The sequence below is a fragment of the Grampus griseus genome (genome assembly GCF_964374135.1).
Source record: "Grampus griseus genome assembly, chromosome: 11".
In the NCBI taxonomy this organism is placed as follows: Eukaryota; Metazoa; Chordata; class Mammalia; order Artiodactyla; family Delphinidae; genus Grampus; species Grampus griseus.
The window spans coordinates 26,620,762-26,681,709 of NC_139005.1; the positions used below are offsets into that span (position 1 = coordinate 26,620,762).

The 60,948-nt window shown below is 38.1% G+C and overlaps 1 pseudogene across 1 annotated transcript; it reads right to left on the reverse strand.

Annotated features, from left to right (window-relative positions):
• Nucleotides 1-18,707: 18,707 nt before the first annotated feature.
• LOC309829872 (S-phase kinase-associated protein 1-like) lies at nt 18,708-51,148 on the reverse strand (annotated as a pseudogene). The gene is made up of 2 exons: nt 51,027-51,148; nt 18,708-19,168 (listed from the first exon to the last, which is right to left on the reverse strand). The product of its transcript is annotated as an S-phase kinase-associated protein 1-like (transcript).
• Between the last annotated feature and the right edge of the window lie 9,800 nt (nt 51,149-60,948).

Here is a 60,948-nt window from a genome sequence, read left to right on the forward strand (position 1 = left end):
ACCCTTATACCAAAACCAGACAAAGATACTACAAAAACAGAAAATTATAGACCAGTATCACTGATGAATATACATGCAAAAATCCTCAATAAAATATTAGCAAACAGAATCCAACAACACATTAATAGGATCATACCCCATGATCAAGTGGGATTTACCCCAGGGATGCAAGGATTCTTCAATATACACAAATCAATCAATGTGCTACACCATATTAACAAATTGAAGAAGAAAAACCAAAATTCAACACCCAGTTATGGTAAAAGCTCTCCAGAAAGTGGGCACAGAGGGAATTTACCTCAACATCATAAAGGCCATATATGACAAGCCCACAGCAAACATCATTCTCAATGGTGAAAAACTGAAAGCATTTCCTCTAAGGTCAGAAACAAGACAAGTTATGTTCAGTCTCACCACTATTATTCAACATAGTTTTGCAAGTCCTAACCATGGCAATGAGAGAAGAAAAAGAAATAAAAGGAATACAAATCAGAAAAGAAGAAGTAAAACTGTCACTGTTTGCAGATGACATGATACTATACATAGAGAATCCTAAATATACCACCAGAAAACTACTAGAGCTAATCAATGAATTTGGTAAAGTTGCAGGATACAAAATTAATGCACAGAAATCCCTTGCACTCCTATACACTAATGATGAAAAATCTGAAAGGGAAATTAAGGAAACAATCCCATTTACCAATGCAACAAAAAGAATAAAATACCTCGGAATAAACCTACCTAGGGAGACAAAAGAGCTGTATGCAGAAAATTATAAGACACTGATGAAAGAAATTAAAGATGATACCAACAGATGGAGAGATAAGCCATGTTCTTGGATTGGAAGAATCAATATTGTGAAAATGACTATATTACCCAAATCAATCTACAGACTCAATGCAATCCCTATCAAGTTATCAATGGCATTTTTTACTGAACTAGAACAAAAAATCTTAAAATGTGTATGGAGACAAAAAAGACCCCGAATAGCCAAAGCAGTCTTGAGGGGAAAAAAATGCAGCTGATGGAATCAGACTCCCTGACTTCAGACTATACTACAAAGCTACAGTAATCAGGACAATATGGTACTGGCACAAAAACAGAAATATAGATCAATGGAACAGGATAGACAGCCCAGAGATAAACCCACACACCTATGGTCAACTAATCTATGACAAAGGAGGCAAGGATACACAATGGAGAAAAGACAGTCTCTTAAATAAGTGGTGCTGGGAAAACTAGACAGCTACATGTAAAAGAATGAAATTAGAACACTCCCTAACACCATACATAAAAATAAATTCAAAATGGATTAGAGACCCAAATTTAAGCCCAGACACTATAAAACTCTTAGAGGAAAACATAAGCAGAACATTCTATGACATAAATCACAGCAAGATCAGTTTTGACCCACCTCTTAGAGAGATGGAATTAAAAACAAAAATAAACAAATGGAGCTTAATGAAACTTAAAAGCTTTTGCACAAAAAAGGAAACCATAAACAAGACGAAAAGACAACTCTCAGAATGGGAGAAAATATTTTCAAACAAAGCAACTGACAAAGGATTAATTTCCAAAATAAACAAGCAGCTCATGCAGCTCAATATTAAAAAAACAAACAACCCAATCCAAAAATGGGCAGAAGACCTAAATAGACATTTCTCCAAAGAAGATATACAGATGGCCCAGAAGCACATGAAAAGCTGTTCAACATCACTAATTATTAGAAAAATGCAAATCAAAACTACAATGAGGTATCACCTCACACCAGTTAGAATGGGCATCATCAGAAAATCTACAAACAACCAATGCTGGAGAGGGTGTGGAGAAAAGGGAACCCTCATGCACCATTGGTGGGAATGTAAATTGATACAGCCACTATGGAGAACAGTATGGAGGTTCCTTAAAAAACTAAAAATAGAATTACCATATGACCCAGTAATCCACTACCGGACATATACCCAGAGAAAACCATAATTCAAAAGGACACATGCACCCCAATGTTCATTGCAGCACTATTTACAATAGCCAGGTCATGGAAGCAACCTAAATGCCCATCAACAGACAAATGGATAAAGAAGATGTGCACATATATACAGTGCAATATTACTCAGCCATAAAAAAGAAATGAAATTGGGCCATTTTTAGAAATGTGGATGGATCTAGAGTCTGTCATATAGAGTGAAGTAAGTCAGAAAGAGAAAAATAAATATCGTATATTAACGCATATATGTGGAACCTAGAAAAATGGTACAGATGAACCAGTTTGCAGGGCAGAAATTGAGACACAGATGTAGAGAACAAACATAGGAACACCAAGGGGGGAAAGTGGTAGGGGGTCATGGTGGTGTGATGATTTGGGAGATTGCGATTGATATATATATATATATATATATATATACACTAATATGTATAAAATGGATAACTAATTAAAAAACCCAGCAGGTCTAATCCTATTAACATGATGAAAACTTGGCACCCCTATCAATCCTCTATCAAATCTCACCATCAATTAATTTAAGCCTAATACTATCTCTATCCATACTTTCTATTCTAGTCAGTGGTTAAGGAGGATTAACTCAAACACAACTCCAAAAAATCATGGTCAAAAAAAAAAAAAAAATCATGGTCTACTCACCAATCGCCCTCATAGGATGAATGACAACCATCTTACTGTATAATCCAAATATAACCATCTGCAACCTAGTAATTTATATCATAATAACCTCACTATATTCATACTATTTATTCACAGCTCAGCCACCACCACACTATCATTATGACACACATGGAACAAAACACATGTCATCACAACCCTCATCATAATCACCCTACTCTTAATAGGAGGACTCCCGCCACTATCAGGATTCATGCCTAAATGAATGATTATTCAAGAAATAACAAAAAACAATGCTACTATCTTACCTACGTTATAGCCACCACAGCACTACTTAACCTGTACTTCTACATACGACTCACATACTCCACAGCATTAAATATATTCCCCTCCACAAACAACATGAAGATAAAATGTTGAGTCTATGTATATTTTGGATATAACCCCTTACTGGATATATTGTTTGCAAATATCTTCTTCCATTCAGCACGTGCCCTTTTCATTTTGTTGGTAGTTTCCTTCACTGTACAAAGACATTTTAGTTTGATGTAGTCTCATTTGTATATTTTTGATTTTGTTTCCCCCAAAATATACCCCCGAAATATTCCCCCAAGACATACCCCCAAAATATTGCTGAGATCAAGGTCAAAGAATATACTGCCGATGTTTTCTTCTAGGAGTATTGTATTATGGTTTCAGGTCTTACATTAAGTCTTTAATCCATTTTGAGTTTATTTTTCTGCGTGGTGTGAGAGAGTAGTCAATTTGACTCTTTTTCATGTAGCTGTTCAGTTTTCCCAACCCCATTTATTGAAGAAATTGTCTTTTCTCCATTGTATTTTCTTGCTTCCTTTGATGTAGGTTAATTGCCCATCTAATTGTGGGTTCTTTCTGGGCTCTCTATTTTGTTCCATTGATCAATGTGTCTGTTTTTGTGCCAGTATCATACTATTTTGATTACAGTAGCTTTGCAGTATAGTCTGAAGCCAGGGAGCATGATACCTCCAGCTTTGTTCTTCATTCTCAAGATCGTTTTGACTGTTGGGGGTCTTTTGTGTTTCCATACAAATTTCAGAATTATTTGTTCTAGTTCTGTGAAAAATGTCATTGGTATTTTTTTTTAAACATCTTTATTGGGGTATAATTGTTTTACAATGGTGTTAGTTTCTGCTTTATAACAAAGTGAATCAGTTATACATATACATATGTTCCCATATGTCTTCCCGCTTGCGTCTCCCTCCCTCCCACCCTCCCTATCCCACCCCTCCAGGCTGTCACAAAGCACCGAGCCAATATCCCTGTGCCATGCGGCTGCTTCCCACTAGCTATCTACCTTACTACGTTTGTTAATGTGTATATGTCCATGACTCTCTCTCGCCCTGTCACAGCTCACCCTTCCCCCTCCCCATAACCTCAAGTCCGTTCTCCAGTAGGTCTGCGTCTTTATTCCTGCCTTACTCCTAGGTTCCTCATGACATTTTTTTTTCTTAAATTCCATATATATGTGTTAGCATACGGTATTTGTCTCTCTCTTTCTGACTTACTTCACACTGTATGACAGATTCTAGGTCTATCCACCTCATTACAAATAGCTCAATTTCATTTCTTTTTATGGCTGAGTAATATTCCATTGTATATATGTGCCACATCTTCTTTATCCATTCATCCGATGATGGGCACTTAGGTTGTTTCCATCTCTGGGCTATTGTAAATAGAGCTGCAATGAAAATTTTGGTACATGACTCTTTTTGAATTTTGGTTTTCTCAGGGTATATGCCCAGTAGTGGGATTGCTGGGTCATATGGTAGTTCTATTTGTAGTTTTTAAGGAACCTCCATACTGTTCTCCATAGTGGCTGAACCAATTCACATTCCCACCAGCAGTGCAAGAGTGTTCCCTTTTCTCCACACCCTCTCCAGCATTTATTGTTTCTAGATATTTTGATGATGGCCATTCTGACTGGTGTGAGATGATATCTCATTGTAGTTTTGATTTGCATTTCTCTAATGATTAATGATGTTGAGCATTCTTTCATGTGTTTGTTGGCAGTCTGTATATCTTCTTTGGAGAAATGTCTATTTAGGTCTTCTGCCCATTTTTGGATAGGGTTGTTTGTTTTTTTGTTATTGAGCTGCATGAGCTGCTTGTAAATTTTGGAGATTAATACTTTATTGGTTGCTTCATTCGCAAATATTTTCTCCCATTCTGAGGGTTGTCTTTTGGTCTTGTTTATGGTTTCCTTTGCTGTGCAAAAGCTTTGAAGTTTCATTAGGTCCCATTTGTTTATTTTTGTTTTTATTTCCATTACTCTAGGAGGTGGGTCAGAAAGGATCTTGCTGTGATTTATGTCATAGAGTGTTCTGCCTATGTTTTCCTCTAAGAGTTTGATAGTTTCTGGCCTTACATTTAGGTCTTTAATCCATTTTGAGCTTATTTTTGTGTATGGTGTTAGGGAGTGATCTAACCTCATACTTCTACACGTACCTGTCCAGTTTTCCCAGCACCACTTATTGAAGACACTGTCCTTTCTCCACTGTACATTCCTGGCACCTATATCAAAGATAAGGTGTCCATATGTGCGTGGGTTTATCTCTGGGCTTTCTATCCTGTTCCATTGATCTATCTTTCTGTTTTTGTGCCAGTACCATACTGTCTTGATTACTGTAGCTTTGTAGTATAGTCTGAAGTCAGGGAGCCTGATTCCTCCAGCTCCTTTTTTCGTTCTCAGGATTGCTTTGGCTATTCGGGGTCTTTTGTGTTTCCATACAAATTGCGAAATTTTTTGTTCTAGTTCTGTGAAAAATGCCAGTGGTAGTTTGATAGGGATTGCATTGAATCTATAGATTGCTTTGGGTAGTGGAGTCATTTTCACAATGTTGATTCTTCCAATCCAAGAACATGGTATATCTCTCCATCTATTTGTATCATCTTTAATTTCTTTCATCAGTGTCTTATAATTTTCTGCATACAGGTCTTTTGTCTCCTTAGGTAGATTTATTCCTAGATACTTTATTCTTTTTGCTGCAATGGTAAATGGGAGTGTTTTCTTGATTTCACTTTCAGATTTTTCATCATTAGTATATAGGAATGCTAGAGATTTCTGTGCATTAATTTTGTATCCTGCCACTTTACCAAATTCATTTATTCGCTCTAGTAGTTTTCTGGCAGCATCTTTAGGATTCTGTATGTATAGGATCATGTCATCTGCAAACAGTGACAGCTTTACTTCTTCTTTTCCGATTTGGATTCCTTTTATTTCCTTTTCTTCTCTGATTGCTCTGGTTAAAACTTCCAAAACTATGTTGAATAAGAGTGGTGAGAGTGGGCAACCTTGTCTTGTTCCTGATCTTAGTGGAAATGCTTTCAGTTTTTCACCATTGAGGATGATGTTTGCTGTGGGTTTGTCATATACGGCCTTTATTATGTTGAGGAAAGTTCCCTCTATGCCTACTTTCTGCAGGGTTTTTATCATAAATGGGTGTTGAATTTTGTCAAAAGCTTTCTCTGCATCTATTGAGATGATCATATGGGTTTTCTCCTTCAATTTGTTAATATGGTTTATCACATTGATAGATTTGCGTATATTGAAGAATCCTTGCATTCCTGGAATAAACCCCACTTGATCATGGTGTATGATCCTTTTAATGTGTTGGATTCTGTTTGCTAGTATTTTGTTGAGGATTTTTGCATCTATGTTCATCAGTGATATTGGCCTGTAGTTTTCTTTCTTTGTGACATCCTTGTCTGGTTTTGGTATCAAGGTGATGGTGACCTCGTAGAAGGAATTTGGGAGTGTTCTTCCCTCTGCTATATTTTGGAAGAGTGTGAGAGGATAGGTGTTAGCTGTTCTCTAAATGTTTGATAGAATTCGCCTGTGAAGCCATCTGGTCCTGGGCTTTTGTTTGTTGGAAGATTTTTAATCACAGTTTCAATTTCAGTGCTTGTGATTGGTCTGTTCATATTTTCTATTTCTTCCCGATTCAGTCTTGGCAGGTTGTGCATTTCTAAGAATTTGTCCATTTCTTCCAGATTGTCCATTTTATTGGCATAGAGTTGCTTGTAGTAATCTCTCATGATCTTTTTTATTTCTGCAGTGTCAGTTGTTACCTCTCCTTTTTCATTTCTAATTCTATTGATTTGAGTCTTCTCCCTTTTGTTCTTGATGAGTCTGGCTAGTAGTTTATCTATTTTGTTTATCTTCTCAAAGAACCAGCTTTTAGTTTTATTGATCTTTGCTATTGTTTCCTTCATTTCTATTTCATTTATTTCTGATCTGATTTTTATGATTTCTTTCCTCCTGCTAGCTTTGGGGTTTTTTTGTTCTTCTTTCTCTAATTGCTTGAGGTGCAAGGTTAGGTTGTTTATTCGAGATGTTTCCTGCTTCTTAAGGTGGGCTTGTATTGCTATAAACTTCCCCCTTAGAACTGCTTTTGCTGCATCCCATACGTTTTGGGTCGTTGTGTCTCCATTGTCATTTGTTTCTAGGTATTTTTTTATTTCCTCTTTGATTTCTTCAGTGATCACTTCATTATTAAGTAGTGTATTGTTTAGCCTCCATGTGTTTGTATTTTTTACAGATCTTTTCCTGTAATTGATATCTAGTTTCATGGCATTGTGGTCAAAAAAGATACTTGATACAATTTCAATTTTCTTAAATTTACCAAGGTTTGATTTGTGACCCAAGATATGATCTATCCTGGAGAATATTCCATGAGCACTTGAGAAAAATGTGTATTCTGTTGTTTTTGGATGGAGTGTCCTATAAATATCAATTAAGTCCATCTTGTTTAATGTATCATTTAAAGCTTGTGTTTCCTTATTTATTTTCATTTTGGATGATCTGTCCATGGGTGAAAGTGGCGTGTTAAAGTCCCCTACTATGAATGTGTTACTGTTGATTTCCCCTTTTATGGCTGTTAGTATTTGCCTTATGTATTGAGGTGCTCCTATGTTGGGTGCATAAATATTTACAATTGTTATATCTTCTTCTTGGATCGATCCCTTGATCATTATGTAGTGTCCTTCTTTGTCTCTTTTAATAGTCCTTATTTTAAAGTCTATTTTTTCTGATATGAGAATTGCTACTCCAGCTTTCTTTTGGTTTCCATTTGCATGGAATATCTTTTTCCATCCCCTTACTTTCAGTCTGTATGTGTCTCTAGGTCTGAAGTGGGTCTCTTGTAGACAGCATATATAAGGGTCTTGTTTTTGTATCCATTCAGCCAATCTGTGTCTTTTGGTGGGAGCATTTAGTCCATTTACATTTAAGGTAATTATCGATATGTATGTTCCTATTCCCGTTTTCTAAATTGTTTTGGGTTCGTTATTATAGGTCTTTTCCTTTTCTTGTATTTCCTGCCGAGAGAAGTTCCTTTAGCATTTGTTGTAAAGCTGGTTTGGTGGTGCTGAACTCTCCCAGCTTTTGCTTGTCTGTAAAGGTTTTAATTTCTCCATCAAATCTGAATGAGATCCTTGCTGGGTAGAGTAGTCTTGGCTGCAGGTTTTTCTCCTTCATCACTTTCAGTATGACCTGCCACTCCCTTCTGGCTTGTAGGGTTTCTGCTGAGAGAGCAGCTGTTAACCTTATGGGGATTCCCTTATGTGTTATTTGTTGTTTTTCCCTTGCTGCTTTTAATATGCTTTCTTTGTATTTAATTTTTGACAGTTTGATTAATATGTGTCTTGGCATATTTCTCCTTGTATTTATCCTGTATGGGACTCTCTGTGCTTCCTGGACGTGATTAACTATTTCCTTTCCCATATTAGGGAAGTTTTCAACTATAATCTCTTCAAATAGTTTCTCAGTCCCTTTCTTTTTCTCTTCTTCTTCTGGAACCCCTATAATTAGAATGTTGGTGCGTTTAATGTTGTCCCAGAGGTCTCTGAGACTGTCCTCAGTTCTTTTCATTCTTTTTTCATTATTCTGCTCTGCAGTAGTTATTTCCACTATTTTATCTTCCAGGTCACTTATCCGTTCTTCTGCCTCAGTTATTTTGCTATTGATCCCATCTAGAGTACTTTTAATTTCATTTATTGTGTTGTTCATTGTTGCTTGTTTCATCTTTATTTCTTCTAGGTCCTTGTTAACTGTTTCTTGCATTTTGTCCATTCTATTTCCAAGATTTCAGATCATCCTTACTATCATTATTCTGAATTCTTTTTCAGGTAGACTGCCTATTTCCTCTTCATTTGTTAGATCTGGTGCATTTTTATCTTGCTCCTTTATCTGCTGTGTGTTTTTCTGTCTTCTCATTTTGCTTATCTTACTGTGTTTGGGGTCTCCTTTTTGCAGACTGCAGGTTCGTAGTTCCCGCTGTTTTTGATGTCTGTCTCCAGTGGCTAAGGTTGGTTCAGTGGGTTGTGTAGGCTTCCTGGTGGAGGGGACTAGTGCCTGTGTTGTGGTGGATGAGGCTGGATCTTGTCTCTCTAGTGGCAGGTTCATGTCTGGTGGTGTGTTTTGGGGTGTCTGTGGCCTTATTATGATTTTAGGCAGCCTCTCTGCTAATGGGTGGGGTTGTGTTCCTGTTTTGTAGTTGTTTGGCATAGGTTGTCCAGCACTGTGGCTTGCTGGTCGTTGAGTGAAGCTGGATGCTGGTGTTAAGATGGAGGTCTCTGGGAGATTTTCGCCATTTGATATTATGTGGAGCTGGGAGGTCTCTTGTGGACCAGTGTCCTGAAGTTGGCTCTCCTACCTCAGAGGCAGAACCCTGACTCCTGGTTGGAGCACCAAGAGCCTTTCATCCACACAGCTCAGAATAAAAGGGAGAAAAAGTAGAGAGAATTAGTAGAAGTATGAGGAAAGAAAGAAGGAAAGGAGGGAAGGAAGGAAGGAAGGAAGAAAGAAAGAAGGAAGCAAATAAGGAAAGAAGGCAGGAAGGAAAGAAAGGAGGGAGGGAGGGAGGGAGGAAGGAAGGAGGGAAAGAAGGAAAAAAGACAGAAAGAAAGAAGATACAGTAAAAATAAAATAAAGTATAATACAGTTATTGAATTAAAAAGTTCTTATTTAGAAAAAAAAAAGGGGACGGATAGAACCTTAGGACAAATGTTGGAAGCAAAGCTATACAGACAAAATCTTACACAGAAGCATACACATACACCCTCACTAAAAGAGGTAAAGGGGGAAAAATCATAAATCTTGCTCTCAGAGACCACCTCCTCAATTTGGGATGATTCGTTGTCTAAAGGAGGGAAGGAAGGAAGGAAAGAAAGAAAGAAAGAACGAAGGTAAAGTATAATAACGTTATTAAAATTAATTATTAAGAAAAAAATTTTTAAAAAACCATGGACGGATAGACCCCTAGGACAAATGGTGGAAGCAAGACTATACAGACAAGATCTCACACAGAAGCACACACATACACATTCACAAAAAGAGGAAAAGGGAAAAAAATCATAGATCTTGCTCCTAAAGTCCGCTTTCTTAATTTGGGATGATTGGTTGTCTATTCAGGTATTCCACAGATGCAGGGTATATCAGTTGATTGTGGAGCTTTAATCCACTGCTTCTGAGGCTGCTGGGAGAGATTTCCCTTTCTCTTCTTTGTTCTCACAGTCACCGGGGCTCAGCTTTGGATTTGGCCCTGCCTCTGCGTGTAGGTCGCTGGAGGGTGTCTGTTTTTTGCTCAGACAGGACGGGGTTAAAGGAGCCGCTGATTCGGGGGCTCTGGCGCACTCAGGCCGGCGGGGAGGGAGGGGCACGGCGTGCGGGGCGGGCCTGCGCCGGCAAAGGCCGGCGTGACTGTGCACCAGCCTGAGGCCCGCCGTGCGTTCTCCCGGGGAAGTTGTCCCTGGATCCTAGGAACCTGGCAGTGGCGGGCTGCACAGGCTCAGCGGAAGAGGGGTGTGGAGAGTGACCTGTGCTCGCACACAGGCCCCTTGGTGGCGGCAGCAGCAGCCTTAGCGTCTCCCGCCCGTCTCTGGGGTTCGCGCTTTTAGCCGCGGCTCGCGCCCGTCTCTGGGGTTCGCGCTTTTAGCCGCGGCTCACGCCCGTCTCTGGAGTTCCTTTAAGCAGCGTTCTTAAACCCCTCTCCTCACGCACCAGGAAACAAAGAGGGAAGAAAAAGTCTCTTGCCTCTTCGGCAGGTGCAGACTTTTCCCCGGACTCCCTCCCGGCTAGCCATGGTGCACTAACCCCTTCAGGCTATGTTCAAGCCGCCAAGCCCAGTCCTCTCCCTGCGCTCCGTCCGAAACCGGAGCCTCAGAGCCTCAGCTCGCAGCCCCGCCAGTCCCGGCGGGTGAGCAGACAAGCCTCTCGGGCTGGTGAGTGCCGGTCGGCACCGATCCTCTGTGCGGGAATCTCCCCGCTTTGCCTTCCGCACCCGTTGCTGCTGTGTACTCCTCTGCGGCTTCGAAGCTCCCCCCTCCGCCTCCCGCAGTCTCCGCCCGCGAAGGGGCTTCCTAGTGTGTGGAAACTTTTCTTCCTTCACAGCTCCCTCCCACTGGTGCAGGTGCCGTCCCTATTCTTTTGTCTCTGTTTTTTCTTTTTTTTCTTTTGCCCTACCCAGGTACGTGGGGAGTTTCTTGCCTTTTGGGAGGTCTGAGATCTTCTGCCAGCCTTCAGTAGGTGTTCTGTAGGAGTTGTTCCACGTGTAGATGTATTTCTGGTGTATCTTGTATTTTATTTTTCATCAGGTAATGAAACCACAGTGTCTCAGTAAAATTCAATGTAAGATATCTTTTTCCACATGGAGTGTTTTAGATACTTAAAAATCTCAATTCATTCTGACTCTGGCCGGTGGGCCCGGCCTGCCGCAGGCGTCCGGGGTCTTTCAGTGTGGTCACCGTGGCGTGCGTCTCCTGGGACCCCAGGAAGAGAGTCAGGGGAGTCTAGGAGAGAGGAGGGCACGGGCCAGCCGCCATTGGTATTTTGATACGAATGGAATTGAGTCTGTAGATTGCTTTGGGTAATATGGTCATTTTAACAATATTAATTATTCCAATCCATGAGCACGGTATATATTTCCATTTCTTGTGTCATTTTCAATTTCTTTCTTCAGCGTCTTATAGTTTTCTGAGTACAGGACTTTTACCTCCTTAGATTTATTCCTAGGTATTTTATTCTTTTTTATCAGCTTATAAATGGGATTGATTTCTCAGTTTCTCTTTCTGATAGTTTGTTGTTAGTGTATAGAAATGCAACAGATTACTATATTAATTTTTTATCCTGCAATTTTACCAAATTCATTGATGAACTGTAGTGGTTTTTTAGTGCATCTTTAGGATTTTCTATATAGTGTCATGTCATCTAAAATAGTGACAGTTTTACTTCTTCCCTTCCAATTTGGATGTCTTTTATTTCTTTTCCTTGTCTGATTGCTCTGGTTAGGACTTCCAACATTATGTTGAATGAAAGTAGTGAGTGAGGGTATCCTTGTCTTGTTCCTGATCTTAGATGAATGCTTTAAGATTTTCATCATTATGACATTAGCTGTGGGCTTACCATATATGGTCTTTATTATATTGAGTTATGTTCCCTCTATATTCACTTTGTTGAGAGCTTTTTCTCATAAATGGTGTTGAATTTGGTCAAAAGCTTTTTCTGTATCTATTGTGATGAGTGTATGATTTTTATTCTTCAATCTGTGACTGTGGTGTATCACACTGAATGATTTGCTGATACTGAACCATTCTTGCATCACTGTGATAAATCCCACTTAATCATTATGTATAATACTTTCAATGAATTGCTGAATTTGGTTTTCTAATGTTTTATTGAGGATTTTTGCATCTGTGTTCCTCAGTGACACTGGCTTGTAATTTTTTTTCTTGGTATCTTTGCCTGGTTTTGGTGTCAGTGTGATGCTGGCCTTGTAGAATGAGTTTGGATGTGTTCCTTCCTCTGAAAATTTTTGGGATAGTTTGAAATGGATAGGTGTTAACTCTTGTTTAAATGTTTGGTAGAAATGACCTGTGAAACGATCTGGTCTTGGACTTCTGTATGTTGGGAATTTTTTAAGTTGCTGATTCAATTATATTACTGGTAATTTGTCCGTTCATATGTTCTATTTCTTCTTGACTCACTCTTGGAAGATTGTACATTTCTAGGAATTTGTTCATTTCTTCTAGGATGTCACTTTTATAGGCATATAATTGTTTGTAGTAAACTCTAATGAGCCTTTTTATTTCTGTGGTGTCAGTAACTTCTTTTTCATTCCTGATTTTATTTATTTGGACTCTCTTTTTTTCTCAGTGAGTCTGGTTAAAGGTTTATCATTTTTATTTTATCAACTTTTCAAAAATCCAGCTTTAGTTTTATTGATCTTTTCTACTGTTTTTAAAATTTCCATTTCATTAATTTCTGCTTTAGTATTTATGATTTCTTTCCTTCTACTATTTTTGGGTTTGTTTGTTCTTCTTCTATTTCCTTTAGGTATAAGGTAAGTTTTTTGTTCGTTTGTTTTGTTTTTAGCATTTTCTCCTTTTCCTGAGGTAGAAAATTCCTATAAACTGGTTTTGCTGCATTCCATAGACTTTATGGGGTGTTAAAGTCCCCTACTATTATTGTATTGTTGTCAATTTCTCCCTATATGTATGTTAATATTTGGTTTATGTATTTAGGTGTCTTTATGTTGGGTGCATATATATTTATGATTGTTGTATCTTCTTGTTGGATTGATCCTGTAATCATTACATAGTGTAACTTTTGTCTCTGTCCCTGGTACAGTCTTTGTTTTAAAGTCTATTTTGTCTGATATAAGTATTGCTAACCTGGCTCTCTTTCCATTTCCATTAGCATGAAATACCTTTTCCATCCTCTCACTTTCAGTCTGTGTGTGTCTTTAGATCTGAAGTGAGTCTCTTGTAGGCAGCATAAAGATGGATCTTGTTTTTGTATCCATTCAGCCACCCTTTATCTTTTGATTGGAGCATTAGTCCATTTACATTTAAAGTATTACTGATAGATATGTGCTTATTGCTATTTTGTTAATTGGTTTGGGATTTTTTTTTTTTTTTTTTTTTTTTGCGGTACGCGGGCCTCTCACCGTTGTGGCCTCTCCCGCCGCAGAGCAGAGGCCCCGGACGCGCAGGTTCAGTGGCCATGGCTCACGCGCCCAGCCGCTTCGCGGCACGTGGGATCCTCCCGGACCAGGGCACGAACCCGAGTCCCCTGCATCGGCAGGTGGACTCTCAACCACTGCGCCACCAGGGAAGCCCTGGGATTGTTTTTTAATTCATTTTTGTTCGTTCTTCTTTTGTTCTTGTCTCTTGTTATTTAATGACTATCTTTAGTGTTATGTTTGAATACCTTTTACTTTTTTACATGGCTACCTATTATAGATTTTTGATTTGTAGTTATCATGAGGTTTATGTATAGCAATCTATACAGATGTGATTATTTTAAGCTGTGATCTCTTAAGTTCAAATTCATTTTAACAACAGTATTACTCCCCTCCCCCAACATTTACTGTTCTTAACATAATATTTTACATCTAGTTGTTTTTTGCATCCCTTAACTACTTATTGCAGATATAGGTGATTTTACTCTGTTTGTCTTTTTTTTTTTTTTTTTTTTTTTTGCGGTACACAGGCCTCTCAGTGTTGTGGCCTCTCCTGTTGTGGAGCACAGGCTCCGGACATGCAGGCTCAGCAGCCATGGTTCACGGGCCTAGCCACTCCACAGCATGTGGGATCTTCCTGGACTGGGGCACGAACCCGTGTCCCCTGCATCAGCAGGCGGACACTCAACCACTGTGCCACCAGGGAAGCCCATTGTGTTTGTCTTTCAACCTTCCTATTAGATTTATATGTGGTTGATTTAATATGTTTACTGTGTATTTGCCTTTACCGATAAGATGTTTTCTTTTGTAATTTTCATGTTTCTAGTTGTGGCCTTTTCTTTTTCACTTAGAGAAATCCCTTAATACTTTTTAAAAGCTAGTTTGGTGGTAGTGAGCTCTTTTAGCTTTTGCTTGCTGTAAAACTCTTTCTCTCTTCCATAAATCTGAATGAAATCCTTGCCAGGTAGAGTATTCTTTGTTGTAGGTTTTTCCCTTTTATCACTTTAAATATATTGTGCCACTCTCTTCTGGACTGCAAAGTGTCTGCCAAAACATCAGCTGATAGCTTTGTGGAGTTCCCTTGTAAGTAACGTGTTGCTTTTCCCTTGCTGCTTTTAATATTTTCTCTTTACCTTTAATTTTTATTTTAATTACAATGTGTCTTGGTGTGGTCCTCTTTGGATTGAACTTAGTTGGGACTTGCTTTCCGTGGTGCACTTGCACGTCTGTATCCTTTCCCAGGTTAGGGAAACTTTCAGCTATGTCTTCAAATATGTTCTCTTACACTTTCTCTCTCTATTCTTCTTGGGAACCCCTATAATGGGAATGTTAGTTACTCTTGATGTTGTCTCAGATGTCTCTTAAACTCTTAAAGAAATCATACATTTCTTTTCATTCTTTTTTTTTTTTCTGTTCAGGTGCAGTGATTTCCACTCCTCTGTCTTCCAGCTCACTGATCCATTCCTTTGTATCATCTAATCTCCTGTTGATTCATTCTAGTGCATTTTACATTTCAGTTATTATTTTCTTCATCTCTTTGGTTCTTCTTTATATTTTCTAACTTTGTTAAAATCTTCTAACTTCTTACCCTGTTCATCCACTCTTATCCCAAGTTCTTTGATCATCTTTACAATCATTACCCTGAACTGTTTATTGTGTAGATTGATAACTCCACTTCACTTAGTTCTTCTTCTGGGGTTTTATATTGTTCCTTCAGTTTGAACATGTTCCTCTGTCACCTCATTTTGCCTGATTTGCTATTTTTATTTCTATGTACTTCGAGGTTGGCTGCATCTCCCAAACTTGGATAAATGGCCTTTTCAGAAAATATCCTCTGTGTCCCAGCAATGCACCCCACTCTGGTCACCAGAGCAATATTCTCTAGGGGTGCCTCCATATGGGCTGCATTGGTACTTCTGTTGTGGCGAGCTGACAACTGTGGGTGGCCTGGTAGATGTGGCTAGCCCCCAGTCTGGTTGGTTGCCAGCTATGCCTTGTGTGGAGGCTCCCAGCCACTAGTGGGTGGGGCCAGGTAACAAAATGGCTGCCTGCATAGCCCCAGGGAGGTCGCAGTCTAGTGCTGGCTTACTGGTGAGCAGAGCTGGGTCCCAGTGTCTCTCAGTGCAGGGTTTCTGGTGTTCCAGGGCTGGTGCTGGTGCACGGGTGTGTGTGGCCAAGTCCTGGGCCCTCTGGTAGACAGGGCATTGTCCTGAGCAGCAGTGGCTCAGGGAGTCTTAAGGAACCAGCCTGCTAGTGGTTTGGGCTGTGCCCCCACCTGGCTAGTTGCTTTTTATCTTGTGATGAGAACTCTTAGGCTTTACTCTCGTAACAACTTTCATATATAACATACAACAGTGTTACTTATCATGTTGTACATACATCTGTAGTACTTATTTATGTTGCAACTGGAAATTTGTACCCTTTGGCTACCTACATCAAATTACGCCTACCTCCACACCCCATATCTGTAACAACAAACCTGATCTCTTTATCTATGAGTTCGTTTGTTTGTTTTTGAAGTATAATTGACCTGTAACACTATGTTAGTTTCTGTTGCACAACATAGTGATTTGATCTTTCTATACATTTCAAAATGATCACAGTTGTCTTGTTACCATATGTCACCATACAAAGATATTACATTGTTATTGGCTATATTCCCCATACTGTACATTTCATAACCATACCTCATTTATTTTGTAACTGGAAGTTTGTACCTCATAATCTCCTTCAGCTATTTCACTCATTCCCCCCCACCCCCTCCCCTCTGCCAACCACCCCTTTGGTTTCTGTATCTATAACTCTGTTTCTGTTTTGTCATGTTTATTCATTTGTTATTTTCTCTTTATTTTCCACATACATGAAATCATATGCTATTTTATTTTTAAATTTATTTTTATTTTTTATTTTTGGGCCATACTGCACAGCATGTGGGATACTAGTTCCCCGACCACGGGTTGAAGCTGTGCCCCCTGCAGTGGAAGCATGGAGCCTTAACCACTGGATTGTCAGGGAATTCCCATACAGTATTTTCATTTCTGTGTCTGACTTATTTCACTTAGCATAAGACCTTCTAGTTCTATTCATGTTGTCGTAAATGGCAAGATTTCATTCCTTTTTAAGGCTGAGTAATATTCCATTGTGTGTGTGTGTGTGTGTGTGTGTGTGTGTCACATCTTTATTCGTTTATCTATTGATGTGAACTTAGGTTGCTTCCATAGCTTGGCTATTGTAAATAATGCTGAAATGAACACAGGGGTGCATATATCTTTTTGAACCAGTGTTTTCATTTTCTTTGGAAAAATACCCAGAATTAGAATTACTGGATCATATGGTAGTTCTACAGTAAGTTGCCTACATATGAACCTTCAAGTTGTGAACTTTCAAAGATGCAAACATGCTTTCAGAGTGAGTGAAATTGCAGCTTGCCCTCCGTCTCCTATTGCTGATCATCCTTTAGCTCTACCATCTCCCACCTCCTCTCCCTCCTCCAGTCAGTAACTCTTCTTGCCTGTTCACTCGATTCCAGCTCCTGTATGCTAGCTGTTATACTGTACTACTGTACTTTTCAAGGTATTGTACTGTAAGATTAAAAATTTTGTCTTTATTTTTTGTGTTTGTTTGTTTTTATGTATTATTTGTGTGAAAAGTATTATAAACCTATCACAGTACAGTACTACATAACTAGCTGATTGTGTTATTTGGGTACCTAGGCTAACTTTCTTGGACTTAGGAACAAACTGAACTTATGAACACGCTCTTGGAATGGAACTTGCTCATACATAGGGGACTTACTGTATTTTTAATTTTTTGAGGAACCTCCATACTGTTCTCCATAGTGGCTGTGCCCCTTTATGTTCCCACCAAGTGTTTATAAGGGTCTCCTTTTCTCCACATCCTCAACAACACTTGTCATTTCTTGTCTTTAGGATGATAGCCATTCTGACAGGTGTGAGGTGATATCTCATTGTGGTTTTGATTTGCATTTCCCTGATGATTAGTGACATTGAGCGTCTTTCCATGTGTTTACTGGCCATCTGTATGTCTTCTTTGGAAAAATGTCTATTCATGTCCTTATCCCGTTTTGTAATCAGGTTGTTTTTTTTGGCTGCACTGCATGGCATGTGGGAATTTCCTGACCAGGGATTGAACTTTTCATGTGCACCTTGGCTATCTGCATGTCCTTATTGGAGAAATGTCTATTCAGTTCTTCTGCCTTTTTTTTTTTTTACCTAGTATGTAACTTTTTATTGAAAGTATCTTGCATTTGTGACTGATGCTTTCTGGGTTATGCCACACATTTTAACATTAAAGGTTAAATTATTTTTTACATGCAAGTAGTGTTTATGGTTTTCCCCACATAGGATTACTGATTATAAAAAGATGACACACTGCTTGGGTTAAGTGTCTTCTTTAATTGAAAAGCCAGCAAACTGTCTAATTCTATTTCCTCCCAAACTATAAACTGAGTAAAAACTGAGCCTCTAGCCAACATATTCAAAGCTGATAGGATTAAAAATGCAAAAACAAGTCCTCAGATCCAGTTAAGGGAGCGCTGCTACATACAGGCTAATCAATACCAGCCATACTCTGACTCCAGGAAGCTGGAAGACATTCTGATAACCCCACTCTAATAGCATTTACCTCAAGTAGCCTTTTTCCAGTTTCCAACTCATAAATAAAGATAATATGTTAATTCTATTTCAGAAAATTTTTTGCAAGTTGTTTTATTTACAATGCCAAGTCACTAAACTAAAGGTAACTGGACAATAAACTAGGCAGAAATTGCTTTACAAAAAGAGGGAAAGCCCAAAATGCCACTTCTATAGAGAACCTACAGTTCAATTCTATTCAGAGCAAAGAAAAATGAACTTTTGGTCATACTAGAAGAAACTCAGACATAAGTTTGGAATCTGTACTGAAACTACACATGCAATGAGGGCAACATTCTGCTAATACAACTGATTTGCTGCTGCATTTGTGGACTGTTTTTCTAATATTAACAATTATAAACAAAGCAGTTCAACTAGTATTTGGAACAATCCTTACAGTGTTACAGCATCAAACACAAAATTTCACTTCTCCTCCCACCACTAGTTCTCTTTGCGTACCTGGGCTTCCTCTTCTTCAGTAAAATCATTTTTGATATTGAATGTCTTTCGAATCTCCTCAGGCAACATATTGATCATATTGGCAACAGTCTTGCAGGTAACATCAAGCAAACCTTTGATGTCTAAGTAGTTTGCTACCAGTATAAGCTCAAAAATATTCCTTGGTCAACTTTCAGGAGGAGGATCATCCTTGTGGTGGGTGCACCACTGAATGACCTTTTTTTAATATTGCTGCATTAACATTTGTCAAGCGGACTCGATCATCATCTCCTTCATCATCCATTCCCAAGTCTTCCAAAATGGTCTTAATAGTCACAGATTGTTTTGCAATTTCAACATCAACTTCAAATATCTCTTCACCAGAACTCTGCAACTTAATTGAAGGTGTGGTGTTAGGACTCAAGGAGATGGCAGGCCAGAGGCTGATGAGAGCAGGGTGGCATCTGCAAAAAGAAAAACAAAAGCAGAGAACAAGGCCAACACCCTGCATATTTTTTAATAGGTTTTGTTTTGTTTTTGTTTTTTTTGGTGATGAGTTGTATGAGTTCCTTGTACATTTTGGATATTAACCCTTTATCAGTCTTTCATTTGCAAATATTTTCTCCCATTCAGTAGATTGTCTTTTTGTTTTGTCAGTGGTTTCCTTTGTTGTGCAAAAGATTTTAAGTTTAATTAGGTCCCATTGGTTTATTTATTTATTTTGTGATACGCAGGGCTCTCACTGCTGTGGCCTCTCCCGTTGTGGAGCACAGGCTCCAGACGCACAGGTTCAGCGGCCATGGCTCACAGACCCAGCCACTCCGTGGCCTGTGGGATCTTCCCGGACCGGGGCATGAACCCGTGTTCCCTGCATCGGCAGGCAGACTCTCAACCACTGCACCACCAGGGAAGCCTCCATTGGTTTATTTTTGCTTTTATTTCCTTTGCTTTAGGAGACATATCCAAAAAATATTGCTATGATTTATATCAAAAAATGTTCTGCCTATGTTTTCTTCTAGGAGTTTTATGGCTTCCAGTCTTACATTTAGGTCTTTAACCCATTTTGAATGTTTTTGAGTATGTTGTGAGAAAATGTTCTCATATCATTCTTTTACAAGTAGCTTTCTAGTTTTCCCAGCACCACTTATTGAAGAGACTGTCTTTTCTCCATTGTATATTCTTGCCTCCTTTGTCAGAGATTAATTGACCATAAGTGCGTGGGTTTATTTCTGGACTCTATTCTGTTCCATTGATCTATGTGTCTGTTTTTGTGCCAGTACCATACTGCTTTGATAACCATAGCTTTGGGGTGTAGCCTGAAGTCAGGGAGCATGATTTCTTTTGCTCTGCTCTTCTTTTTCCAGATTGTTTTTGCTACTTTGGGTCTTTGTATTTCCATACAAATTTTAGAATTATTTATTCTAGTTCTGTGAAAAATGCTCTTGGTATTTTCATAGGGATTACATTGAAGGTGTAGGTTGTCTTGAGTAGTATGTTCATTTCAGCAATATTAATTCTTCCAATCTAAGAACACAATATATCTTTCCATCTGTGTTGTCTTTAATTTCTTTCATCAGTGTCTTATAGTTTTCTGAGTACAGGTTTTTACATCCTTAAGTAGGTTTATTCCTAGGTATATTATCCTTTCGATGTGATGGCAGATGAGATTGTTTCCTTAATTTCTGTTTCTGATAGTTCATTGTTAGTGTATAGAAATGCAATAGATATTTGTATATTATGTTTGTATCCTGCAACTTCACAGATTTTGTTGCTGAGCTCTAGTAGTTTTCTGATGGTGTCTTTAGGATTTTCTATGTGAGGCATCATGTCATCTGCAAACAGTGAAAGTTTTACTTCTTCCTTCCCAACTTGGATTTTTAAAATTTCTTTTTCTTGGCTGAGTGCTGTGGCTAGCTCTTTCAATATTATTTTGAATAAAAGTGGCAAGAGTGAGCATCCTTGTCTCGTTCCTGATCTTAGAGGAAATGCTTTCAGTTTTTCACCATTGAGAATGATGTTTGCTGTGGGTTTTTTGTATATGGCCTTTATTATATTGAGATGGGTTCCCTTTATGCCCACTTTCTGGAGATTTTTAATCATAAATTGTATTGAATTTTGTCAAAAGCTTTTTCTGCATTTATTGAGATGATCATATGGTTTTTATTTTTTCAATTTGTTAATGTGGTATATCACATTAATTTGTGGATATTGAAAAATTCTTGCATCCCTGGGACAAATCCCACTTGATTGTGGTGTATAATCCTTTTACTGTATTGTTGAATTCAGGTTGCTAATATTTTGTTGAGGATTTTTACATCTAGATTCATCAGTGATATTGGCCTGTAATATTCTTTTTCTGTGATATCTTTGTCTGGTTTTGGTATCAGGGTGATGATGGCCTCATAGAGTGAGTTCAGAAATATTCCTTCCTCTGCAATTTTTGGAATAATTTCAGGAAAGGTGCAAACTCTTCTCTAAATATTTGATAGAATTCACCTGTGAAGCCATCAGGTCCTGGACTTTTATTTGTTCAGAGTTTTAAAATTACTGATTCAGTTTCATTACTGGTAATTGGTCAGTTCACATTTTCTATTTCTTCCTGGCTCAGTCTTGGGAGAGTGTACATTTCTAAGAATTTGTCCATTTCTTCTAGGTTGTCCATATTATTGGTGTACAGTAGTTCATAGTAGTCTCTTATGATCCTTTCTATTTCTGTGGTGTCAGTTGTACCTTCTCCTTTGTCACTTCTGATTTTATTGATTTGGTCCCTCTCCCTTTTTCTTGATGAGTCTGGCTAAAGGTATCATTAAAAAATCTTTTCAAAGAATTAACTTTTAGTTTCATTGATCTTTTCTACTGAGTTTTTAGTCTTTATTTTATTTATTTGTGCTCTGATCTTTATGATTTCTTTACTTCTACTAAATTTGGGTTTTGTTTGTTCTTCTTTCTCTAGTTGCTTTAGGTGTAAGGTTAGGTTGTTTATTTGAGATTTTTCTTGTTTCCTGAGGTATGCTTATATCACTACAAACTCCCCTCTTAGCACTGCTTTTTACTGCTTCCCATAGGTTTTGGATTGTTATGTTTTCATTTTCATTTGACTCTAGGTAATTTTTAGTTTCCTCTTTGATTTCTTCAGTGATACATTGGTTATTTAGTAGTATATTGTTTAGTCTCCACATGTTTGTCAGCTTTTTTTCAGTTTTTTTTTCTTATTGTTAATTTCTACTGTCATTGTGTTGTGGTTGGAAAAGATGCTTGATATGATTTCACTTTTATTAAATTTACCAAGGCTTGTTTTGTTGCCTAGCATGTGATCTATCCTGGAGAATGTTCCATATGCACTTGAAAATAAAGTGTACTCTGTTGCTTATGGATGCTCTCTATATATCAATTAATTACATCTGGTTTAATGTGTCATTTAAGGCCAGTAATTCTTTATTGATTTTCTCTATGGATGATTTGTCCATTGAGGTAAGTTGGAAGTTAAAGTCCTCTACTATTATTATGTTACTGTCAATTTCTCCCTTTACATCAATAAAATTTTCTGTAATACATATATACAATAAGCGTTCCTATGTTTGGTGCATTATTATAGTCTTTGTTTTAAAGTCTATTTTGTCTAAGTATACATAACCTGGCTTTCATTTGTTTCCATTTACATGAAATACCTTTTCCATCCTCTCACTTCCAGTCTGAGTGTGTCTTTAGATCTGAAATGAGCATCTTGTAGGCAACATATGTATGGGTCTTGGTTTTATTATCCATTCAGCCACTCTATATCATTTTATTGGAGCATTTAGTCCATTTCCATTTAAAGGAATTATTGATAGGTATGTACTTATTGCTATTTTGTTAATTGTTTTTCAATTTTTAAAAATTATCTTTTGTTCCTTTCTTCTTCCTTGTTCTTCTCTCTTCCCTTGTTATTTGATAACCATGTTTAATTTTACATTTGGATTCCTTTATCTTTTTTGTGTGTATCTATTTGAGATTTTTGGTTTATGGTTATCATGATATTTATGTAAAGCAATATTTGTAAATACATGAGTATTTTACATTGATGCTGTTAAGTTCAAGCACATTTTAACAACACTGCATTTTTTACTCCCCTTCCTCTTTTAATGTTTTTGACATCATGCTTTTCATCTATTTGTTTTTTTTGTTTCTTCTAACTACTTTTTGTGGATATAGGTTATTTTACTATTTTTGTTATTTAATCTTCCTTCTAATTTTGTAAATGGTTCATCTACTATCTTTACCTTCACCAATGAGATTTTTCCTTTTTAAGTTTTCATATTTCTAGTTGGGATATTTTCCACTTAAAAGAGTCCCTTTAAGATTTCCTGTAGAGATGGTTAGATGGTAGTGAACTCTTTTAGATTTTGCTTGTCTGTAAAACTGTTTATATTTCCTTCAAATCTGAATGATATCCTTGTCAGGTAGTGTATTATTTGTTGTAGGTTTTTCTCTTTCATTACTTTAAAATTATTGTACCGTTCCCTTTTGGCCTGCAGTGTTTCTGCTGAATATTCAGCTGATTGTCTTACAGGAGTTCCCTTGTATGTAACTTGTTGCTTTTTCCCTTGCTGCTTTTAATATTCTCTCTTTGTCCTTAACTTTTGTCATGTTAGTTCAATGCATCTTGATTTGTCTTCTTTGGGTTGATATTCTTTGTGGCTCTCTGTGCTCCCTTCACCTAGATAACTGCTTCCTTTCTCAGGTTAAAGAGATTTTCAACTATTAAGTCTACAGATATGTTATCAACCCCTTTCTCTCTTTTCTCATTCGGAGACCCCTATAATGAGAATGTTAGTACATTTAATTTTGTCCTAGAGGTCTTTGAAACTATCCTCATGTTTTTAAAACTTTCTTTCTTCTGATCAACTTGAGTGATTTCTACTACTCTGTCTTCCAGTTCACTTATCCATTTCTTTGTATTATCTAATCAATTGTTGATTCCTTCTAGTGTATTTTTTGAGTTATTGTATTCTTCATCTCTGTTTTGTTCTTCTTAATATTTTCTAACTCTCTGTTAATGTTCTCACCCTGTTCGTTCAATCTTCTCCTGAGTTTATTCAGCATCTTTTTGATCATTAGCTTTAACTATTTTTGGACAAATTGCTTATCTCCATTTGGCTTAGTTCTTCTTCTGGTGTTTTGTCTTCTTCCTTCATTAAAAATTTTTTCTCTGTCACTCCATTTGGCCTGATTATCTATTTTTATTTTATATATTAGGTAGGTCAGTTACATTTCCTGATCTTGGAGAAGTGACCTTATGTAGGACACATTCTGTAGGTTCCAGCAGCACACTCCCCTCTGTTCACCAGAGCTATATGCTCTAGTGGTGTCTCCTATGTGGGCTGAATGGGCTCTCTGTATTGGTGGGTCCAACTATTATTGTGGGCACACTGATGAGTGTGACTGGCTCCTGGCCCATTTGATTGCCAGGTCCTGCTTTATTCAGGGGCTCCTGGCTCCTTGTAGGTGGGTCAGCATGCCAGGGGAACTGGCTGAAGTCCTAGAATCCTAGAACTGGTGTTTGCCTGTTGGTGGGCAAGGTCTGTTTCAAAGGCTAGTGCTGAACCACTGGTGGTTGGTGTTAGATCTTTGGGCTGCTGGCTGTGGGTATCAAGGTGTCTCTAGTCTGTTGTCCACCTGCTGGTGGGCCAGCTTAGGGCTCAGGTGGTCCATAGCCTGGTGTCCACCCACTGGTGCATGAGGACAGGTTCCCAGGCTAGTGTTGGCCTTTGGTAGTATTACTGTTTTAACAATATTAATTCTTCTGATTCATGAACACAGGATCCTTTCCATTTATTTATGTCTTATTCAATTTCTTTCATCAATGTTTTTTAGTTTTCAGAGTAGACCTCTTTCACCTCCTTAGTTAAATTTATTACTAAGTTTTTATTATTTTTTATGCAATTGTATATGGGATCAATTTCTTTTAGTCTTTTTCTGAAAATTCTTTGTTTATGTATAAAAATGCTACTGTTTTTCTGTATGTTAATTTTGCATCCTGCAACTTTAATGAATTCATTGATTAAATCTAACAGTTCTTTGCTTGAGTTTTTAGTATTTTCTCTCTATAAAATCTTTATCAGCAAATAGAGACAATTTTACTTCTTCTTTTCCAATTCTGATTCTTTAAATTTCTTTTCATTGCCTGATTGCCCTACCTAGGACTTCTACTACTATGTTCAATAGGAGTGGTGAAAGTGGGCACATTTGTCTTTTTTCTGATCTTAGAGGAAAAGTTTTCAACCTTTCATCATTGGGTATGATGTTAGCTATGGGCTTATCATATATGGCCTTTATTATATTGAGGAATGCTCTTTCTATGCCTAATTTGTTAACAGTTTTTATCATGAATGGATGTTGTCAGATGCTTTTTCTACTTCTATTTAGATGATAATATGGTTCTTTTCTTTCATTCCACTAATGTGATGTATCACATTGATTCATTTGTGTATGTTGGACCAGCCTTACATCTCAGGGATAAATCACAGTTGATCATGGTGTATGGTCCTTTTACTGTGCTGCTGAATTTGTTTTGCTAGTATTTTACTGAGAATTTTTTACATTTATATTCATCAGGGGTAATGGCTAGTAGTTTCCTTTACTAGTAATATCCTTTTCTGGTTATGGTATCAGAAAAACGCTGGCTTCATAAAATCAAGTTGGGAATGTTCCCTCCTCTTTGATTTTTTTTAACAGTTTGAGAAGAATTGGTGTTATTTCTTCTTTAAATGTTTGATAAAATTACCAGTGAAGCCATCTGGTCCTGGGATTTTCTTTGCTGGTAGATTTTTGATTACTGATTCAATCTCCTTATTAGTAATAAGTCTCTTCAGATTTTTTATTTCTTCCTGATTCAGTAAGAAATTTCTGAATTTCTGAATTTCTTCAGTCAGTAAGTTGTATGTGACTCAGAATTTTTCCATTTCATCTAGGTTGTCCAGTTTCTTGGTGTATAGTTTTTCATTCATTCTAATTTTTAAAAAGGTTTTAGATATTATGTTTATATTGTTTGATTTCCCTTTGAATTCTCCTTTAAAAATCTCCATATTTTAAGTGGAATAACATATAAGTAATCACAATTTTCTAGTGAGTTTTAAAACATTGCTGAGTAAAATTTCAGTTACCTTCTCTGATGCTTTATCACCTGGAAGACTAGAAACAACTGTTTCTGATATAGTGAAGACAATATTCAATCTAATCTTCTGTCTAGGAATATCTCTATCCAAAAGAAAGCAGTTTAGCTGCTTTGAGAGTTTTTGGAGGGCTATAGTTAGTTTTTGTGTATGTGCCTGTGAGGATGTGGAACTTAGGAGGCAAGAAAGGTCAATCAATGGCAAACCTAAAATGCTGGTCATAAACAGCAATACTTAGCTCCTTCTCTCTTATAAATCTAAGGAAGCAACCAAGAGAAGAAATAGAGAAACATGTGAGGCAAAAAAACCACAGGATATTTTAGAATTGGAAAAAACTTGCTGAAATGTTTTACTTGACAGGTATCCAAGGCCATCGTACTAGAAAATTGGCAGGTACAACAACTTTATGATATAGGTATAATTTTTTTGAAATTTAAAATTTATTTTTGGCTGCATTGGGTCTTTGTTCCTGCATGTTGGTTTTCTCTAGTTGTGATGAGCAGGGGTTACTCTTCATTGCAGTGCACGGGCTTCTCATTGTGATGGCTTCTCTTGTTGTGGAACATGGGCTCTAAACAAGTGGGCTTCAGTAGTTGCAGAGCGTGGGCTCAATAGTTGTGGCTCATGGACTCTTGAGCACAGCCTCAGTAGTTGTGGCTCTTGGGCTTAGTTGCTTCACAGCATGTGGGATCTTCCTGGACCAGGGATTGAACTCATGTCCCCTGCATTAGCAGGCAGATTATTAACCACTGGGCCACCAGGGAAGTCCCTATATAGGTATAATATTTATATCAAATTTATGAATGATGAAATTGAAGTAATTCAGACGGAAAGTGGTAGATCTAGAATTTCAACCTAGATTTGGTTGGATTCAGGGTCTGTGTTTTAGTCTCTGTGCTATCTCATACACGTCTACCTATGAGGTCCTTTCTTACATTGGTTCGGTTTTTTTGTTCATAATGAGTGACTGCATTTATTCCACTGTGTTTTGCTTATATTCTCTAAAAGATTTAGGTGGTTTTAGTGTAAGGAAGAGACACTCCTTTAAGTTTGAAAGACTAGGATTAAACTTGTGCTTTTCCCCTCTAGAGAATTTTACAACATTCAGTGCATCCTGGGAGACAGAACAGGCAAAGAAAAAAAGGGCCTGGGAGTCAGGGAAGGATATAGAAGGGCCAAGCTGAGGGTCCAACAAAAACTGGGAAAAAGATGTGGGGAACAATGACCAAAGGATACTTCTAGCAAATTAATATCCTGAAAATAATGCTAATCATACTTTAAAATTGGAAAATAATGTTGGTAAAGGAGGTAAGTCAGATGAGTGGCTGAGTAAAAATGATCCTACTATGAAATAAAAAAGGACTCATTGATTTTGCCAAGGCCTGGCTTGACATTTTGAACATTTCATATATCTTTATATAATGAATAGGCAGGAAGAGAAAAGAAAGTGGGAGATCCTACATAAAGCACATTGCAGAGGATATATTTATTTCAAAATACATATATATTATATCTATACCATTTCACCTATTCAGAACTTAAATTTTACTGAATACCTATTCTGTGCCAAGCCTTGCATAAGATATTACATATCAATAGATGACAAATACATCAATCCTAACCTCAACTTACTGCCCAGTAGTGGAAACAGACAATTAAGCCGACATTTGCTATATAATTTGTAAATAATAGGACAATAGAATTTTTAAAAAACTTTCCTCACTTCCCAGATATTTAACTAACTAATTAGTTAATTAATTATGGAAGTATAATTTATTTACATGTTATATTATTTTCAGGTATACAACAAACTGATTCAATATTTTAATAGATTATACTCCTTTTAAAGGTATTACAAAATAATCACTATATTCCCTGTGCTGTACTATATTTCCTGTTGCTTATTTATTTTATACATAGTAGTTTGTACCTCTTAATCATCAACCCCTATCTTGCCTTTCCACCCCTTCCCTGTCCCCACTGGCACCCAGCCTTTTTTCTCTATATCTCTGAGTCTGTTTCTGTTTTTTTATATACATTTGTTTTATTTTGTAATATTCTACATATAAGTTATGACAGACTATTTGTCTTTCTCTGTCTGACTTATTTCACTAAGCATAATACCCTCAGGTCCATCCAAGATTTTATGACTGAGTAATATTTCATTATATATATACAAATTCTTTATCCATTCTTCTACTGATGTGCACTTAAGTTGCTTCCAAATCTTGGCTATTGTAAATGATGTTGCAGTGAACATGAGGAGCATATATCTTTTTGGATTACTGTTTTCATTTTCTTTGGATAAATACACAGGAGTGAAATTACTGGATCACATGGTAGGTCTATTTTTGATATTTTTAGGAACCTCCATACTGATTTCCATAGTGGCTACACCAATTTACATTCCAACCAACAGTGTATGAGGGTTCCCTTTTCTCCACATCCTGGCCTACGTGTTTTTTCTCATATTTTAGATGATAGCCATTCTGAGAGGTATGAGGTGATCTCTCATTGGTTTTGATTTGCATTTCTCTGGTGATTAACGATGTTGAGCATCTTTTCATGTGCCTATTGACCATCTGTATATTTTCTTTGGAAAAATATCTATCAGGTCTTCTCCCCATTTTTTAATTGAGTTTTTTTTGGATGTTGAGTTGTATGAGCTATTTATATATTTTGGATATTAACCCCTTATCAGTTATATAATTTGCAAATATTTTCTCCCATTCAGTAGGTTGTCTTTCATCTTGTTGATGGTTTCTTTTGTTGTGCAAAAGCTTTTAAGTTTAATTAGGTGCTATTTGTTTATTTTTGCTTTTGTTTCTTTTGTCTTAGGGGACAGACACAAAAAATATTGCTACAATTTTGTCAAAGAGTGTTCTGCCTGTGTTCTCTTCTAGGGGTTTTATGTTTTCAGGGCTCACATTTAGGTCTTTAATTCATTTTGAGTTTTTTTTGTGTATGGTGTGAGAAAATGTTCTATTCTCATTCTTTTACATGTTGCTGTCCAGTTTTCCCAGCACCAATAATTGAAGAGACTGTCTTTTCTCCATTGTATATGCTTACCTCCTTTGTTGTAGATTAATTGGCCACAAATGTGGAGGTTTATTTCTGTTCTCTCTATTCTGTTCCATTGATCTTTGTGTCTGTTTTTGTGCCAATACCATGTTGTTTGGATTACAGCAGCTTTGTAGTATAGCCTGAAGTCAGGGAGCATGATACCTCAGCTTTATTCTTTTTTCTCAAGATTACTTTGGCTATTTGGGGTCTTTTGTGGTTCCATAAAAATTTTAGGATTATTTGTTCTAGTTCTGTAAAAAATGTCATGAGTATTTTGATAGGGAAGGGTTGCATTAAATCTGTAGGTTGCTTTGGGTAATATGGCTATTTTAACAATATTAATTCTTCCAATTCAAGGGTATGGGATATCTTTTCATTTCTTTGTATCCTCTTCAATTTCCTTTATCAATGTTTTATAGTTGTCAGAGTATAGGTTTTTCACTTCCTTGGTTAAGTTTATTTCTAGATATTTTACCTTTCTTGATGTGATTTTAAACAGCGTAGTGTTCTTGCTTTCTCTTTCTGATAGTTCATTATTAGTGTATAGAAAAGCAATAGATTTATGTATATTAATCTTTAATCCTGCAAATTAACTGAATCCATTTATTAGTTCTAACAATGTTTTGGTGGAAACTTTTGAGCTTTCTATACATATTATCATGTCATCTACAAATAGTGGCAGTTTTACTTCTTCCATTCCAATTTGGATGACTTTTTTTTTTTTCTTGTCTGATTGCTGTGGCTAGGACTTCCAATACTATGTTAAATAGAAACTTCAAGATTAGGAATCCTTGTCTTGTTTCTGATTTTAGAGGAAGGGCTTTCAGCTTTTCACCATTGAGTATGATGTTAGCTGTGGGTTTCTCATACATGGCCTTTATTATATTGAGATATGTGTTCCCTCTATACCAACTTTGGTGAGAGTTTTTATCATGAATAGATGTTGAATTTTGTCAAATGCTTTTTCCATATCCATTGAGAGGATCATATGATTTTTATGCTTCAGTTTATTAATGTGGCATATCACATCGATGGATTTGTGGATATTGAGCCATCTTTACATCCCTGGGATAAATCCTGCTTGTTCATGCTGTATTATCCTTTTTATATATTGTTCAATTCAGATTGCTAATATTTTATTGAGAAAAATTTTTCATCTGTATTCATCAGAGATATTGGCCAGTAATTTTCTTTTTTTTGTAGCATCTTTATTTCTTTTTGGTATCTGGGTAATGGTGGCCTCATAGAATGAATTTGGGAATTTTCCATCTTCTTCAATTTTTTTGAATAGTTTGAGAAGGAAAGCTCTTATTTATATGTTTTGTAGAATTCCTCTGTGAAGCCATTCAGTCCTGGACTTTTGTTTGCTGGGAGTTTTTTTAAATTAGAAGTTCATTTTCACCATCCTGATTCAGTCTTGAAAGGTTGTACATTTATAGAAATTTGTCCATGTCTCCTAGGTTGTCTAATTTGTTGGCACGTAACTGTAATATTCTCTTATGATTTTTAAAAATCTCTGTGATACTGGTTGTTATTTCTCCTCTTTCATTTCTCATTTTGTTTATTTGGGTCCTCTCTCCTTTTCTTGATGAACCTGGCTAAATGTTTATCAATTTTGTTTATCTTAAAAAAACAGCTCTTATTTTCACTGTATTTTTCCTATTCATTTTAAATCACTGTTTATTTCCTCTCTAATCTTTATTATTTCCTGCCTTCTGTTGACTTTGAGCTTGTTTGCTCTTCTTTTTCTAATTCCTGTAGATGGTAGGTTAGATGGTTTATTTGAGATTTTTCTTGTTTCTTGAGTTAGGCCTGTATTGCTATAAACTTCCTTATTGAAGTTTATTAGATGCTTTTGCTGCATCCCAAAGATTTTGGAAAGTTGTGGGGTTTTGTTTGTTTGTCTGGATGTATTTTCTGATTTCCTTTTTGATTTCTTCATTGACCTGTTGGTTTCTTAGTAGCATATTTTTCAGTGTTCATGTTTGTGCTTTTCCCACTTTTCTTCCTGTAATCGATTTCTAGTTTTATACCATTGTGGTTCAAAACAAAATGCTTGATATAATTTCTATCCTCTTAAATTTGTTGAGATTTGTTTTGTGGCCTAGCATGAGATTTATCCTGTGTACTTGAAAAGAATGTGTATTCCGCTGTTTTTGGATGGAATATCTATTAAGTCCAACTGGTTTAATGTGTCATTTAAGACCACTTTTTTCTTATTGATTTTCTGTCTGGATTTTCTGTCCACTGATGTAATTGGGGTGTTCAAGTCCCTTACTATTATTGTATTATTGTCAAATTTTCCCTTTATGTCTGTTAATATTTGCTTTCTATATTTAGATGATCCTGTATTAGGTGCATAGATGTTAATGAGTGTTATATTCTCTTCTTGTATTGATCCCTTTATCATTATATAATACCCTTCTTTTTATTTTTGCTATAGACTTTGTTTTAAAGTCTGTGGTCTGATATGAGTATTGCTACCTCTGCTTTCTTGTCATTTCCATTTGCATGAAATATCTTTTTCCATACCTTCACTTTCAGTCTCTGTATCTTTTTAGCTCTGAAGTGTCTCTTGTAAGCAGCATATAGGTGAGTCTTGGTTTTCTTTTTTTTTAAATCAAATCAGCCACTCTGTGTTTCAATTGGAGTAGTTAGTCCATTGACATCTAAGTGATTATTGATAGATGTGTACTTATTGCAATTTTATTACTTGTTTTCTGGTTGTTTTTGTAGTTCTTCTCTTTCTATTCTTGTTTTAGTTTCTTCCCTTATGGTTTGATGTTTTTCTTTAGTGGTGTACTTGTGTTTGTTTCTCTCTAGTTTTTGTGTATTTATTATAATTTTTTAAAAAATAAATTTATTTTATTTATTTATTTTTTGGCTGCATTGGGTCTTCATTGCTGTGAGCAGGCTTTATCTAGTTGTGGTGAGTAGGGGCTACTCTTCATTGTGGTGCACAGGCTTCTCATTGTGGTGGCTTCTCTTGTTGCAGAGCACAGGCTGTAGGCACATGGGCTTCAGTAGTTGTGGCACATGGGCTCAGTAGTTGTGGCTCGTGGGCTCTAGAGCACAGGCTCAGTAGTTGTAGCATACAGACTTAGTTGCTCTGTGGCATGTGAGATCTTCCTGGACCAGGGCTCGAACCAGTGTCCCCTGCATTGGCAGGCAGATTCTTAACCACTGCACCACCAGGGAAGCCCTTATTATAGGTTTTTGATTTGTGGTTATCATGGGGTTCATATATTTTGACCAATAACGATATCTACTTGTTTTAAACTGATAGTCATTTAAGTTTAAACACATTCTAAAAGATCTCCACTTTTAAGTTCCCTCCCCCCACATTTTATGTTTTTGATGTCACATTTTACATCTTCATGTTTATTCCTATACTAATTATTGTAGTTATAGTTGATTTTAGTTTTTTTTCTTTTAATCTTTGTACTAGCTTAAGAGGTTGATTCTTAGCCTTTTTATATATTTTCACTTTTACCAGTAGATTTTTCCTTTCCTATAGATACTTACTTCTTATTATAACATTTTCATTTCTACTTAGAGAAGACCCTTTACCATTTCTTTTAGAGTAGGTTTAGTATTGATGAACCCTTTAATTTTTGCTTGTCTGAGAAGTTCTTTACCTCTCCTTCAATTCTAAATGATAATCTTGCTGTTTAGAGTTCCTAGGCTGTAGGTTTTTTGCTTTAAGCACTTTGAATATATCATGTCACTCCCTTCTGGTCTGCAAATTTTCTGCATAAAAATCAGCTTACAACCTTATGGGCATTCTCTTATTTATGACTCTTTGTTTTTCTCTTACTGCCTTTAGAATGCTCTCTTTAACTAACTTTTGTCGTTTTAAGTGTGATATGTCTTGGTGTGGGTCTGTTTGGACTCATCTTATTTGGGACTCTCTGTGTTTTCTGTACTTGAATATCTGTTTTCTTCTTCATGTTTGGGATGTTTCCAGCCATAATTTCATCAAATACATTTTGAGCCCCTTCTCTCTCTCTTCTTCTTCTGGTACCCTGATAATGTGAATGCTGGTACACTTGATGTTGTCTCAGAGGTCCCTTAAACTATTTTCTTTTTTTTTTTCTGTTCTGATTGGGTAATTTCCATTATTCTATCTTTCAGATTACTTATGTGTTCTTTTGTATCTCCTAGTGTGCTGTTACTTCCTTCTAGTGTGTTTTTCATTTCAGTTATTGTATTCTTCCATTCTGACTGGTTCTTTTTTATATTTTCTAGTTCTTTGTTAAATTTCTCCATGTGTTCATCTATTCCTCTCCATAATTTAGTTAGCATTCTTATTACTAATGTTCTGAACTCTTTTTCTGGTAAATTATTTATTTCTGTTTCATTAATTGTTTTTTGGGGGGGATTTCTTTTGTTATTTTTATTGAAACAAATTCCTCTGTCTGCTCATTTTGCTTAACTTTCTCTGTCTCTATGAAAGTAGGTGAAACAGTTACCTGTTGCTGTTTTGAAGGGCTGTCTTTATATGGGAGTGCCCCTATGCTGTCTGCACACTCCCAGTGGCTTTGGTGGGAGAATTAGATCTGAAATGAGCACAGGCCACATCTTTCCCCAGGGTGTGTTGGCAGCTATCACCTTGGTAGGATGTGGGGCTGGAGATGGAGGGGCAGGGCCAGAGCCACGTGTGACCTGGGGCTTTTCCTCTTCTCAGTGGCCAGCACCACCCTATTGGGAGTGGGGTCATGTCCCAAGTTTCTGAAGAAGAAGCCCTGAGGGTCATTTCCCAGCTGGCTCTATTCCTTTTAAATGTGTGCTCCTTTCCCCATCCCACAGTAGCACCCTTGCCCCAGAGGGGAGCAGAGCTGGAGCAAGAGTGGCTGGTTCATGTGCTCAGGTAGGTCTTGGAGTGGGCTGTGGCAGTCCCAGCAACAGTCAGAAACCTGGACCTCTTCTGGGGTTCTGCCTGCATAATCACCAGTAATGGCTGCCCCTGCCTTGGTCAGATGCTGCTCTGGGTCTGAGCCACCTTTGTCCCTCACAGCTGAGCTCTCCTCTCAGTCTCAGCAGCCCTTACCCCAGTGTGCAGCTGTGTCATGAAGCAAGTGGGGCTGGAGCAGGCACTTGCCTTGGGCTGTGGCACGTGCTGGCATGGTTGCAGGAAACTGGTTAGCATCTTGTGCACTTTCAATCTGCCCTCTATGCCCTGTTTTGGGATTACGCAAGCATGTGTGTGTTCCTCAAGAGCAGAGTCCAGGCTTCCCACAGCCTTCCTGTTAGTCTCAATGGCCCTCCAACCAGCCAAGGAGACTTGTGTTCCTCATGTCAGATCCCAGGGCTGGGGTGCCCAGTATGTGGCTTGAATCACTCACTGCCCAGGGAGGATCTCTTCCTGTGCAATCCCCCTCCTCTTCTGAGTCTCCTTCCAGGGGCACAGGTCCCAACCTGATTATTTCTCTTCCCTTACTACCTGATTCTGTGTGGAACTTTCTTACAGCCTTGGTTGTACAGGAGTCTTTCTGCCAGTCTCCAGTTAGTTTTCAGTGAGAATTGTTCCACATGTAGATGTACTTTTTTTTTTTTTTTTTTTTTTTGCGGTATGCCGACCTCTCACTGTTGTGGCCTGTCCCGTTGCGGAGCACAGGCTCCGGACGTGCAGGCTCAATGGCCATGGCTCACGGGCCCAGCTGCTCCGTGGCATGTGGGATCCTCCTGGACCGGGGCACAAACCCATGTCCCCTGCAACGGCAGGCGGACTCTCAACCACTGCACCACCAAGGAAGCCCTAGATGTACTTTTGATGTGTTCATGGGGTAAGGTGATTTCCACCTCCTCCTACTCCATCATCTTGATCTCTTCCCCAGTAGGACAATAGAACCTTAATACAACAATTTAAGCAAGGAACTCAGCTTGAGGTATCTGGGATAGCATCACAAAAATTTCTTTCAGTTGCATCCTAAAGGATGAAAGGAAGTTTGTCAGGTGAAGAAATGGAGGAAAAGGTATTTCAGGTGAGTGGCACTGCATGAGCAAAGAAATAAAATTATGAAAGGACATGCATGGAAGGTTTGGAGAAGTTAATATGGCTGTAGTTATAGGACTGAAGGTGGTGGCTACTATTATATTAGCTAGTCACAATGAAATTGTTAACAGTTATAATAACAAGTTAGTTCCATTTATGCTAATACCAGACTGGAATGTAGGTTGAGAAAGTCTGGGTCTAATAGAGTGAGAGAGAAAATTTCTGTATATGATAGAGGTTATTAAGATAAATTAAGAGAAGTTTCATATCAGAATGACTGACAATATAACCAAGCTTATTATTTGCAGAGTTTAAGGAAGTCTCTTCAACAAAGAGATAGCTAAATGGATTATTTAACTCTGAGATAGCAGTGGTATGTCATTTCTTGAAGACCAGATGAAACTTGGAGAAACCAGATGCAAAATATCATAGAATAAACAGAAAAATTTGTGCAGTACTCTTGAATTTTCTTTTTTCTTTTCTTTGGCCATACCACGTGGCTCGCAGGATCTCAGTTCTCCCACCAGGGATTGAACTTGGGCCACAGAAGTGAAAGGCCAAATCCTAACCACTAGACCACCAGGGAATTCCCATCTTTTTTTCTTTTCTTTTCTTTTTTTTTTTTTTTTTGGCGGTGCCTCTCACTGTTGTGGCCTCTCCCGTTGCGGAGCACAGGCTCTGGATGTGCAGGCTCAGCAGCCACTGCTCACGGGCCCAGCCGCTCTGCGGCATGCGGGATCTTCCCGGACCGGGGCACGAACCCACGTCCCCTGCATCGGCAGGCGGACTCCCCACCACTGCGCCACCAGGGAAGCCCCTCTTTTCTTTTTTTAATAGAGAGAAATCAAGGAGTGAGCATTCTTCTTGTGCCTGGGTCTGACTGGCTCTGTGGGCAAATCACATGTTTATTAGTATAAATAATATTAATATTATTCTATTAACATAGATTTATATTATGATAATTAGTGTTAATATAAAGAGTTAATAACAGTACAGTTCATCCTTGAACAATGCAGAGGTTGGGGCACTGACCCCGACACAGTTGAAAATCCAGATATAACCTAGAGTCTGCCTTCCATATCAGTCGTTCCTCCTAATCTGAGGATCTGAATTCTCAGTTTCAACCAAATGTGGATCGTGTAGCACTGTAGTATTACTATTGAAAATAATCCGTGTACAAGTGGGCCTTCACAGTTTGCCCGTGTTGTTCAAGGGTCAACTATATTTAAAAATATAACTTAATAGGATTAAATAAATAGTACTTACTTAATTATATAATTAATATACATGATTAATAATAGTATTCATCATAATCATCATTAAAATGTAAATATTTGATCATGAATGCTCACAGCAGCACTATTCACAGTAGCCAAAGGGTGGAAACAACCCAAATGTCCATCAACTGATGAGTGGATAAACATAGTGTGGTAAATCCATACAGTGGAATTTTATTCAATTGTAAAAAGGGTTGAAAAACTGCTACATGCTACAAGATGGATGAACCTCAAAATCATTACTGTAGGTAAAAGAAACCATATGGAAATGTCACATATTGCATGATTCTTTTTATTTTTTATTTATCATTTATTTATTTATTTTTGGGCCACACTATGTGGCTTGTGGGATCTTAGTTCCCTAAACAGGGATTGAACCCGTGCCCCCCTGCAGTGCAAGTGCAGAGTCTTAACCACTGGCCCACCAGGGAAGTCCCTGTATGATTCTTTTTATATGAAATACCCACAATAAGCAAATCCATAGGGACAAAAAGTAGATTAGTGTTGGTCAGGGGGTAGAGGAGGGGTGACTGGGGAGCTAATGGATACCCATGTTCTTCTGAGGTGATGAAAATGTTTTGAAGCTAGAGAGAGGTGATGATTACACAGCATTGTGAATACATTTGATGCCACTGAATCGTGCACTTTAAAAAGGTTAATTGTATGTTGTCAGAATTTCACCTCGATTAAAAAAAATGCATGTTTCAGTGCTTACTGCATGCTATGAATTTCTAGTTTACCAAGATACTGAGACTCTGTAAAGATAGGTAATTTACCATATGTCATACAGGTAAAAAGAGAAAAAAGGAAGATGTACAGCCTTCTCCTTTTCTGACTTCTCATTCCTGGGCATGACTCTCAAACACAAAAAATTGGGGTAACTCTGAATCTGTGCCTCTTCCACCCATCCCTGCCGCACCAGGTCTCAGCGGAGACAGGTGACAATGATTAGGGGGTATTATTGAAAAGACACTTTCCTTGCTTGAGTGAAGACACTGACCCTCCCTCAAGTGTTTGCTGGGCTTTTTGTCATCACAGATACACCAAATATTCCAAAAGACTTGCCTCATCCAACACAGAGATAATAATTAGCCCTGTGACCACAGCTGGCGGAAATGGCTTTCCATCACATTTTTAAAATGCCATTTTCCTCTATGGAGACTGAGAGAGGCAAGGTAATGGAACCAAAGAGCTAATTAGTTCACAATGAAGGGAGACCTCGGTCAAAGGTGATGAGAACTGAAGATTCCTAGCGTCTCCTGCGGAGCTGTCTTGAGAGCCTCTGAAGACACCAGGGAGCAAATCTCTAGCCATCCTCTTGGATTTTCTTTTAAAGAACATGTCTAGGGAAAAGAATATGGCATTTGGAGTCTGAGAATCTGAGGTTTTGAATTCTGGCTCTGTCATTTACTGGCTTTATTGCTGCGGACATCTTGCCTCAGGAAGCCTCAACTACTTCATGTGGAAAATGGAAATTTAAGAGGTGCCTTGACATCTACATGTGGAACAACTCCTACAGAACACCTACTGAACGCAGGCAGAAGACCTCAGACCTCCCAAAGGCAAGAAACTCCCCACGTACCTGGGTAGGGAGAAAGAAAAAAAAAGAAAAAGAAAAACAGAGACAAAAGAATAGGGACGGGACCTGCACCAGTGGGAGGGAGCTGTGAAGGAGGAAAGGTTCCCCACACTAGGAAGCCCCTTCGCGGGCAGAGACTGCGGGTGGCGGAAGGGGGAAGCTTCAGAGCCACGTAGGAGAGCGCAGCAACAGGGGTGCGGAGGGAAAAGTGGACAGATTCCCGCACAGAGGATCGGTGCCGACCAGCACTCACCAGCCTGAGAGGCTTGTCTGCTCATGCGCCGGGGCGGGCGGGGGCTCGGAGCTGAGGCTCGGGCTTCGGTCGGATCCCAGGAGGAGGACTGGTGTTGGTGGCGTGAACACAGCCTGAAGGGGGTTAGTGCACCACGGCTAGCTGGGAGTGTGTCTGGGAAAAGGTCTGGAACTGCCAAAGAGGCAAGAGACTTTTTCTTGCCTCTTTGTTTCGTGGTGCGCAGGGAGAGGAGATTCAGAACACCGCCTAAACTAGCTCCAGAGATGGGCGTGAGCCGCGGCTATCAGCGCGGACCCCAGGGACGGGCATGAGATGCTAAGGCTGCTGCTGCCGCCACCAAGAAGCCTGTGTGCGAGCACAGGTCACTCTCCACACCTCCCCTCCCGGGAGCCTGTGCAGTCCGCCACTGCCAGGGTCCCATGATCCAGGGACAACTTCCCCAGGAGAATGCACGGCACGCCTCAGGCTGCTGCAACGTTCTGCTTGCCTCTGCCGCCGCAGGCTCGCTCCGCATCTGTACCCCCCTCCCTACCGCCGGCCTGAGTGAGCCAGAGCCCCTGAATCAGCTGCTACTTTAACACCATCCTGTCTGAGCGGGAAAAGACGCCCTCAGGTGACCTAAATGCAGGGGCGGGGCCAAAACCATAGCTGAACTGCAGGAGTTGTGTGAACAAAGAAGAGAAAGGGAAATCTCTCCCAGCAGCCCCAGGGGCAACGGATTAAATCTCCACAATCAACTAGATGTACACTGCATCTGTGGAATACCTGAACAGACAACGAATCATCCCAAATTGAGGCGGTGGACTTTGGGAGCAATGATATATATATATATCTATATCTATCTATCTATCTATATTTCCCCCTTTTTCTCTTTTTGTCAGTGTGTATGTGTATGCTTCTGTGTGTGATTTTGTCTGTATAGCTTTGCTTTTACCACTTGTCCTAGGGTTCTATCTCTCTTTTTTTTTAGTTTAGTTTTTAGCACTTATCATTGGTGGATTTGTTTTTTTGGTTTGTTTGCTTTCTTCTTTCTTCCTTTCTTTTTTTAAATTACTTTTTTATTTTTAATAATTATTTTTTATTTTAATAACTTTATTTTCTTTTTCTTTCTTTCTTTTTTTCTCCCTTTTATTCTGACCCGTGTGGATGACAGGGTCTTGGTGCTGTGGCCAGGTGTCAGGCTTGTGTCTCTGAGGCAGGAAAGCCGAGTTCAGGACATTGGTCCACAAGAGACCGCCCAGCTCTACGTAATATCAAACAGCAAAAATCTCCCCGAGATCACCATCTCAATGACAAGACCCAGCTCCACTCAATGACCAGCAAGCTACAGTGCAGGACAACCTATGCCAAACAACTAACAAGACAGGCATACAACCCCACCCATTAGCAGAGAGGCTGCCTAAAATCATATAATGTCACAGACACCCCAAAATACTCCACCAGCTGCGGACCTGCCCACCAGAAAGACAGGATCCAGCCTCATCCACCAGAACACAGGCACTAGTCCTCTCCACCAGGAAGCTTACACAACCCACTTAACCAACCTTAGCCACTGGGGGCAGATACCAAAAAGAACGGAAACTACGAACCTGCAGCATGTTAAAAGGAGACCCCCAAAACACTTAAGTTAAGCAAAATGACAAGACAGAAAAACACACAGCAGATGAAGGAACAAGGTAAACACCCACCATACCTAATAAATGAAGAGGAAATAGGCAGTCTACCTGAAAAAGAATTCAGAATAATAACCCAAAATCTTGGAAATAGAATGGAGAAAATACAAGAAACGTTTAACAAGGACCTAGAAGAATAAAAGAGCAAAAAAAACAATGATGAACCACAGAATAAATGAAATTAAAAATTCTCTAGAAGGAATCAATAGCAGAATAACTGATGCAGAAGAATGGATAAGTGACCTGGAAGATAAAAGAGTGGAAATAGCTACTGCAGAGCAGAATAAAGGAAAAAAATAATGAAAAGAATTGAGGACAGTGTCAGAGACCTCTGGGACAACATTAACTGCACCAACATTCAAATTATAGTGGTCCCAGAAGAAGAAGAGAAAAAGAAAGGGACTGAGAAAATATTTGAAGAGTTTATAGTTGAAAACTTCCCTAATATGGGAAACGAAATAGTTAATCAAGTCCAGGAAGGGCAGAGAATCCCATACAGGATAAGTCCCAGGAGAAACATGCCAAGACACATATTAATCAAACTATCAAAAATTAAATACAAAGAAAAAATATTAAAAGCATCAAGGGAAACAAAGCAAATAATATACAAGGGAATCCCCAAAAGGTTAAGAGCTGATCTTTCAGCAGAAATTCTGCAAGCCAGAAGGGAGTGACAGGACATATTTAAAGTGATGAAAGGGAAAAACGTACAACCAAGATTATTCTACCTAGCAAGGATCTCATTCAGATTTGACAGAGAAATTAAAACCTTTAATTTCAAAAGGTAAGAGAATTCAGCACCACAAAACCAGCTTTACAACAAATGCTAAAGGAACTTCTCTAGGCAGGAAACACAAGAGAATGAAAAGACCTACAATAACAAACCCAAAACAATTAAGAAAATGGTAATAAGAACATACATATTGATAATTATCTTAAATGTAAATGGATTAAATGACCCAACCAAAAGACATAGACTGGCTGAATGGATACAAAAACAAGACCCATATATATGCTGTCTACAAGAGACCCACTTCAGACCTAGGGACACATACGACTAAAAGTGAAGGGATGGAAAAAGATATTCCATGCAAATGGAAATCAAAAGAAAGCTGAAGTGGCAATTTTCATATCAGACAAAATAGACTTTAAAACAAAGACTATTACAATAGATAAAGAAGGACACTACATAATGATCAAGGGATCGATCCAAGAAGAAGATATAACAATCGTAAATATTTATGCACCCAACATAGGAGCACCTCAAAACATAAGGCAAATGCTAACAGCCATAAAAGAGGAAATCGACAGTAACACAATAATAGTAGGGGACTTTAACACCCCACTTTCGCCAATGGTCAGATCATCCAAAATGAAAATAAATAAGGAAACACAAGCTTTAAATGACACATTAGACAAGATGAACTTAATTGATATTTATAGAATATTCCATCCAAAAACAACAGAATACACTTTCTTCTCAAGTGCTCATGGAACATTCTCCAGGATAGATCATATCTTGGGTCACAAATCAAGTGTTGGTTAATTCAAGAAAATTGAAATCATTATCAACTATGTTTTCTGGCCACAATGCTATGAGACTAGATATCAATTTCAGGAAAAAATCTGTAAAAATACAAACACATGGAGGCTAAACAATACACTACTTAATAACCAAGATCACTGGAAAAATCAAAGAGGAAATCAAAAAATACCTAGAAGCAAATGACAATGAAAACACAATGACACGAAAATTATGGAATGCAGCAAAAGCAGTTCTAAGAGGGAAGTTTATAGCAATACAATCGTACCTTAAGAAACAAGAAACATCTCAAATAAACAACCAAACCGTACACCTACAGCAATTAGAGAAAGAACAAAAGAAACCCAAAGATTGCAGAAGGAAAGAAATCATAAAGATCAGATCAGAAACAAATGAAAAAGAAATGAAGGAAATGATAGTAAAGATGAATAAAACTAAAAGCTGGTTCTTTGAGAAGATAAACAAAATTGATAAACCATTAGCCAGATTCATCAAGAAAAAAAGGGAGAAGACCCAAATCAGTAGAATTAGAAATGAAAAAGGAGAAGTAACAACTGACACTGCAGAAATACAAAGGATCATGAGAGATTACTACAAGCAACTATATGCCAGTAAAATGGACAACCTTGAAGAAATGGAAAAATTCTTAGAAAAGCACAACCGTCTGAGACTGAAACAGGAAAAAAGGGAAAATATAAACAGACCAATCACAAGCACTGAAATTAAAACTGTGATTAAAAATCTTCCAGCAAACAAAAGCCCAGGACCAGATGGCTTCACAGGCAAATTCTATCAAACATTTAGAGAAGAGCTAACACCTATCCTTCTCAAACTCTTCCAAAATATAGCAGAGAGAGAAACACTCCCAAACTCATTCTATGAGACCGCCTTCAACCTGATAGTAAAACCAAAGATGTCACAAAGAAAGAAAACTACAGGCCAATATTACTGATGAACACAGATGCAAAAATCCTCAACAAAACACTAGGAAACAGAATCCAACAGCACATTAAAAGGATCATACACCATAATCAAGTGGGTTTATCCCAGGAATGCAAGGATTCTTCAATATATGCAAATCAATCAATGTGATAAACCATGTTAACAAATTGAAGGAGAAAAACCATATGGTCATCTCAATAGATACAGAAAAAGCTTTCAACAAAATTCTACACCCATTTATGATAAAAACCCTCCAGAAAATGGGTATAGAGGGAACTTACCTCAACATAATAAAGGCCATATATGAAAAACCCACAGCCAACATCATCCTCAATGCTGAAAAACTGAAGCCATTTCCACTATGATCAGGAACAAGACAAGTTTGCCCACTCTCAGCACTATTATTCAACATTGTTTTGGAAGTTTTAGCCACAGCAATCAGAGAAGAAAAAGAAACAAAAGGAATCCAAATTGGAAAAGAAGACTAAAGCTGTCACTGTTTGCAGATGACATGATACTATACATGTAGAATCCTAAAGATATCACCAGAAAACTACTAGAGCTAATCAATGAATTTGGTAAAGTAGCAGGATACAAAATTAATGCACTTGCATTCCTATACACTAATGATGAAAAATCTGAAAGTGAAATTAAGAAAACACTTCCATTTACCATTGCAACAAAAAGAATAAAATACGTAGTAATAAACCTACCTAAGGCTACAAAAGACCTGTATGCAGAAAACTATAAGACACTGATGAAAGAAATTAAAGATGATACAAATAGGTGGAGAGATATACCATGTTATTGGATTGGAAGAATCCAATGGCATGGACATATTTACACTACCAAATGTAAAACCGATAGCTAGTGGGAAGCAGCCGCATAGCACAGGGAGATCAGCTCGGTGCTTTTTGACCACCTAGAAGGCTAGGATAGGGAGGATCAGAGGGAGGGAGAAGCAAGAGGGAAGAGATATGGGGATATATGTATATGTAGAGCTGATTCACTTTGTTATAAGGCAGAAACTAACACACCTTGTAAAGCAATTATACTCCAATAAAGATGTTAAAAAAAAAAAAGGGTGCCTTGCAGAGATAATATAATGAAAGATGTAGCACAGTGCTTGGCACACACTATGAACTCCCAACATGAGAGTTATTATTGCTGTGATCTCAGGGGTATTGCTTTGGCATAACTGAAGTTGCTGCCTTCTTCAAAAAACTATAGAGTAAACCCTTTGGAATAAGCTATATTCACCATGAACCATCTGTGTGGGAAGGTTGTATTGGTAGGATATATGTCTGTGGATAGGTAAGGAACTATGAATGAACTTGGGATGAATACCTGTGTTGAAAATTGGGGTTCAGTGTCGATTAATGCTTTGACCTAAGGTCTCTACAAGTATTTGTTTGTACTGCACTTTTTTTAAAAAAAATTGAAGTAAAGTTGGGACCTCCCTGGTGGCCCAGTGGTTAAGACTCTGCACTCCCAATGCAGGGGGCCTGGGTTCGATCGCTGGTCAGGTAACTAGATCCCATATGCTTGCCACAACAAAGATTTCACATGCCACAAGTAAGGAGCCCTTGAGCCACAACTAAGGGGTCTGCCTGCTGCAAAACTAAGACCTGGTACAACCAAATAAATAAATATATATATATTTTAAAAATTGAAGTAAAGTTGATTGACAATATTCTGTTAGTTTCAGGTGTACAGCAAAGTTGTATATATATATATATATAATTTTTCATATATATGAAAAAGAATATACATATTCTTTTTCAGATTCCTTTCTATTATAGCTTATTACAAGATATTAAATATAGTTCCCTGTGCTATACAGTAGGTCCACGTTGCTTATCAATTTTACTATAGTAGTGTGTACCTGTTAATCTCAAACTCCTATTTTATCTGCTCCCCGTTTCCCCTTTGGAATCCATAAATTTGTTTTCTATGTCTGTGAGTCTATTTATGTTTTGTAAGTTCCTTTGTATAATTTTTTTAGATTCCACTTATAAGTGATAGCATATGATATTTATCTTTCTCTGATGTATTTCACTTAGTATGATATTCTCTAGGTCCACCCACATTGCTACAAATGACATTACTTCATTCTTTTTATGGCTGACTAATATTCCATTGTATATATAAACCACGTCTTTTTTTATCCATTCATCTGTCCATGGACATTTATGTTGCTTCCATGTCTTGGCTATTGTAAATAGTGCTGCTATGAACACTGGGGTGCCTGTATCTCTCCCCTTTTTTAAAACATCTTTATTAGAGTATAATTGATTTAAAATGGTGTGTTAGTTTGTGCTTTACAACAAAGTGAATCAGTTATACATATACATATGTCCCCATATCTCTTCCCTCTTGCATCTTCCTCCCTCACTCCCACCCTCCCTATCCTACCCCTCTAGGTGGTCACACAGCACTGAGCTGATCTCTCTGTGCTATGCGGCTGCTTCCCAGTAGCTATCTATTTTACATTTGGTAGTGTATATATGTCCATGCCACTCTCTCACTTTGTCCCAGCTTACCATTCCCCCTCCCTCTCCCTGTATCCTCAAGTCCATTCTCTAGTAGGTCTGCGTCTTTATTCCTGTCTTGCCCTTAGGTTCTTCATGACCATTTTTTTGTTTTTTGTTTTTTTTTTAGATTCCATATATATGTGTTAGCATATGGTATTTGTTTTTCTCTTTCCGACTTACTTCACTATGTATGACAGACTTGAGGTCCATCCACCTCACTACAATTCACACAATTTCGTTTCCTTTTATGGCTGAGTAATATTCCATTGTATATATGTGCCACATCTTCTTTATTCATTCATCTGTTGATGGACACTTAGTTTGCTTCCATGTCCTGTATTGTAAATAGAGCTGCAATGAACATTTTGGTACATGACTCTTTGAACCATGGTTTTCTCAGGGTATATGCCCAGTAATGGGATTGCTGGGTCTTTTGGTAGTTCTATTTTTAGTTTTTTAAGGAACCTCCATACTGTTCTCCATAGTGGCTGTATCAATTTACATTCCCACCAACAGTGCAAGAAGTTTCCCTTTTCTCCACACCCTCTCCAGCATTTATTGTTTATAGATTTTTTGATGATGTCCATTCTGACTGGTGTGAGATGATATCTCATTGTAGTTTTGATTTGCATTTCTCTAATGATTAATGATGTTGAGCATTCTTTCATGTGTTTGTTGGCAATCTGTATATCTTCTTTGGAGAAATGTCTATTTAGGTCTTCTGCCCATTTGTGGATAGGGTTGTTTGTTTTTTTGATATTGAGCTGCATGAGCTGCTTGTAAATTTTGGAGATTAATCCTTTGTCAGTTACTTCATTTGCAAATATTTTTTCCCATTCTGAGGGCTGTCTTTTGGTCTTGTTTATGGTTTCCTTTGCTGTGCAAAAGGTTTTAAGTTTCATTAGGTCCCATTTGTTTATATTCCCATTTCTCTAGGAGGTGGGTCAGAAAGGATCTTGATGTGATTTATGTCATAGAGTGTTCTGCCTATGTTTTCCTCTAAGAGTTTGATAGTGTCTGGCCTTACATTTAGGTCCTTAATCCATTTTGAGTTTATTTTTGTGTATGGTGTTAGGGAGTGTTCTAATTTCATTCTGTTACATGTAGCTGTCCAGTTTTCCCAGCACCATTTATTGAAGAGGCTGTCTTTTCTCCACTGTATATTCTTGCCTCCTTTATCAAAGATAAGGTGACCATATGTGTGTGGGTTTAACTGTGGGCTTTCTATCCTGTTCAACTGATCTATATTTCTGTTTTTGTGCCAGTACCATACTGTCTTGATTACTGTAGCTTTGTAGTATAGTCTAAAGTCAGGGAGCCTGATTCCTCCAGCTCCATTTTTCTTTCTCAAGATTGCTTTGGCTATTCGGGGTCTTTTGTATTTCCATAGAAATTGAGAAATTTTTTGTTCTAGTTCTGTGAAAAATGCCATTAGTAGTTTGATAGGGATTGCATTGAACCTATAGTATGCTTTGGGTAGTATAGTCATTTTCACAATGTTGATTCTTCCAATCCAAGAACATGGTATATCACTCCATATATTTGTGTCATCTTTAATTTCTTTCATCATTGTGTTACAGTTTTCTGCATGTAGGTCTTTCGTCTCCTTATGTAGGATTATTCCTAGATATTTTATTCTTTTTTTGCAATGGTAAATGGGAGTGTTTTCTTAATTTCACTTTCAAATTTTTCATCATTAGTGTATAGGAATGCCAGAGATTTCTGTGCATTAATTTTGTATGCTGCTACTTTACCAAATTCATTGATGAGCTCTAGTAGTTTTCTCGTCACATCTTTAGGATTCTGTATGTATAGTATCATGTCATCTGCAAAAGGTGACAGCTTTACTTCTTCTTTTCTGATTTGGATTCCTTTTATTTCTTTTTCTTCTCTGATTCCTGTGGCCAAAACTTCCAAAACCATGTTGAATAATAGTGGTGAGAGCGGACAACCTTGTCTTGTTCCTGATCTTAGTGGAAATGGTTTCAGTTTTTCAGCATTGAGGACGATGTTGGCTGTGGGTTTGTCATATATGGCCTTTATTATGTTCAGAAAGTTCCCTCTATGCCTACTTTCTGGAGGTTTTTTTTTTTTTTTTTTTTTTGCAGGACGTGGGCCTCTCACTGTTGTGGCCTCTCCCATTGCGGAGCACAGGCTCCGGACGCACAGGCTTAGCAGCCATGGCTCACAGGCCCAGCTGCTCTGCAGCATGTGGGATCTTCCTGGACCTGGGCACAAACCCGTGTCCCCTGCATCGACAGGTGGACTCTCAACCACTGCGCCACCAGGGAAGCCCATCTGGAGAGTGTTTATCATAAATGGGTATTGAATTTTGTTGAAAGCTTTCTCTGAATCTATTGAGATCATCATATGGATTTATTTCTTCAATTGGTTAATATCGTGTATCACATTGATTTGCGTATATTGAAGAATCCTTGCATTCTTGGGAAAAACCCCACTTGATCATGGTGTATGATCCTTTTAATGTGCTGTTGGTTTCTGTTTGCTAGTATTTTGTTGAGGATTTTTGCATCTATGTTCATCAGTGATATTGGCCTGTAGTTTTCTTTCTTTGTGACATCTTTGTCTGGTTTTGGTACCAGGGTGATGATGGCCTCATAGAATAAGTTTGGGAGTGTTCCTCCCTGTGCTATATTTTGGAAGAGTTTGAGAAGGATAGGTGTTAGCTCTTCACTAAATGTTTTTGTTTTATGGTATGCGGGCCTTTCACTGTTGTGACCTCTCCCATTGCGGAGCACAGGCTCCGGATGCGCAGGCTCAGCGGCCATGGCTCATGGGCCCAGCCACTCTGCGGCATGTGGGATCCTCCCGGACGGGGCACGAACCCGTGTCCCGTGCATCGGCAGGTGGACTCCCAATCACTGTGCCACCAGGGAAACCCTTCACTAAATGTTTGATAGAATTCGCCTGTGAAGCCATCTGGTCCTGGGCTTTTGTTTGTTGGAAGATTTTTAATCACAGTTTCAATTTCAGTGCTTGTGATTGGTGTGTTCTTATTTTCTATTTGTTTCTGGTTCAGTCTTGGAACGTTGTGCATTTCTAAGAGTTTGTCCATTTCTTCAAGGTTGTCCATTTTATTGACATATAGTTGCTTGTAGTAATCTCTCATGATCCTTTGTATTTCTGCAGTGTCAGTTGTTACTTCTCCTTTTTCATTTCTAATTCTATTGATTTGAGTCTTCTCCCTTTTTTTCTTGATGAATTTGGCTAATGGTTTATCAATTTTGCTTATCTTCTCAAATAACCAGCTTTTAGGTTTATTGATGTTTGCTATTGTTTCCTTCATTTCTTTTTCATTTATTTCTGATCTGATCTTTATGATTTATTTCCTTCTGCTAACTTTGTGTTTTTTGTTCTTCTTTCTCTAATTGCTTTAGGTGTAAGGTTAGGTTGTTTATTTGAGATGTTTCTTGTTTCTTAAGTTACGATTGTATTGCTATAAACTTCCCTGTTAGAACTGCTTTTGCTGCATTCCATAATTTTTGTGTCATTGTGTTTTCATTGTCATTTGCTTCTAGGTATTTTTTGATTTCCTCTTTGAATTCTTCAGTGGTGTCTTGGTTATTAAGTAGTGTATTGTTTAGCCTCCATGTGTTTGTAGTTTTTACAGATTTTTTCCTGTAATTGATATCTAGTCTCATAGCATTGTGGTCGGAAAAGATACTTGATATAATTTCAATTTTCTTATATTTACCAAGGCTTGATTTTTGACCCAAGATATGATCTAACCTGGACAATGTACCATGATCACTTGAGAAAAAAGTGTATTCTGTTGTTTTTGGATGGAATGTACTGTAAATATCAGTTAAGTCCATCTTGTTTAATGTATCATTTGAAGCTTCTGTTTCCTTATTTATTTTCATTTTGGATGATCTGAAAGTGGGGTGTTAAAGTCCCATGATATGATTTTGTTACTATCGATTTCCCCTTTTATGGTTGTTAGTACTTGCCTTATGATTGAGGCGCTCCTATGTTCGGTGCATAAATATTTACCATTGTCATATCTTCTTCTTGGATTGGTCCCTTGATCATTATGTAGTGTCCTTTGTCTCTTGTAACAGTGTTTATTTTAAAGTCTATTTTTTCTGATATGAGAATTGCCACTCCAGCTTTCTTTTGATTTCCATTTGCATGTAATATCTTTTTCCATCCCCTCCCTCACTTTCAGTCTATATGTGTCCCTAGGTCTGAAGTGGGTCTCTTGTAAACAGCATATATACGGGTCTTGTTTTTGTATCCATTCAGCCAGTCTATGTCTTTTGGTTGGGACATTTAATCCATTTACATTTAAGATAATTATCAATATGTATGTTCCTATTACCATTTTAATTGTTTTGGGTTTGTTATTGTAGGTCTTTTCCTTCTCTTGTGTTTCCTTCCTAGAGACGTTCCTTTAGCATTTGTTGTAAAGCTGGTTTGGTGGTACTGAATTCTCTAGCTTTTGCTTGTCTGTAAAGGTTTTAATTTCTCCATCAAATCTGAATGAGATCCTTGCTGGGTAGCATGTATCTATTCATATTAGAGTTTTCTTCTTTTTTGGATATATGCCTAGGAGTGGTATTACTGGATCATATGGTAACTTTATTTTTAGTTTTTTGAGAAACCTCCTTACTATTCTCCATAGTGGCTGTAGTAATTTACATTCTCACCAACAGTGTAGGAGGGTTCCCTTTCCTCCACATCCTCTCCAACATTTATTATTTGAAGACTTTTTGATGATGGCCATTCTGACGAGTGTGAGGTGATACCTCATTGTAGTTTTGCTTTGCATCTCTCTAATGATTAGCAATGTTGAGCATCTTTTCATGTGCGTGTTGGACATCTGTATGTCTTATTTGGAGAAATGTCTATTTAGGTCGTCTGTCCCTTTTTTGATTGTGTTGGGGTTTTTTTGATATTGAGCTGTATGGGCTGTTTATATGTTTTGGAAATCAATCTCTTGTGGGTTGCATCATTTGCAAATATTTTCTCCTGTTCCATAGGCTGTCTTTTTGTTGCCAATAGGTGGTGCCAGACAGTTACATATAGAAGAATGAAACTAGAACATTCTCTAACACCATATACAAAAATAAACTCAAAACGGATTAAAGATATAAATGTAAGACAGATACTATAAAAAAAACTCCTAGAGGAAAACACAGGCAGAACACTCTTTGACATAAATCACAGCTATATATATTTTTTTGATCTGTCTCCTAGAGTAATGGAAATAAATGCAAAAATAAACAAATGGGACCTAATTAAACTTAAGAACTTTTGCACAACAAAGGAAACTGTAAACAAAATGAAAAGACAACTTTTGTTTTGTTTGGGAATGGGAGAAAATATTTGTACTTCACTTTTGTGGGTGATATTGAGTCACCTGGAACCATCCTTGTCGGTCCACGTCCTTCTTTCAGAGTACTTTTGAGAGTAGATTTTCTTTTTTTAAATTTTTGTAGCACTCTAGGCCAAATAGCAAATATATGGATTTATAGCTTTCTTGGTCTGGCCATAAGTGTACAATCTGCTTCTGCAGCTGTACTGCCAGGTTCTTCAGGTATAAGCTAAGAAGAATGCTGTGCCCACTTTAAAGGCTTAAGAGAGAGTTTTTCGTTGAAATAGTTTTAGAACAAAGAAAAGGAAATTCTACTTTACACAGTGAGCAAATGATAACTATGTGAAACTTTTTACCAGTTAATGTTATATGGTGACTGCCAATTCTCAGTGAAATCACAGACCCTTGTAAACCCCACAAGAGCTGGGTCATCTTCATCTTGTCATCATATCCCTAGTACTGAGCACTGTATCTGACACATCACAGGCACCAAACAAATATCTGTTGAATAAATGAATGAAGGGTGAATAGTATTGAAAAGGTTTAGGTATGCTCAAAGATGGCAGAGCCTTAACATAATCCGAGGGAAAGTTGATAAGTATTTTTTGGGTATACTGGCTTGTTTATGTTGACACTGATGTAATAACTGTCATACTATCCCAGTAAATATTCCTTAGTACCATTTTCAGTGAGAGAATATTTCACTGGATGAATCCTTGAGCAGATGAAGTTCTTGAGAATTCCAGGTGGGTAGGTTTAGAGAGTTCATATCTGAATGGACATTGTTATACAAACAGACTGAAGAAAGGAATCAAAACGTTAATGAAGTTTTTACATTCCACTTTTAACCTGAAACCTAGGAGCCTTCAGATGCTTTCTGTACTCTTTTGTATTTTAAGCCACAATAGATTCTTTCTGCCTCTCTCAAAATTTCCCACTTGTTTTGTCATTTAGGAGGCCCCTTCTGAGTTTACCTCGTTGTTAAGCAGAACTGACAAAAGGTGAAGTTTTTCTGTTTAATGCAGACCTTAGAAGTTACCACCTGATTCTCAAATAGGGCTGAAAGACAAATGCTGGTATCATGTTCAAGATGCATTGTCCCTTGAATTCCTGTCTCTAAATATATCAGCCTTTTAACAGCAGCATGGTGATAACTAACGTGGAATTACTTACATTGGTAATATTTCTTTAGAAGGCAAAATTAGGCTTTTATATTTTGTTTTCATTACATTTAAGAAAGAATGTATCACATCCATATAAAGTAAAACTAGAAATTCCATTTTGGTGTTTTGTATTCAAAATGGTACAGCACCTTTATTACTATAAGAGGTTTCTGATGAAAAACACCTCCTCAAGTTAAAGAGTTTCTGGACAGTACGCAATTTTGATAACTTGTCATTTTATAGAATGATACCTGTTTTCAATAATATGTAACTGTCATATTTTCTCAATGAACCTCAAATATTTCTAATATTTTACATAACAATTTAGAGCATGTTTATGTCATCACATTTAAATTTTCTGAGGAAAAAGGGGGCTAGACCTTTATAATCTCAATTTAACCGATCTGTGGATATGGGCTTTCCCTGGGAAGGGGGTTTATGGCTGTCTCTGGCCAAAGTCAAGTCCCAAAGAGGGACTCAGCTGAGAGATGGTGGTTGCCAGCACTCCTAGGAGGTGTGTGTGTGTACTTCAGACCCAGGGTAAGGGATCTTGGTGGTACACAATGGCCTCTACTAGAAATGGAGGTGCAAAAAGTGTGTGTGACTGCCCATAGCTCGGGCTCCCTCCATTTTTTAATCATGGAAGCTCATATTTAACTTTAAAATTAGTTTTAAACTTTTTAATCATGACATCTAACATACTAGAGAACTTATAATACATGTATTACAAATAGACCATTTTCAATAACTTGGAAGCCCCCACACGAATCTCCTTAATTGTATTCTCTCCAGAGGTAACTGCTGGCCTAAGTTTAGTGTTTATCATTTACTGGCTACTCTTCACAGCTTTTTTTTTTTTTTTTTTTCTTAATAAGAACGTCAGGCAGATTGGGTTAGGGTACACAGTTCAGTCTATAACAAGATTGTTTTTTCCTTACAAACATCTTTATTACAAGTGTTCTTTTTAATAATCCTTCCTTCCTCCCTCCCTCCCTCCTTCTCTCTCTCCCTCCCTGCTTCCTTTCCTTCCTTCCTTCCTTCCTTTTTGGCTGCATTGGGTCTTCTTGCTGCGCATGGGCTTTCTCTAGTTGTGGCGAGGAGGGCTACTCTTCATTGTGGTGGATGGGCTTCTCATTGCGGTGGCTTCTCTTGTTGCGGAGCACAGGCTCTATGTCCGCGGGCTTCACTAGTTGTGGCATGTGGGTTCAGTAGTTGTGGCGAATGGGCTTAGTTGCTCCACGGCATGTGGGATCTTCCCAGACCAGGGATCGAACCTGTGTCCCCTGCATTGGCAGGCGGATTCTTAACCACTGTGCCACCAGGGAAGTCCACATGTGTTCTTAAGCACTTTTGTACATGCATTACAGAAAGGCTGCCTCATGCATTCACTGATATAGTACTGATTGTTCTCAACATGGCAAGCAAGTAGCACTCTTAGAAGCATCTTTCTTATATGTGTTCTTAAATGCTTCTCTGCATGCTTTCTTTTTATAGCTTTTTTTTGTTTTGTTTTTCACTATTTATTTAACATTTTTATTGGAATATAATTGCTTTACAATGGTGTGTTAGTTTCTGCTTTATAACAAAGTGAATCAGCTATACATATACATATAACCCCACATCTCTTCCCTCTTGCGTCTCCCTCACTCTCACCCTCCCTATCCCACCCCTCTAAGTGGTCACAAAGCACTGAACTGATCTTCCCGTGCTATGCAGCTTCTTCCCACTAGCTATCGGTTTTACATTTGGTAGTGTATATATGTCAGTGCCACTCTCTCACTTTGTTCCAGCTTACACTTCCCCCTCCCTGTGTCCTCAAGTCCATTCTCTTTTTTATAGCTTTTTAAAGCCATATAAGTAACTATTCCTAATCAATATATTTTTTAGTTTAGTTTTGTTTTTGAACTTTATATAAATGGAAACACCTCATTTTATATTGCCTTTTTCTGCTTAACATGATCTCATTTAGGTTTATTTTTATGGATGCTTGTAGCTGTAGCTCATTCTTCTTTACTGTATATCATCTCATTGTATGATGATTTATTATGTAATGCCACTGATTTGTTTTATATGGTCTTGTTTTGTTGGTTGGACTTTTGGTGTTACCTTTCCTTTCTTTTTTTAAATTTTAATGGAAGTATAGTTGATTTACAATGTTGTGGCAATCTCTGCTTTACAGCAAAGTGACTCAGTTATCCACATATAGACATCCTTTTTTAAATTTTTTTCCTTTTTAATTAAAATTTTTTTAAAATTAAAAAAAATTTTTATTGGCGCTACCTTTCCTATGAGAATTTGTATTTTAAGAGCTTCTAATTTAACCAAAGCCTTAATCTCTAATTGTTGACTTCCAAGTACTGTGACAAACTAGATGTAAATATCTTATTCAAGTAGGAACCTTTTATTTTGATAGAAATATCTTCCTTATACCACCTAATCAGACTCTGTTGACCCACAAAGGATGGTTGATTTTTGTCAGGGCCCAGTTAACATTATAAAATTCAACATTTTGTGACTTTACAGTTGAAAGACTATATTCAGGAATACCGTCTTTAAAAAAGACGTCTCAGGCTTCCCTGGTGGCGCAGTGGTTGGGAGTCTGCCTACCGATGCGGGGGACGCGGGTTCGTGCCCCGGTCCGGGAGGATCCCACATGCTGCGGGGCGGCTGGGCCCGTGAGCCATCGTCGCTGAGCCTGTGCGTCCGGAGCCTGTGCTCCGCAACGGGAGAGGCCACAACAGTGAGAGGCCCGTGTACCGCAAAAAAAAAAAAAAAAGAAAAAAAAAAGACGTCTCATTTTTAAAAATGAGATTGAAAAGTTAACCAGGAGTCAGTAAATAACTGTGGTATATAGAAACAAATTTTGTGTATGGGCACCTCATGAATAATACTGAACATCATTTCTGAGTTTTATTGCTGTGATTGTCAAACATGGGGTCTTAGCCTGGAACACAGCTATTCAAAATAATGAATCATGGGCAATGAATCAAGAAATGTTGAACTTAAGCCTGCAACTCTAAGAATGAAGAATTCTGCTAATTGCTTGGGTTTTCATATTGTACTAATGTGGTGAATATCTTTTCAAAAAAGATTAATTTGCCTGGAAATGGCCTTTCTCTAATGGTTTTCCTCATGCAGAAGAAATTCCTACAGGAAACCTTGACCTTCAATGTAATTTCCAGTAGCTAAAGACAGAACAAATCAATAGCTTTTAGTTTGCTAAATGTCTAGGTCTACGCTGTTAGATCTATGAAGGCCCAGAGAGATACATTGAAATTTTGTGATTGTAGTTTAAACTGCTTATAATTAATGACGGTGTTAATTATTTGGGATTAATTATTCTGTTAAACTTATCAGTTATTAATATGGTAGTCAAAGATCAAGTAACAGGTTTATGGAAAAATTACTAGATTTATATTGAAAATGACCAGATATTTAAATTACGCTTATGTTTAAGAAATACAAATATTTATGATATGCCAAAGATCCCTTTTTAACATTAAACAACTCGGTTAACAAACAAAATTAGGCTCTTCTGGGAAACTAATTTCCCTAATTCCTAGAAAACATAAGCGACTGGAATACCATATCGGGATTCAGTGAAGAAAACAGAATTCACTCTAGATATTTGAGTAGAGAGGACTTAACACAGGAATTTGGGTGTTTACACACTTGTGAAAGAGTTGGAGGAGCAGAAATCAGGAGGCCAGCTGCTGCTATTCCTGCCGTCACATGTGTCGCTGACAAGGCTGACAACTCACAAAGCTGGTAACTGGACACTGGCACACTTATATCTGTTGGGACTCGCTTCCCAAACACAACAGCAGCTGGAAAATGGCCTCCACATTCATACCCAACTGTGTCATGCTTGAGGAACCTAAGCTGCATCTAAAACCCCAGCTATAAGACAGTCTGAAAAATGTAGGTTTTTGCCTTCTAACCCCTATGGCACAGGAGGGAATTCAGAAGAGGTGGGAGTGGGTGCTAAGTGCCCAAAGATAAGATCCATGAAGCAAAAATTCCACAAATCTATATAGGTCTATTTATCATGACTTGGTAATGTTTCCTAAATATCATGATATGTAGGTCAGATATTAGATGCCTTTTGTCAGACAGAGCCCCTGTGAGACGCATGGTATTAGACAACTGTAGATGGTTTTCCAGTTGACATTTTAAAAATGTTTATGACCTAAGTTAGGTGTCTACTTAAGTCTCTTTTCATTGCATAGAAACTATTTTCTCTTGACATTTGTCAGCAAATATATCGTAGAAAATAAGCTTTTATAGTCACATAGCTTTATGTACTGTATTTCAGCCACTACTTCTTCCCCCACCAGGCAATATGCTCCAGAACATGCTTCTCTGAGGAAATCTGATACCATTATTTATTTTTCCATTGAGTAGAATTAATTCCACAACATGGCTGAAGACTGCTTTGTAAAGGACTTTATCAACAGGTTAAAGGGATCTGAGGTCCAAAATTAACTCATTGAATTAACTTCCCTTTCTCTGTATTCTTGCTAACAGTTTAACTGTGTACTTTGCATTTTGATCTAGTACAGAGGCATTGTATTGATATCTTCTGGTTTGAAATTTTTTTAAAATTTGATTTTGTGCTAGATAATGGTATCAAGAAGCAATAGTTAGGATTAAGTTTTATCGTGAGTTATAAAAACTAAGATAATAATAGCATAAGCCCAATAAAATTTTATTTCTCTCTCTTGTGTGCAATGTCTGAAAAAAGTGGTCTAGAGCTAGTGTGACCAGGTTCCACTCAGGTCACCGTGCTGCCATACCAGAGCGTGGCCTTCATCCCGTGGTCCAGGTGAGTATCATCAGCATTCCAGGAAGAATGGGTAAAGGAGACAAAAAGAGCAAAGGGCACATGTCCACTGTCTCTTAAGGAAGGTTTTGAGGAGCTGTTGGGTTACACTTCACCTACATCCCACTGGCTAGCACTTAGTCATATGACTTTACTCAGTTGCAGGTGAGGCAGAGAAATGTAGTCTTTATGCTGGGCACCATGTGTCCTGTTAAAAGTCAAGTGTATGCCTTACCCAACTTTCATACAAATATTTACTCTTGAAGGTTATCTGAATACTCTCCCCGCAAAATCACTTTTTTCAGAAAAGGAAATTAAGTTTTACTGTTTGGCTGACCTGACACATTATTTACCTTGGGTAGAACAAATTATTTTAATAGAAAAACATACTCAATATTTCCACCTAGGTTAGCAAGAACACATTGTCTCCTGCTGCACCCCTAAGCAGCAAGAAAGGGAGTTGTTTCACTTTGTGCCCCTCGAAGTTTCCCCTGATTTGAATTCTTCAGGAGGATGGAGTTTGGTGTAAAAATGGGCAGGATAAGGGACTGTGGGGTTGTGGATCTCAGGTCAGCAGAAGAACAGTAAGCGAAACCTGGTGGCATGAGGAAGGGCTGGAGGGGGCAAGGAAATTCAACACCCAGGTTTTCCTTCCTCTATCATTTCCTGTTTTACCACTATGGAGTTTGCTTTCTGCTTTAAGGTGATCCCTGGGACACCGAAAAGCAGAGGAATAAAACTGAAGGCAGAAACTGAAGCCTGGGGACCTCTGGGCAGCAGCCAGATCTACAAAAAGGAAGTAATCACTAGGAGCCAGGCATTTTGAAAACATCATCTCAGTTTATTCCCTCAACAATCCTATAATCAATAATTTTCAACTCCATTTACCAATGAGGTAAAATTGACACTCAGGAAGTTAAACTCCCCAGAGTCACACAGCCATTGAGAAGTAAAGTCAGAATCCAAACCCAATTCTTTCTACTCAGCTAAACTAATGTCTCATTGAAGTAACTGGAGATTATCCAAACACCTCAAGCTCAAGCCAACTTTCTTCCAAGGTAATTTGGTCAATGAAGGTACAACTTCTGTTCCATAATTAGCAGGTAAAGGTGAGGAATAGTAGATGTCAAGAAAAGGAGAGAATGAAAAAAAAAAAAAGGAGAGAATAAAAAAGAGACACAGTAGTTTCTGAAATGATTTTATTCTACCTCTACAGTTCAATTGAGCATCATCTTCTTTTATTGTTCTCCTTGAAATCATGATTATTCGTTTAACTGCAGTTCCTAGCTCTCCTATCATTCTTCAACCATAAACTTTCAAGGACTTTGTCCTAAATGCAATGCAACAGCCATAGTAGATAAACTTGCTCTTTTATCTGCAGCATTTGAAAGAACAGTTGTCTTATAAGTCAAATGAAATCAGTTTGCTAAAAAATGTTAATTCTTTTTTCTTTGAGTGTCTCTACATAGGGCAGGCAATGTTAGTTGATTATTCTGCAGCCCCCTTTTTCCTTGCTCAATTATACACTGACTTTGTTCAAGTATTCACCATTCATGAGTCTCAGGGAAGGTAGCCCCTGCCTTCGGTGAAATATGATTGGTTTAAGAAAGGAATAGTAGGGACTTCCCTGGTGATCCATCGGTTAAGACTCCGCGTTCCCAATGCAGGGGGCCCGGGTTCCATCCCTGGTCAGGGAACTAGATCCCACATGCCGCAACTAAAAGATCCCGCATGCCAGAACTAAAGATCTTGCACGCCACAAAAAAGATCACGTGTGCTGCAACTAAGACCTTGCACAGCCAAATAAATAAATAATTTTAAAAATAATAAATTTATAAAAAAAGAGAAAGGAATAGTAGTTTCATTTTTCTCACCAGGAATTGATTTAGGAATGGATGTGTGATGTAATTCTGGGCAATATGAAATGAGGGATGTCTGATGGAAGCTTCTGGGAAATTTTTCTTTGTTTTTAAAAAAAAGAATGCAAGAAAGGAATGTTTACTTTTCTGGCCTTTGGACGTGGCTCTGTGAAGGTGAGATGTTTGGAGTTGCTGCAACCATTTTGTCAACATGAAGAAATCAACCTGGAGACAAAACCTAATATGGTGAGGATGACAGCAGAAAGATTAAAGGAATCTGAGTTCTCTCTTTTTTAAAAAAATATTCATTTATTTATTTTGGTTGTGCCCGGTCCTATTTGCGGCATGTGGGATCTTTAGTTTTGGCATGTCTGTGGGGTCTGGTTCCCCGACCAGGGATCGAGCCCGGGCCCCCCTCACTGGGACAGCAGAGTCTTACCCACAGGACCACCAGGGAAGTCCCAGAATCTGAGTTCTTGATGACCTCAATGAACTGCTGAAATAACCAAACCTGAGCCTAAACCTGATGTCCCTGTTACTTAGGCAAAAATCATTTATTGCCTAAGCCATTTTGAGTTGGACTTTCTACTTACTCAACTGCAAATGAAGCATCTTAAGTGATAAACTAAAACAGGAGAAACACAACATGAGATGAAGAATTGGGTCATTTTAGAGATGAGACACCAAAAGTTGGAGTATGTTAATATGCTATTTAATATGTTCACACCTAATTCTTTTTAAAAAAAGCTGTTTTGACCGTACCACTAAAATAGATTATTTATGTCTTTTAAATTTAGGACTGCAAAAATCTCCAATTAGAGCAAGGAGTAAAAGAAACAAGTTCCTGAGGAAAATAAATTTTGTCTATTTTCAAAATATTAGAATTTTCATGCACTCATTACAGGAGTGTCAATTCTGACTTAAGCCTTTCTGGCTAAAAACAAAGGTATTTTCTTAATTATTCTCTGCTTCTCACTCTAACCATTTCTTGTTTTATGAGAGAGATCTATTCCAGAAGACCTGTGTAGGTCTAGAGTGCCTTAACCCTCACCACACAGTTGATGACTTTTCATTTCCCAGGTGAAGCGAAGGGCACTGTAAACTGTCACAGTGAAGTCAGTTTCACGAAGAGCTGTGAGAGCTTCCTCAGAAAGGTACATCTCACTGGTCCTCAGCTCCAGGAACAAGTGCTCAATACATGTATGTTGAAAGATATCCTAATTGAAAATGGATACCCCTAACTTCCTTTCCAAAACAAGAAAACACCCAAAACACTGTTACTGGGAAGAACATACTGCAATGGTTCTAAGAAAATCTGCAACAATTTGGACTTGATTTTTATTCCTTGCCAGATGTGTGTTAGCAGCTTACAAGCAAAATTCAGGCTTCGGAGAGATTTAACTGCTTCTTGAAGTGGGATTTATGAAGAGGTCTGATCAGCCAGATGTAAGAATGTCTGTTGCTGTCTCAACCTGCTTCTCTGGGCTAATACGTACCTCCTGAGTTACCTTCTCATCCACAGATGCAGCACTCCAGGTGGGAATGAGATAAAATGTTCAGGAACTAGTCCTAAATCTATTGAAGTCGCTGATTTTCAGATTTTACTAAATGATGACTAAGCCCAGGTATGGTTTACTAGTAGTCCAGGTTTTAGCAAGATGAATTGGGCTAGACTGTGAACAAGATAAATGCCTTTTTTCCTCTTGACTATGGCTCACATCACTGCTGGTCACAGTGTTTACAACAGAAGCACAGCTTCAAGAATCATCTAGGTTCACTGATTGAACCAAAGGTTTGTGACATGCAACATACTGTAGCCCTTTTTGGAGATTTCACAATGTACGCTGCATATTAGGGGCTGTGAGAAGTCTTGTAATCCAGATTCTTTCAATATTTGTATAACTCAGCCCTTTTCAGACTTCAAGTATGGGATATTTCTTTGCGCATAACACTTATAAATACTCCCAAAGATCTTGTGTTCTGAAGAACAGACTTTCAGCAACACTTGTCTGGGCCATATTTATTTTCCTCATTTCTACCTGGCCTTCTGAGGGATGAATCAGTATGTGTATGTGTGGGTGTACAAAATGCATGGCTGGGGGGAAGGTCGGGCTTTTAATTGAACCAACCTATCTGAGAAGTGAGAAACTTCCCCCAACTAACCCTAACCTTAACCCTAACCCTTACCCTTACCCTCCCAGTAAGTAGAACAGTCACAATTTTGAGTTCAGGCTGGCTGGTCCTAGAATCAATCCTCTTAACCATTATGTCAGACTATCCTCTTAACTTGTCAAGAGACAAGCCAAAGAGAGCCCCACGTTTCCCTAGCACGGAGACCTGAGTCTTGCATTCTTGGCTCCCAGGGAACCCAGAGAGAAGCCATCCCACCTGGCTTTACATGGCCCCTCTGCACTTTCTAGCTATGCAGCTTTGGAATGTGACCTAACCTTTCTCTGCTTCAGGTTATTTTCATGTGTAAAATGTATTAAAAAAAAAAAAAAGAAAGAAAAAGAAGTACATACCTCATGAGGAGGCTGTGAGAAGTGCTCAACATATGTCCACTCTGGTTCAGTCAAAGCCAGTCACACAAGCCTCTGCCTACTCACCCTGGTCTGTCTTCTACTCTGTCAGGAAGACTGTGTCATCTTCTACACCGTGGTCTCTCAGATATTTAAAGACAGATAACACAACACCCTTCTTCCAGGCTGGATATTGCTGGGTTCTTTGTGTCTCCCTATGACTTTCAAAATGCTTTCCCTTAACATATTTTAAACAACTTCTATGTCAATGTGTGGCATTTTGGTCTCTCTTTCTGAGTAGATCATAAAAAAAGACGTTTTCCAGGCTTCCCTGGTGGCGCAGTGGTTGAGAGTCCGCCTGCCGATGCAGGGGACACGGGTTCGTGCCCCGGTCCGGGAAGATCCCACATGCCGCGGAGCAGCTGGGCCCCGTGAGCCATTGCCGCTGAGCCTGCGCGTCTGGAGCCTGTGCTCCGCAACGGGAGAGGCCACGGCAGTGAGAGGCCTGCGTACCTCAAAAAAAAAAAAAAAAA